General features: G+C 41.5%; 3 protein-coding genes across 3 annotated transcripts; 2 read left to right on the forward strand and 1 right to left on the reverse strand.

Annotated features, from left to right (window-relative positions):
• Nucleotides 1-16,034: 16,034 nt before the first annotated feature.
• ngfb (nerve growth factor b (beta polypeptide)) lies at nt 16,035-16,634 on the forward strand. Its single transcript, XM_030778644.1, has one exon. It carries the CDS (start codon nt 16,035-16,037, stop codon nt 16,632-16,634), a length of 600 nt encoding a protein of 199 aa, XP_030634504.1.
• Nucleotides 16,635-28,400: 11,766 nt separating this feature from the next.
• Nucleotides 28,401-42,220, forward strand: tspan2a (tetraspanin 2a). Its single transcript, XM_030778627.1, has 8 exons — nt 28,401-28,469; nt 33,928-34,030; nt 39,659-39,756; nt 39,994-40,068; nt 40,159-40,245; nt 40,373-40,432; nt 41,913-41,996; nt 42,155-42,220. Exons 1-8 carry the CDS (start codon nt 28,401-28,403, stop codon nt 42,218-42,220), a joined length of 642 nt encoding a protein of 213 aa, XP_030634487.1.
• A 1,710-nt stretch (nt 42,221-43,930) lies between these two features.
• Nucleotides 43,931-52,051, reverse strand: slc25a55a (solute carrier family 25 member 55a). Its single transcript, XM_030777515.1, has 11 exons — nt 51,983-52,051; nt 50,833-50,946; nt 50,520-50,645; nt 48,955-49,010; nt 47,529-47,619; nt 47,207-47,325; nt 46,924-47,113; nt 45,468-45,622; nt 45,299-45,374; nt 45,040-45,165; nt 43,931-44,727 (listed from the first exon to the last, which is right to left on the reverse strand). The coding sequence occupies exons 2-11, from the start codon at nt 50,850-50,852 to the stop codon at nt 44,679-44,681; spliced, it is 1,008 nt and encodes a 335-aa protein (XP_030633375.1). The 5' UTR covers nt 50,853-50,946; nt 51,983-52,051; the 3' UTR covers nt 43,931-44,678.
• Nucleotides 52,052-72,089: the final 20,038 nt, after the last annotated feature.

Genomic DNA, 72,089 nt, shown 5'->3' on the forward strand with positions numbered 1-72,089 from the left:
GACGATGTGGTAGCTCTCCCGCTCAGCTGATACCCCCATGCCAACAGTCTCACCAGAAAACTGCGAAGCAGAGTTCATACACACATTGTATCCGCCCCTCCAGCTGGCCATCACATTGGACGAACTCAAACAGGTGTCTGAAAAGGTCCCCATATTATCAACTCTCTGCACATACGTACGGAGTGGGTGGCCATCACGTGTATCTGTGGAATTGGCACCCTATGCCAAACTCAAAAACAAGCTCTCCTGCTGGGAAGGTGTCTGCATCTCTTGCAGGCTTTGCACTGTGGTCCTGAGTGCCCTGTGTGTTGTCCATGGCGCACAAGGGTCACTTGGGCATAGTGAAGCTCAAATAGCAATGCAGAGACTTGGTGTGGTGGTCAGGCATCAACCATGACATTAAAGCGCTGGTCAGGAATTGCGCAGCTTGTCTCCTCAGTGGCGAAACAGGAGCACCAGCCCGAACAGCCACCACCATTACAACCATTAGCATGGCTGGACATCTGTGGCAAAATACATGGACAAGGGGTTCCTCACCACCAGCGGTTCCTAGTAATGGTGTATGACCTCCACTCAAAGTGGCCAGAGGTCATCCCAGTGGGTGCAGTCACTACAAGAGCCGTTATCGATATCCTCAACAGCCTGTTCGCAAGATGGGGTTTGACCCGGTCCATCACTATGGACAATGGGCCATGGCTGACCTCTACAGAACTCTCTTCTTACCTCAGCAGCAGAGGCATTAGGCAGATCTGCACAGCCAACTTGCACCCCCCAAGCCAAGGGAGGGGTGGAGTGTTTTAATCAGATGCTTAAGAATGGCATTAGATCACATCTGTTCCAGGAGTGCTCATTCCAGACTGCCCTGAGCCAAATGCCGATGCATTACAGGGCGAGTCAGCACTCCACCACTAAGGTCTCACTGGTGTCCCTAATGCTGGGATGTGAGCTGGAGCTGCCCCTGGATAGGCTCAGGGCCCAGGGTGTGACAGTGCACAGAGCTCAGCGCACCCAAGCGAAACAGGCTATGGCCAGGCACCAGAGGGCGATGAAGCAACACTTTGACAAGGGGCACGAAGCGAGGAAGCCTCGCATCCGGGTGTCTGACTGGGTGCAAATCCGCCAGCCCCAGTGAGCCAATAAATTGGGCACATTCTGGTCACAGCCCCTACGAGTCACACACAAACTGGGGGCTGCGATGTTCAGATGGAGTGACAGTTCACGCTGGCATGCCAGTTGCCTCAGAAGAGTGCCTGCACTCTCCACGGCGCCTGCACCTGAGTCCCTCCCATACTCGGCTACAACCACCTGCTAGTGCGAGCTACCGACTGCTCAGCCTGCACCTGACCTTCCACCTGAGCTCCAGGAGCTGGAACTAGAACCAGGCCAGAGCATCAGGGCTGAAGGTAGGCCTGCATGGGCACAGACTTGCTCTGCCTACCTCAAGGACTTTGAGACCTCTTTTCACTGTTGAATTTATTCTTTTATTGCAGTGGCCACCTTTCGGCCGAGTTACATTAATTGAGCATCTGTTCTTAATTCTATACCTTATTGTGGGACTTTGTTACATTGAAAGGTGAGGGGATGTTGTGTTTTCCACTTTTTTTAAAACAGTCAACTGCTTTATGTGTGCTTTTGTTTTTGAACATGATTGATGCTAAACATAAAATATAGAGTGTTTCAGTTAACTACCATACGGACTTCCATTCATTGTGTCGGCTCCCTAAACATAACAATATACAGGTTAACATCCTTTCAGGCTTGGACGTTATTGTAGGAAGGGGATGGGGCACTGGCCATAGTTAGTCTGAGGATGACAGTGGTCTCAGAGGACTTTGATTAACGTCAGTTCACTCACAATTAAAGTCTGGTTACAGATGACAGAGGGTGATGTCATCACACTGGATGGGGACCTCCTCGTTATTCAGTGCAATACAACAGAGATTATTCTCAGTGAAAATATTTAGTGTACTCCAGAGTGTGGAGGTGGGTTGACTGGACTCAGATATCGGAGAACTGCATAATGTCTTCACACAATCTCTGAGTGCATCAGAGCTGCGCTGGCAAGATGGACAACTCATTCAGCTCCTGGATATATAAAAACATGAATGGTGGGGGCTAGTATGTTGTGAATGTTAGAGATATCTGAACAGGGATGAAATTTGCTCTGAGCACAGAGCAGGCTGGCACCAGTCAGAGTGAGAGTCAATGGCTAAGGGCTTTCAACATTTATTCATTTTCTAAGTCACTTATCCTAATTAGGGTCAAGGCTGGAGCCTATCCCAGCATTCTTTGGGCGAAAGGTGGGGAAACACCCTGGACAGGTCGCCAGTCTATTGCAGGGCCTTCAACATCAAATACCTAAATAACACATAATTCATATCAGGTGAAATGATGGACATTGTCTCAGCAATGTAAATCGTTAGACTGAGCAAATCTTCACTACTCACCTCACATATCTACTAACCTTATTCAGAAATAATAGCACTTAATTTGTTCCTTTTAGAACCTGTGCTGAAAAGGTATCATAATAAATTTGAGCATGTTAAAGGAGATCTAATCCAATTAACAATACTAACAGTCTGTAACTAGTAATGTCTATAACCACTTTGTAAATCATTTATAAATTCATCTCCCGCTACCATAAAATATTCAGATGATGTGTGTGCAGTAAAGTACATGACAGCCCTCAGTGTTTCTCATTAGTATCTGTGTGTTATGAATGAAAGAAAGGAATGTTTTGGAAAGAAAGAAAGAAAGAAAGAAAGAAAGAAAGAAAGAAAGAAAGAAAGAAAGAAAGAAAAGAGAGTAGTGTTGTCAGAGCTCCAGCTGGCTGTGCATTGTGTTGGCAGGCGAGAGGCACTCCTGGAGCATGCCACCAACACTGCACCCAGGAGAGGTCAGTAGAGCTGCCCTCTGCTTTACATAAACAGACATATGACAATCTGATACATTTTAAACAACACACACAACCGCACTCTCTCTCTCTCTCTCTCTCACACACACACACACACACACACACACACACACACACACATACACACAGCAATGAAGGTGGCAAGCTTTTTCACACATTTTTGCTGGAGTGCTCCATTTTGTCCTGGTGGTGGTGCTAAACTGTCTTTTCAGTGGCTGGTGCCAAAAATGTATAATGATATACATTAACTTTCAGGAAAACCAGAAATATGTATTCGTTATACTTGATTTTGTGGTATATTCGCTTGCAATTTCTCAAAAGACCATGCCACAAATACGACTGTGTTAGCTTTGTTTAACACATTCCTGTGGTATAGTTGTACCATTTTCTTTATTTTCCCTTTTTGTAAAGCAACTAAATCTAAAACTATCCAAACAATCAAGAATTCATTCTATTCCACAGATTCACTTACTGTGAACTGAGGTACTTACGTAGAAGAATTTATTACATTTAGAGGCTGTTGAAATGAAAAGTTTGTTTTGTTGATATTATTATTATTATTATTATTATTTTATTTTTGCTTAGTTATTTTCAATCTTTGTGTGCTGTTATTTCTTTGCTGTGCAGTTTTGTTTCATTTGTTGTTACATGTTATCCACTGTATGTCATGCAGATGAAGGTTGATGTCATGGCAGTTTAGAGCTGGCCAATATCTGACTCCTCCCATGCCTGTGTGAGAGAATCTCCAGCAGTCATGTGATGTCTTATCACACACAACATCAGGGCACACTTCCCATGTCTCCCACAGCCTGTGGAGCATGTACACATGGTGGTTTGGGACGGCATTTTGTGGCTGGGAGGGTCTGCGGCGGATTCCCTGGGTTGTAGCTTTGAACACAGTGCTTGATCACCAGCTCTGCTTGTCTGGTGGCAGAGTCACAGACTTACTCAGAGTGTAATGTGATGTGGATTCATATTTGAAACTATGCATGGATCATGTCATACTGACCTGGAGAATCCTCCTTGATAAATTTCCATGACTGAACAAAACTGGACAGCAAAAACAACGTTGCTGGGTGTTAGCAGCTGGAAATGGTGACGTGGTGTCATTGGACTGGCAGTGCCAGGGATGGATACCAGTGTGAGAGATAACTCTGACACAGGGTCAGATCTCCCTTCCTGGTCACTGGCTGTAGAGAAGAGACATTGAGTAGATCAGGGGAGATTCTCTGAGATTCTCTGTACATTAATTTCCCCATCTGACATTCTGAGAGTGTGGCAAGCAATCAACGTAGATACATTAATATGTTTATCAGCCCATAAGCAAACAATAAATGTAAATACAATAACTTGTTTACCAACCCATCAGCAATCAATAAACATAAATACAGTTACATGTTGACCTACCCATAAGTAATGCAAAGTGTTGACATTAAGGCAGATAGAAGATAACTACGTTTATGTAAAGGTCTAAATTCACTAAGCCTTGCTACTGCTCAATCAAAGATTATATGCGCCTTCAGTCTAGATCAACGGATTAATAATTTGTTTTTGTTTGTTTGTTTTGGCTTTTGCTTTAAGACTAGTGTTTGGTTAATGTGTATAATATGTTAATGTGTTTAAGGGCTGTAGCATTCAGTTGTAGTCCTAACTCCAAGAAAATGACCTGAGAGCTATATTTCACTCTTTTTGTATATGCAGAAGTGAGGAACGTGTTTGCTGGTTGTACTGGACTATCTACAGCATGGGGGCAGGATCTCTTCCCACTCCAGTCATGTATGGAATGCCAGTAATAGCAGTCATCTCCACTTTTGTCTGAGTGGTTTTAAGGGCAGCTATCTATTTTAAACAGGTAACATCTGCACAGTTTATGGTCTCCTTCCACAGGAACCAAACACACAGCCAGAGACCGGTTTGGCCACCAAAACACTGGAATCCATCTCTGCCCCCAGCAGTGACTCAGTCACGAACAGTATTTTCAGTAAGTCATTAGTTTGCTTTCTGCTCAGCTCAGTCAGAGAATACATACAGACGTACAGACCTGTGATTCTTCTGATGGGAACTCATCCTCGAAACAAGTCTAGATGTGATTAGAAAGTCAATCATGTAATTAGTTACACATCAGGCCCAGAAGACTTAAATGATTTGTTGAAAACTTTTTTTAGTGGTTTTCTGCTCTGGGCACTGTGCACAGCTTTACCTTACAGGCACTAGGACCTGTGGGATAAGCTGTCTTGAGGGAGGTACCAGTCGAAAGACTCTGTCAAAGGACTAGTCACTCTGACTCTGAGACCAATCAACTTCTCAACAAGTGTGGTGTTCGGGCTGGAGTAGATGGCAACACATTTTTGTCTTTACACCTGGGGATTAAATGATGGAATAATATGCATTTTGGAATATACCAGTGTTTTCAATATTCAGACTCTTTGAAGGGTGAGGAGAGAGACCAGAAGGCAAGAGGTAAGAAACTTCAACATGAGCAGCTGATTTTCACCATCCCACATGTTAGGTAGAAGGGAATTCTTCAGTTTTTTTCATGAGAAAATTGTTTTCCCCACACCTGCCAAGAATCATAATGAAAAGTATTTTTCCTCCCTTGAGTCCTGAGAAACTGAAACTTTGAAACAACAGTTTATCCGTTTTGCTTTGCATGATACCTCTAAGGAACAGCACTGAATCTACTTAGTGGATATAAGCTATATGAATTTCATGATGTGTGTGGTTTTAGAATGAAAGATGTCATGTAATGGTTGTGTAAAAACACTAGACAAGCAAATTTACTGACTTTAATGATTTGCAACATAATTCTCTCTGCTACTGGTCATGGGCTGGGACCTCATACATCAGCCAACCAGTAATTTCTTCTGATCTCTCTCTCTCTCTGTATGTGTGTGTGAGTGTGTGTGAGTGTGTGTGTGGGGGGGGGGGGGGGCTTACATGGCAGGGAGGGCTACTGCCATTCTCCTCCCCTCCTGGTCCTGGGGTAATGAGGTCACTCACCCTAGAGACTACAACTCTACAATTGCACACACTATGACCACACAAACTATTCCACTGCACATACTGTGGCCACACAGACTATTCCACTGCACACACTATGACCACACAAACTATTCCACTGCACACACTGTGACCACACAAACTACTCCACTGCACACACTGTGACCATACAAACTATTCCACTGCACATACTGTGACCATATAAACATTCCAGTGTACACACTGTGACCACACAAACTATTCCACTGCACATACTGTGACCATACAAACTATTCCACTGCACATACTGTGACCATACAAACTATTCCATTGGACATACTGTGACCATATGAACATTCCAGTGTACACACTGTGACCACACAAACTATTCCAGTGCATACACTGTGACCATAAAAAGTATTCCACTGCACACATTGTGACCAAACAAACGTTTTTAGTGTCCACATGCCTCAAATTACCTTCATGGAATGAAGGCATGATGTTTAAAGGTTCCTGTAATGTTCATCACCAAATTCAGCATAGACTGTGAACCAGTGCACATGATGATTGCAAAAAAACAGGAATTAAATTACAACCCAACAAAATGACCTCTTGACAGTCACTAGGTGGTAAATCATAAGCACTCGTTGAAAATGATATGTTTACACACATGCAAAGATTGAAAAAGGCCTCCAAAGCAGATCTTATTTATTATGGATGAGGTTCTACCCCTGGCCTGTGTTACATGTAGGGCCAATGTTAATTTTACAGCCATCAGATCTCTGAACTGAGCAACAGATGGAGGTGAATTCAGTTTAAATGTTGCAGATGTTTTGAGGAACATTTTCTTCCAAAATAATTCTAAACTAGAAGGATATGTACAATTGTGAAAGCTACTTTATTGTGAGAAATGATTGGCAATTATGCGCATGTTATGTAAGCCCACAATAACCTTTACATTTTTGATAAATAAATATTAAATATTTAATAAATATTAAATAAATATTAAATATTAAAACTATTTTGGTCATATTGACTTGGAAAAAACAGTAAGGATAATTTAGACATTGTTTATTTCGTACATACCTGCTGCATTTGTTTCTACAGTGATGTTTGAGGTGGCTATTATGTTTTATTTTGTTGTTTGTTTAGTCACGGCACAGCATTCACTGTAATTACGACAGGTTCGCATGTGGGATAGATTCAGTTTATTTTTGCCCTATCTCGCAATGTTAACGAAAGTGGAAAATGATATGTGGATCCACCCCATGAGTCAGTTTTTACTGGGTTCTTGCTTGGCCCATGCTACACTTCTCCACCACGTTTCATGAAAATCGGCGCAGTAGTTTTTGTGTAATCCTGATGACAAACAGACAGACAAACCAACAAACCACACTGAAAACATAGCCTCCTTGGAAGAGGTTAAAATGAGTCAAGAGACAGATGCTTCCTTCTTTATTAAGTGTCAGTGAGGAACACAAGAGTTTTATCTCTTCACTTTATCTTAAATTTTACCAGGAAATTAAGTTATCACACTGTGGAAAGCACAAAGCTGTTGTGCTTAAATGGCATGCAATCTGGCACATTCTCATGTATATAAACACACAGGAGAGGCCATCTGCATCACACAGCCTTTGTGTACATCCTGATGCTATCAGTGTATCTGCATGACTACTGTAGTCTCTGTTTGGGCCTATTTCTCTATATGAGTCATGTGACTTGGGCTAGCCTTACCTAAACATACAGCTCACTGATCCAGGCTCAGAGAATTCCCTGTCCTCTCCCACGTCTCTCTGAGGGGCTAACAATAAACCCACAGAGAGCTATCAGCACTTCCCTGGTCTTCCCCTGCCCAGTCCAGCATTACCCTGAGAACTGGGGAGGAGAAATCTGAAGCCTTACGCCAGCTCCGTGGGAATAAATGGATCACTGTGGATCTGTGGTCATTGTGACCAGACTAAATAGAGACTGACAGCTGGATTCACAGCATTTTGATGGCTTCAAGAAGAGCTTGGGTGGGGGTCACTGCTAATGAAAAAAATGTATTTGTTGACTGTCTGACAAGGCTGTGAACTACGGCTAAACTGGTCTGGTGTGTGGTACTGACTTGTATGTGTAGTAGTGTGAAAACATGTCCTGTGCAGTTTTCCTCTTCTATTCTACTGACACTCACAACAGCTGGGACAGTTTGTTCACATGTGGCCTCAGATGTACAGATGTCTAATGCATGTCTTAAAAACACCCTCAATCGATCACCACACAGCTTTAAATCTTAAATTGATGTCAACATGTTATATATGTATGTTAATAATTTTGGTCTGAAATTAGTTCCAGGCTGGGGGCTTTTCCCACGGTAAACACATTAAACTAAGTCCATGTCTTGTAAACATACAGTTTGTGCATGGGTACAGTAATCTCACACCTGGGTCGTGGCCGACGGTCGCGGATTTTCTGTCTGTGTCTCTTGTTACCTCACATCATTGGTCCTATCTAGTGATGTCCCGATCCAATCCACACCATCGGTATTGGCTGATACTGGCCCAGAACGCTGGATCCTATATCGAAGGGGAGAAAAAAAATATGATCCATACGCGCAGCGTGTCATGTGATAACAAAAGTAGTAGCCAATTAGTTGCATGAGCATGAGAGTTAGCTACCTGTAGAATAGTCATGTCAGGGGCGTGGACGTTTTTTAACCTTAACCTAAAAAAAACAACAGTCGAATGCAAAATTTGCAATGCAAATGTTTCAAGGGGTGTCCCGGACACCAATAGCCTATTTAACACTAGAACCGCGGGGAAATTAATCAGCAGATTATAGCAGGGGTGCGTCAAAGTCTCGCTTTTACTTTTAAATGGAAAAAAAGTCATGTAAGCTTTGTGTATTTAATTTTAAAAATCGGTACGGGATTAATTAAAGGCAGGTCTTTAAAATCATCGGGATACTTGAACTTTGTGTTTTCGCTGGTATAGTAATGTGTTTTCAGGTTACTCTGCATGGCAGTGCCACGAAAAGATTAATTACTGTCAGTAAATCCCAGGTGTAACGTCATCGAAAAGACATGATACTATAAGCTTTGTATACACAAATCTTTGCTGGCCTAAAAGTAATTAATCTTTTCTGAAGCATTAAAATATTGTTGTCCGGGACACCGTGAGCCCGGTGGCTGTGTAGCCTACTACGGGACACCGTGAGTTTGTGCTACTGTCAGACAGGCACACGTCTTTCGGGCTCATCTAATTGCAAACTGTGAGATGTTGTGAGATTGCAGGTTGCTCCTTTTTGAATCGCGGCTTCTTGCTCCTTCTTCGTCACAAACTTTGACTTTGATTGCAGTCTTCATTAACTTTATGCGTATTTGAACTATTTCTGTTACTTGCTGGACATTAAGACTCTCGTAATTTGAAAGTTTAGGGGTATTCTGTCACGTTTATAAATGGATATTTTGCTGTTAATCTAATGTCGGTTGGTGTGTAGATTAAGTTGAAAAAAAAATATATATATATATATGTGTGTGTGTGTGTGTGTGTGTGTGTGAGTGGGTGTGTGTGTGTATGTACATATATTCCCAGTAGGTGATTTGTTATTTTTTAACGGGGGGGATGGCCCAATGGTCACTGACACTATTCTATAGAGTATATAGGGGGATGGCAGGTTAACAAGGGGGATGCATTTTGATTATTTTGCTAACAAGGGGGATGGCATCCCCCCTCATCCCCCTACAAATCGCATACTGATTATTCCTTAGTCCTTAGTAACACCCCTCGGATCTACACTGATCTCATACATGGCCTCTCCTGAATCCAGTTGATGGGAATCCGTCGTAGCGACGGAGAACTTTAATCCCTGTTTAACTTTAAACCTGTTGTACTTCTTTTTTTTGTTGTTGTTGTTTTGTAGTGTTTGAATAGAGGGTGGCAGTCATAACCAATTGTTGTTGTGGACTATATACTGGGAAAGTATTTGTTTGTTCTCCATTTGAGTGAGATGTTTTAGGTGGCTCATTAGCTATCACGAGCAAAGTGCTTCGATATATTTTAGTATTATTATTATTTGTTCAAGAGTAAAACAAAGTACTGGCTTGATATCGATACCAACAGATAGCCAAAGCTGCAGTATCGGTATCGGAAGTGAAAAAGTAGTATCGGGACATCTCTAGTCCTTTTAGGCTGACTAATAACAAATTTATACCAACTAACAGAGCAATAATACTGATGATGGGAAACAGTCCAGCGCACCAGAGAGCATACTGTTGTAAATATTAAATTTAGTGGCTTTTCTAGCCTTCAACTCATCATACTCATCTGGCGGCCGAGGGAATTTTTCTCCAGGTTTACTTTTATTACTGATTTGTATTTGAGGACTGATAAGGATGATCAGGAGATGACAGATTCTCCAAATACTCCAGAAGGTTTTCAGTGATTTTACTCTTGGAATTTGCAAGCCACAACTTGACTTTATTCCATAACTATTAACTTAACTCTGCCAGAAATTGTGCATGCACCTTGGACAGGACCTGAGCAGGACAGGGTGGTCTCCCCACCCACCCAGGGCAATATGGCCAAAGGGATGTGTTCCCATGGATTCCCAGCCAAAGTCAGCAGATCTTGTACAGTGTAAATGTAGTGTGGTTTTACCAGTATTTCTGGAAAATGATTTCTGCATGGTTGAATCTACAATTACTTGCCTTTTCCAGTTAGGATTATAATCATTTTGATTGAGCGAAAGAATTCCTGTCTCACATCACACACAGTGGAGCAGGGTTTGACTCAGATATCTCAGTTTTTAAAACCTCATTTTGAGACCACATTCTTCAGTTCTGTTCGTGAGAATCTGGCCGGTGTGAGAGCCAGAGTGGGCCTGGTAAGTTTGGACAGCAGTACTCTCTGTGAAGAGAGCCAGGTCAGAGTGAAAGACATAGGACAAGATAACAAGAAGTGGTTCATGTTAACACTGACATGATGAAAAAACCCAAATCCAGATTAGTTGGACTGGACCACACTATTCCCTTGGAAAATATTTCAGCTACAGGACACAACGGGATACTTTATTATGGGAAAAGCACTGCTTTCCCGGGCTGATCGTCCTGTGCTGATTGAAACCATTTAAAAAAGAGAACAGCCTGGAGACTTGCCATACTGCACTAGGATAAGTGTCATATGTCAGAGGTCCACAGCATGTTTAAGAGTGGACGCTGAACTACAGACACAACACACTCTGTCTGAGAATGCAAATGATTGTCGAATCATGGCATTAAAGAACACGACCAACACCGTCCTGCATTTAGTTTACCACTGCTTACTTTAGCATATCCTTTTACCGAGCCCTTAAAAAGCTATACTTTTGAAACTGTGACCAGTTTCCCTTTTATCAGCGCCTGGACTATTCAAATAAACAGTGGATATATAATTTCATTCTGAGGTATAAACTGAAGCCACAATCTGTGGTTATGTGTTATTGCTGTGTTAGTCACATGTACAAGCACCTATTTATGTGAATTGGACAGTCCCAGAGCATGGGAGAAAGGCTTGTCCAAAACCACTCTAGATCCAAAACCACTCTAGACCCAAAGTACAAGCACTTATGTAACAGCAAGGGGGATAGAAAATATTAGACAATTCCTTGTACAATTCATCTTTATTGTGGTCTTGGAAGAATATCATCGTACCTATGCCAACCATCTTAACGTTTGGATGTTATTTCAATATTTAGAGAAACTGAAGACAGCTGTTTACTGCAGCGCAGAACTTAATGTAAATTTGACCATCTGCTGGGGAAATGTGTGGATGAGTGGGGCGGGCGTATATTACAAATGGCTCCACAGTGAAAGAGCTAAAATGAACACACCAAACACCCAGCTTTTTAAATGTGAGAACACAATGGAGAAAAAAAGAAAACCAGTTGAACCTTTAGCCCCTGCTTATATGTATACAGTAACATTGGACAGTGTTTCATTATGGCAGACCGCAAACAGACTGCAAACACAACCTGCATGGCTTTATAACGCCGTGCAGGTAAACATGCAAACTCGGGGCATAATGCTATGGCTGTAAACAATCCAGTCTCCCTTTGCCATAATGACAAATGCCCTTAAGGTTGTAAGCACAGGACTACAGGAGTCTTTACTCTCAGATGCCAGTTGCCAGTTTCAACACTTATTTTCAATTGGACTGTCTGTCCTTTTACTGTCATGTTGACCATTTTGGTTCTTCCTCATAAAACGGTGTTCCACCTGCCAAAGACTGAGAGACTGTGTCATTTCCTGGCAGCACAGCCACTAAAGTCTCCAACTTTTTTCTTTAAGTAGAAGAGATTTTGAAACTTGTGTATGGCTTTATATGAAATGATGTCCTTAAGGTGGTCTTTAAGGGTGGGCTTGCTCTTTTTGAGGGGGAATGTCAGTCCTCACAAAAATTGAGCCTGGAGTCAAACCACCACCAGAGCGGTTTCAGTTAATTTCACAATGCTGTGCGGACCTGTTGCGTCAAATCTAAACTTTGTGACAGCTATGTTCTACTCTCATGAATGGTTCAAAATGTACAATTATTAACTGAGTAGTAACAGGTTAATTTAATGGCAATATTTGACAAGATAGACATGTTGTCAAGGAGATGAGAAGCTTAACTATTTGTCTCAGTTGCATGCTATTATCCTTTTCAAATTGCTCTCAGAAAAAAAATGACCACAAGGCACAAAAGAAGCTTTGTCCTGACTTACAAATTCCATCTAAGCTGGAGCTGGACTTAATGCTTCCTTTTAAAGAAGGTATTTATGCAGAACACACTCAGTAATTCCAAAGCATTTTCTCTCTTCAAATCTTACACATACTAATTCTGACAACTGTTTATTTTATTTTATTTTATTGTATTTTGACTGCAGAAGTCAAGATGGATCACAGTGCGTAAAATATGTGTAACATATGTATAAATGTATAAAGTGTGACTGTTAGTAATGGACAATGACCAGATATTCTAGAGTAATTATTAATTTAAATTTAGATACTTTATTAATCCCAGTGGGAAATTCGGCCTCTGGAATTTAAGACCCATCCGAGTAGTTAACACACACACACACACACACACACACACACACACCTCTACCCATCCGAGTAGTAAACACACATGCACACACACCAGGAGTAGTGAGTAATGAGCACATACTCACACACTTGGAGGTACTGAGCACACACACACTCGGAGCAGTGGGCAGCCACACAGCAGCAGTACCTGGGGAGCAGTTGGGGATTAGATGCCTTGCTCAAGGGCACTTCAGCCATGGATATTGAGGGAGGGGAAAGCACTGTATGTTCACCCCCCCCCCCCCCCCCCCCCCAGCAACACTGACTGTCAGCTGAATGAGCCAAACAGCATTTCAAACGATCACCCCCATACACACCCATGCCACAGAACCCTTGGTCTGCATCACGTAAAAAAAGACACAGACAGACTAGTTTTCCCCCATTAAACCACCATCAAAAGAAAACAGCAATAAAACACTCTATTCAGAGTGACTTATCACAGGTTCATGCAGAGAGGAAACAAACATATGTTTGTACCAGCAGATGCAGTCTTGTGCAACAAATGCTGATTGTCACACAAGACTGCCTTTTCTGCTTAGACACATAAAAATTTAAACAGTGCATACAGCAGAAATCAGAAATCCTTTTCTCATTTCCAGTAATCTTAATCTTATATCTTATAAGTAATCTTTATCTTATATTTCATAACAGATCATTAACAGATCATTTTGTCAAGTTATGAAATCGCCTCTCAGTTACAGGAATATAATTTGCTGATGATATAAATGACATGGAGAAAATTCCTTTGTTTATCAACACTTGTTTCATATGGGGTGGGGGTGGGGTGGTTCTGATGTGCCTGTTGCTAAGGGTGAGAATTGGGCAGGAGCACCCCTTATGGTCTCTGATGGGTCACGCACTTTCACTGTAGGAGCCAGGAACAGGACAACTGCTCAGCAGGAGACCAGACAGAGGTAAACAGTGGCCTTTCCCAAGAAAACCCATCACAGCACTGCTTCAGTAAGACTTAACTCTGAAAGTCTACACGGCCTTAAAGGAACGCATGACTGATTTTTCATCCCTTCACTATGATGTTTTTAAATTCAAAAACCAGAGATGGAGATTTGACATATTCTGCTGACTGGAGTAGCTGAGTGTCAATATGCTGTCGTTAGCATCCTTCGGAGAGGCTTTAAAGAATCTTTAAACTCTTTAAGGAATGGAAAGAGAAATTAGATTCAACCACACCCATTTCTCACTGGCAACATCACTCAGACACACTCATTTGCCCACAGACAGTATCATTTAGCCATAACCATTTACCCGCAGACAGCATCATTCATCATTCATCAGTGTCATACCAAACTCTGTTGGTGTCAGAGGGAGTCACCAAAGGGCTGGACACAAGTGCAGAGACATGGGGTGTTTATTCACAGATGGATGCGTAAATATAAGCGGGAGCAGGCAGGCAGAGAATCAGGACTTTTAAACACCAAAGGCAGGGTGAACACAGAACAGCAACAGGCAGGCTCTAAACAGGACAAGGATCAACAAACAAACCAGATACAGACGGTACAGAAATGCAATGCAAACAAAAACAGGTTAGAAAGTACTTAATCGTCGAAATGCTCAGCATACACCTATAGCAAATGTAGACTTGGCAAAGTGCTGGTGAAACAGAGGGGATTATACAGACAGACTTGGCAAAGTGGCTGTGAAACAGAGGGGATTATATAGAGAGAGAGCTGAGTGACTGCAACGGAGAAAAAGCAGACCAGTGATTAGTAAACTGGTGACGCTGACCGCTGAGTGGCTGAAGCTGGCGAGGGAGGAGACGCAGTCGTTACAGTTGGAAGCATTTAATCAGTGGCTATTCCCCACTGTTTCTACATATTTTACCAAACTGCATCACATTTCTTAAAATGTACAGCACACCCAAAACTGAAAACACCCATATTTTCTAAAAATCACAACAGTATAACACTACACTCCTTTCCAAACTAAGTAAGCAAAAGACAACAGCTGAACAGATGAAACCAAATATCACACTAATGTGAACGATAAGAGACACTGCTCTCATCATCTTTAGGTACAAATACAGTTTTTACCAGTTTTGTATAACTGTGCTTTTGCTATGCACACACATAAGCCTGTTATGTATATACATTACACAGGACATTTCCTTTATAATACTGTGTGTGTGGGGAAAACAGTATCCAACACTGGACTAGAACAATATGAGACTGAAATTTGTGTTAAATGTGCTGTTGCCTATAAAAACTGTTTTTCTGTTGGCAATTCTTGGGCTGATGAGCACCAGTTTACTGAGTAAACAGTTTAGGAAAAACTCAAATGTGTCTGTGTCAAGTTGGACAGAGAACAGGAAGATTATCTCATGCAGACAATGATGTCATAGCACATTACTCCAAACTTTACCCAGAAATGTGAAACCTGACAAGGAAAACGTAGACACTCATTGGCTTTAGTCTCATATTTATACACAGATCCGTTATGATGGGCCCTCTGAGGCGGCAATATATCATCACACACAGAAATCCCTGTTACAGACACCCCAGAATTTACCATGTTATTTTGAGTCTTGGCAACTTTTGATGCTAAGTTACACCATATGACATGATGGATGTGCAGATGGAGGACATCAGTCAAGTTAGATCTCACTCACCATCCGAAGACAGGACAGACAAACCAAACACTAAGCCTTAATCAAGCCAATCAGGTGGAGGACACCTTAAACAATATTAGTGGATCAGTGGGGCAGGTGTGGTCACATTTGACTCTGTTGTTTCATCACACAAGGCTGTTTATGACCTTTCTGACCTTTCTAACTTTTCTGACCTTTTGTCTGTTCACTAATATAAGGGGTTTATGCATTTATTATTCTGATCACTAGTGCAGGGTTTTTTTTTCCCTTCTAGAAGTTTTGTAATTTTTGGAAATAATTTTTTGATAATACATACATTTCTGTACTTGATCATAGATTCTTTACTCAAGGGTCACCCTAAAAAAGCCACTGTCATACTGTTTACCTCTGTGTGTGCGTGACTACAACTGGAGTTGATTATTATCTTTGCGTTGTTGATGTGACAGGGCGGGGCCTGTCTCATGAGGCTGTCCATGCTGGCACTGCTGCTCCTGTTCTGTGGCCAGACAGTGGCTCATGGAGGGCAGGGCCCTTGCCCTGGGAGCGCCGTCACACAACAGAACCCCGATCGGAGCAATGGCGCCACTGTGAACCCTAAACTCTTCAGCAGGAGACGGTACTGCTCACCACGCGTGCTCTTCAGTGACCGGCCTCCTGACTCTGAGCCCACCCAACGTCAGGACTCCGTGAGGAGAACACGCCGCTGGGCTGGCCCGCCCCAACACCGCGGTGTCTACTCCGTCTGTGAGAGCATCAGTATCTGGGTTGGCAACAAGACCAAAGCCACAGACATCTCAGGCAATGAGGTGACAGTGTTGCCTGATGTCAACATCAATAATGTGAATAAGAAACAGTATTTTTTTGAGACCACGTGCAGCAGTGCCAGGTCAGAGGGCTCTGGGTGCCTGGGCATTGATAGACGCCACTGGAACTCCTATTGCACCAACTCGCACACGTTTGTCCGTGCGTTGACTTCCTTCAAGAACCTTGTGGCCTGGAGGCTCATTCGCATCAATGTAGCATGTGTGTGTGTGCTAAGCCGTAAGTCCTGGAGACAATGACACCACCCCCATTTCCACTGTCCCAGAATAGTCCTAAATATAGGCATCTCACAGGGCATGCCAAAACAATCACAGCGTACAGAGATGCAACCAACAGCCAGTGTCATTCTCTCTGTGTTTTGTTTTTGTTGTTGTTGTTTATCAGCCTTTTTTTGTTTCAATCACAGCAGGCCCATGGAGCAGACTTGCTCTTTGTCAGAGCTGCTGTGCTGGACGAAGGCAGATAAGAATATCACAGGTCAGCAGGGGTCATGTCAGGCCAGCAGGGGTCATCTGAGGTTAAGTGTTGTATCAGTGCTATAACTGCAGCAGTCAGATATCAGAGTCTGTAACCTTCCAGTTCAGGATGTTGACATTCAATCCACTCACACTTATGCATGTTATGACAGCTTAGGAAACCGGCTTTTGACTCTGGACTGTCATTACAGGGTGCTGTGCCCGACGTCAAAGTGTCAAACATTAAGAGGTTTATATGGCTGAGCAGTCCAAGCAAAATATTTATCCACTCATAAACACTAAAACATTGACACTGTAAATCTCTGGAGATTGCACGTATATACATGACAGGGTCATTAGATTGTAAAAACAGGCTACAAATATATGTGATGTCTCAGATAGCTTCTCTGAAAATGATCCTAAGGCCATTTTTGAGAAATCTGGTTTTAAAGGAAGCATGTTCAGATGATTTGCCCTATCCTTGCCTCACTCAGAGTACTATACATTTTTTTATTTGTACATATTACAGAAATTATGTGATATTATTGTAATCTTTCCTGTGTTTTAGTGTTCACCCAAAGAAAGTTTTTCATGATGGTCAATTTTAAAAAAATCTGAATATTCTGGTTCATTTTCAAACATTGGTAATTCATTAACATTTTTCTTTTCAGTTGTTCTTTATGAAACAATGAGTTGTGTGTTACAGAGCAGGCACACACACAGAGTTTGGATTTGTATGAGCCAAATCTCTGTCAATGTGTATAGAAGCAGGCTTTGGTATCTCAGTATCTCCACATATAGCATCATTTGATGTTTTGGATGTGCGTTCATCAACAATAATGCCTCCTTTGCTCTGATCCTTCACTGTCAATAGACCAATTTTTCTCAAAGAGTCATATAAAGTTAAATTTGATAAATAAAGGACTTGAACATTCAGCTTGTTTATCAGCTCACAGAAACATGTTTGAAGACCCTTTCAGATTGTTTGACTCATTTCCAGGATCATGTGGTTTGAGTCTATGGAGGGTAAATGCCACCATTTCCACAGCTATCAGTGTCAGAACACTGCATCAGCAAGGTTACTCTATATGAGTGACAATGAACATGTGTGACACTGGATTAACCATGTCAGAAGGAGTGCGTCAATATTTATCATGCTTCTCACTCTCTCTCTCTTTCTCTCTCTCTCTCTCTCTCTCTCTCACACGCACACTAACACACACATACACAGAGGAAGGGGTAAGTTAATGGAAGTGAATGTGTGTGTGTGGCTGTGATGAAGCTTTCCAAGCACACACCCTGAAGTGCTTCATCATCGACCTGTGGGATAAGAACAGTGTTGTCTTGTGTGAAATGTACTATGCACTGTACCTACTAAACAAGAAAAGAATGTAATAAAACTAGAGAGAAATCAGGCTTTGGCTTTGATTACATCATCAAAATCAGAAAAAAACAAAACAAAACAAGACAAAACAAAACAAAAAACAAAACAAAACAAAAAGAAATGTTTTCTGAACAAAGCCTTTCCGTAACTTCAGTGAAATTCTTTCATTTATTGTGATTTTAAACATATCTAGGCATGTCCCCTCTGGGTCTTTGAACTGAACTACTGCAGAAAAACAGACCATGAGAAAATCAAGGCATGAAGGAGCTGGCGAGTGCTTATTCAAACAGCCAGTATGTGGTAAAGCTCTGGTCAGAGTGTCTCTCAGCACAGCTCTCTTTAAATAAACTGTCTCTGAAAGTCTGTCTTTTTGCCAGTCATCCCTGGGCTGTGGAACCATAAACCCTGTGGATGTGTAGTAATCAGTGAACACTGTAAAACAATAATTAGTGCATAATGTAAAACGGTAATCAGTGAACAGCGTAAAATGGTAAACAGAGCAATATCTCTGACCTGTCCCAGGGCCACCACAAGAGATCAGTAGAAACTTGATTAATGAGAAGAGAGAGGTGCTGAAGCATTTGTTTAACTGCCCCCTGAGAGCTGACTGGGATACATACTGTGGACCAAAGGCAGGTTTGGCTGTGGTGACTCTCTGGCTGGTCAGGCTTGGCCCATGGGCCAGAGTCCACGCCAGGGGCCAGTGATGAAGATTTGCACAGGAAGCAACCCTCTGACATGGAGCTCATACAAGGCTCTCTCTCCATAGTAGCTTTGTTTGTTTGTTTGTTTGTTTGAGCTGAGCCTGTGGTCAGAGAGGGATCAGAGGTGAGGTGGACTTGCAGTACAGTTAAGATTTGTAGATGTACAGTGCCATGTTTGTTATGTCCTATGGTACAGAGACCCTGTTGCCCTGGTGTGAGACAATGGAGAGATAATTAGACACATCTGAGGACAAAGACAATCATGGGGCTCATATTAAGAGGAGTTTTTTTTTTTTAATCTTATATGTTAGATTATTAATCTGATATAGACATGGCACTCTGTCTGATAACACTCTCTGATAACTTACAGAATTTTTTTGCTTGTTGCATATTTATCTGAGGAAATTGAGGGATTGCTTGGCAAGACCATGAAAGGAACTAACTTGAAAGGTGAGATGAAAGGTGAGACACGTTGACTCTTTCAACTGAGAGGTGAAACACATTGGCTCTAATTTACGAAACGAACGTACGACAGAAAACTGGGCGTACGGTCATTTCCATGCAAAGCTCGGCATTTATAAATATGGACGTGAGCGGAGGCTACGATCAAATCTCACGTCATGTCTCAACTCGTGTACACAAGTTTTCAAGTCATGGATTTTTTTTTTTTAAAAAAACGGCGTTCTAAGAACTATAGGCGCTTTCGCACCGGAGGAACTTTTCCATAGTTCTTAGAACTGTTGGAGAAAGTACCCCCTTTTTCGCGTGTTCGCACTGCAGGAACTTAGAACGATCATAGTTCTTAGAACGCCGTTTTGAGGGGCTTTTTTAGCTCCTACTTCAGGGTAGGTACTTTCGCATCACAACAGGAACCTTGTGACGTAGGTGTACAGCTACTGGTCCAGACGCAGGTATACGATGATTGCAACCGCCATTTTTAAAGATCCGTGCAAAATATAAAGGCTGTGTCCGAAATGGCATACTAGCGTACTGCATACTAGCCTAGTATACACTGCATACTGCACACTACTCCACATGCTAGTATACAGTATGGTACGCAATTATGAGAACTTTCGTGTAGTGTACTACACGTTTGCTATCGGTTGGGCTATCTGTTCTGTTAAAATCGAACAACACACGACAACCACAAATATGTATCAAAAGTAGGCGTATAAGAAAGCGTAGGAAGACTTATTACGCCAAAATATGCAACTGATACATTTATATTCGGAACTGCAGCTGAAGTTGAAGTTGAAGCTGGTTCTGTCGCTGTCCGCCATGTTTTTAAAAATTTTTGACAGTTGGAAATCAGCGCGTTGCTTCATGGGATGCAGTAGTTGGCAAAGTGAGCTCGGGATGTATACTAGAAATTTTCGCCAGAGTAGTACATCATCCGGGTAACTGTCGTATACTGCAAAATTTTTATTTTTCACGTACTGCATACTACTTACTACTTTTACGTCATTATTAGTATGCGAGTAGTATGTAGTATGCCATTTCGGACACAGCCTTAGAATGTACTACATTTAGTTTTTGATACTCATGTCTAAAAATGTCTGGAATTGTAGGAGGGGAGACATGGGCTGTGTCCGAAATGGCATACTAGCGTACTGCATACTACATACTAGCCTAGTATACACTGCGTACTGCACACTACTCCACACGCTAGTATGCAGTATAGTACAATTACGAGACGTTTCGTGTAGTGCACTACACTACATTGCCATTGTCGCCGTCCGCCATGTTTTTTGAAAATTTTTGGAAAGTTAGAGGTTACCGCGTTGCATCATGGGATGCAGTAGTCAGCGAAGTGAGCTCGGGATGTATACTAGAAATTTTCGCCAGAGTAGTACATCATCCGGGTAACTGTAGTGTACTGCAAAATTTTTATTTTTCACGTACTGCATACTACTTACTACTTTTACGTCATAATTAGTATGCGAGTAGTATGTAGTATGCCATTTCGGACACAGCCCGATTCTCTTAGCACCACGGTTGTCTCTTCCTAGGTCCTCCTTCTCACCTGTCCTTATAAGGGAATTCCAGTTGAAATCCAGTAGAGCACCATACTGTTGCATGTCTCCTGACAAACTATGAAAATGGGCCTCTTGTAAAAGCTTGGGCGAAGAAGCCAGAGTAGCACTTGTACATTAATGTATATTGTCTTGTATATTGTTAAAATGTAGATCTTGTAAATAGCAATTATCTGTTTATTCATTCATTCATTTTCAGAGCTGCTTATCCTAGTTAAGGTCACGGGGGTGCTGGAGCCTGTCCTAGCTGTCGCCTCTCAGCAAGGTTTTGGGTTCGATTCCCGGCCGGGCGGCCAGGGTCCTTTCTGTGTGGAGTTTGCATGTTCTCCCCGTGTCTGCGTGGGTTTCCTCCCACCGTCCAAAGACATGCAGGTTAGGTGAATTGGAGACACTAAATTGCCCCTAGGTGTGAATGTGTGTGTGAGTGGGTTTGTTTGTGTGTCTGCCCTGCCCTATGAGCGCTGGGATAGGCTCCAGCACCCTCCGCAACTCTAATCAGGATAAGCAGCTTAGATAGTGAGTGAGTGAGCAATTTTAACTGGTCTCTATAGGGAAATTGAAACACATTCAACTGGTTTCTACTGGAATGCCCAGTAGAAAAACCAATAGAAATTTCTACTGGAATGTATTGGTCTGGTTCCAGCTGAAAAACAACTGAGAGAAACTGCTGGTCTCAAATGGTCTGTACTGGTTGAACTGGTCTCAAACAGTCTGTATTGGTTTTAGCTGAAGACAACTGGGTTATTGAGTTCACGTGAACTGATGTGGTGTGTGAAATGTTACAGTTGGTATTTAAATGGATTAAACTAATTTCAATTGGTGGAACCTGGAATTATAGTGAATACATCACTGCATGTAATTTATGTTTTAACAGTTTACTACCACCATGTCCACACAGGCCGAGAACACACACACACCTTTGTATACTGCAATCTATATATACACCTTGATAATAACAATTTAACAGAGAATACTGAAATACAGGCAACAAGTAAATGTATAAGGAATGCCTTTATTGTCATCGTAAATGTACAACGAGATTCAGAGTGCAGTACCAAGCAACATAAAAGGAATTAAAATATAACTACAAAATGTAAACATAAAGAAAATATAGAAACATAAAACTACGAATATAAAATCATTTTTAAGTGGCAGTGCAGTGCCTCAGGAAATGTTTTGTTTGATTAATAGGCTATACAGAACGTTGGAGGATGGAAATTTCTAAACATTTACACGGCAGTGTCAAATTCTAGGCTACTTAATAGGCCTAAAGATGGTTAACCAGGCTTACAACATTCGCTGGTAATGGTACAATACAGAATTTCACTTTTAAAATCATAGTTTGTCGTTCTTAATGGCGGTGACCTTCAATCCAGCGCTGCCTTTGTCGTTCTTAGCGGTGACCTCCCTGATGGGTGACGCTGTTTGTGTCCTTATTTCGGGGAGGGGGCCCTCTTGTTCTCCGCTGTCGTAGCGAGTTCTCGATCTTCGGCTGCATTGTATAAAATCCATAACTATGTACTCACTAAACGCATTAACAGCAGCAGGCATACTCAATATAAAGCCGTATTTACAAACAGCTGTTATCCAGCGAACAGTAGCAAGCGTGTGCTACATCGAATATACAGTCTCGTCGGGGACACACAGGAACTGATTCGGTAACGTTATCACCTGTTTTTAACTATAGTTACAACTATCAATATAACTCTACTAGCATACACGCCCACGAAGTGAGTACTTGTTTTTGTCCTATGTAAAAGCTAAAGTAAGTTAAGTAAGATATGTTAAACAATTCAATGAGTAGCTTACCGGTATAGCAAAACCTGGCCTTGGTAATAGGCTCCGTCGTCCAAACACACAGTACTTGGTAGTTTTGTCGAAATCGTAATTTTTTATAAGAGAAATGGGAACAACAGCCCGATAAAATTATCGGGCTGTTGTTCCCATTTCTCGTATAAAAAAAGTTTGCTCTGGTAAGGTACTTGGAAGATAAAATTATCTTCCAAGTACCTTACCAGAGCAAACTTTTTTTTTTACTGTGAATTTAGGCTAACTATAGGCTGTAACTGTAAAGCTGCGTTTTAACCGAAGCGAAATTCGCGGGTTTTGATTGCTTGCCTTCGTGCGACGTTACAGCAAGGATTTTTGAATACACCAATAAGATTACTCAAGAAGGGCTGGGGGCCACGCTCCCTTCCCAGGTGTCTCTTCAGTCAAGACGGAGGACAAGCTGATCGTGTAAGCAAAATGCGTACTATGATGTATTATAATTGTTTCAGTAAGTAGTGATCATGTCCAAATAAACAGTGTGTGCACTTCTTTGGTCAGTTTATAGCTGTTAATTATATAAAACATAATTGATAAAAATTGACCAATAGGAAGGCAGAAAACTTTCTTTAAAAATTAGTGTTTTTAGATTGAATATGAATTCATGTTCAATTTAAAAACGCTTATTTTTAAAAGAAACACTAACAGTTAAAACGTTTTACAAATGACTTGACATTTTCAAAAAAACAATGTATTCTCTTTAGTGCACTTTGTAGGTTGTTAATTGATGAACCAAACAATTAATTTCATTATATTTAATTATTTTTGAGTGCATTCTCAATGTACAGCACTCTCTCACCAAGTGCTGGTATTGGGTTTGTTAGACCAGTTGAGACCAATTGTTTCCAGTTGAAATGAATAGCAGACAACACCAGTTACATCCTATTGGTTTCAGCTGGGTGGAACTGGTGAAGCAGCCACTGCCCATGGCTCTGTTGGTCTAAATTGGTTTTAAATGTTTTCAACTGGTATTCTTAACTGGGCAAACCATTGAAAACCAGTTGGAACCAGTTGAAACCAGTACAGACCATTTGAGACCAGTTCATCCCAATAGACTAGCTACTGGATTTTCAACTGGAATTTCCATGACGTTTTCCATCGAGGTCAAGGAAAAGTGGTTAGGAAAGGACTTAGGACGTAATTTTTTTGACTATTCGGCTGCACACCAAGAATATTTAGGGGCGTGATATTTAAATGACGATCGTCTTCAGCCGCCACATTTATCAACGCTCGATCATTCTAACACTGTACTTGGCGAGATACGAACGTTTCATGAATCACTTGTGAACAGGTGAAGTTGATTTCTGCGCTCAAATCTACACTCACTAATACTCATACACAGGGGGACCTGCCTTCTAAGTAACAAACAGGACCATAAAGAGTAAAGTATGACAGAACTGAGATTACATTTGGGCTTGGACACACAGGGCAGTCACCCCTGGATTTAATCCAGCAATAGATCATGTAGATCTTTTGGCATATCTAATTGATCAGGGCAGTTTACTCCTCCAGTGAGGGACAACAGCCTTAAAGTAGAGTTACCCAACCCTGCCTGCAGTGCATGTTGTGTTAATGTTATGGCAACAGACTTCTACACTGTGTCTGAGGAGTCAGCCAATGCACCTAACCAAATACATAGCAAGTTAATAGTAAGTTTTAGGCACTTAGCATGGTGCAATATGTGAACCAGTGACTGCAATCTTGTTGTTCGATGTGAAATATGATCATTAGGAATCATTTCACACCAGGGAAAAGCAACAGTGCCATCTACTGGAAAAAAGACAGTCCTACAGAGAATCGAGCTGGTCAGTACAGACAGGATTCCACGTCCTATCTTGACAAAACAATAAACAGAGTCATTATTTTTCCAAGCAAAATTTCACATCAAAATCTCAAACAGCTTCGCTACTTCATGCAAACCTTTTTTTTTGTCACACTTCCTTTTCTTGTTCCCTGTGATCTAGATCCACGTAAAAGTAACTATTGGGTAATTCCAGCTGGCAAAAAAGGTGGAAAATACCAGTACACATCAGCTTAATTAGTTATAAAAAACTGGACTGTTGACTAATGATGAAATCAGTTAGCCCACGGTTATCATTTTTTGGACTGTTAAGGGATTGTGCATTGATCAGGTGTATTTAACATAAGAATTTAAGCAGGATTTTCCTGGAAGTGAGAGTTCCTGTCACAGTAATTGTACGTAAATGTACTTATTCAAGGATATGATACAACTACCTATACACACACACACACACGTAGCAGCTGAAAGCTTATTGTTTGATGTAAAATATGATCGTAAGGAATCATTGCACACCAGGAAGAAGAAACAGTGTCGTCTACTGGACATAAGATCTACAGAGTCCTACAGAGTATCAAGTTGGTCAGTACAGACAACTGCCTAAACACACACACACACATACACAGACATATATATATATATATATATATATATATATATATATATACACACACACACACACACACACACACACATATATACATATACATATATATATATACACACACACACACACACACACACACTGTATATACTGTATATATACATACATGGGTCTGTGTTCTGTTGCTGATGTAATTCTTCTAATCAACAACACCTTGTCTCTGCTGCCTGACCACAGACACTCAGCTCTGCTCCTTCTTTACCAGTCCCCTCTTGCAGTTAGAAACACCAGCATCTGCAGGTCGTGAACATTCATAACCAACACAGATAATAATATAAAATACCACATTTTAGAAATGAAAATTCTTGCCAACACCTTTGTTCTCTATCAGTGAATTTGCTGTCCCTCTGTGGCGTTGCTGCTTCACTCGTGCACACACACACACACACACTCCTAGTGTCCCCTGTTAGTACAACTCTTCTGGAAAGTCTGTGAGACCGTGTGGCTCTGCGTAGTGAGATTAACACTCATGAATATCGCTGAGTGGAATGAGTTCTCTTAAAACCCTTACTGGCTCAAAGGCCATTTTTACATTACATTACATTCACATACGATTTGGAGAACCTTTTCCAATAACTTGTTTGATGGTCATATGATCATGAGCTGACTCAAAACATGCTCTCTCAAAACACCATTTTTGTCTTTCTGAAACATCTATACTGAAACAGCTCTCTTAAACCAGTACGGCGTGATTGTTAGTTTGTCATCGGCATCTTTATAAACTCATAACATGAGAGGGTACATATCTAAGCTGTCAAATTTTACATGTCAAATTTCATAAGCATGGTGAACCAATAGCTAAAAAAAAGACCAGGTCACACTATTTAGAGTGTAAACCCCAGACAGACAGGTTTGTGTTTAATGCATAACAGTGTGTTGAGTATTTTCATTTACACAAGAAAAACAGGACAAGGTCATTTCTGTCTTGGGATGCAAAAGAGAAGAGAAGAGAAGATTGGAATTCAGTGTGTATGTTAATCTAACTTTCCTGTTGGCCACAGTGCCATGGCAACCCTGTGGTGACTAAATGAGAGGGGAAAGAATAATTCTCTATATTTTCTATGAAGAACAAAGCAGCCAGATATTTATAAAAAAAAACTGCCTGACAGTTACATTAAAGGCATCTCAGTTCCCTGTGTGGTCCCTCAGGTCTCTTAACAGACAGATAAAGGCTTCTTTGATTTTAATATCACAGTCTCACGGGAGCACTCTGTCTTGTCACTCTGTCTTGGGCACTTTTGGAAAGGAGCTCTAGCCAGACTGACAGGAAAGCCTCTACCATAAATGGGAAACACGTCACAAAGTAACGAGGCAAGGACACCTGTAAAACCCAGGAAAACAAGCCCTGTCAGCGTGGCTCTGGTTGTATCATGACAGATAAATGACAGACAAAGTTCTGCATGTGGACCTGAGCTGCACTCACACACTTTCATAAATTCCAGTAAAAACACACATGCAGCCCAAATACAACAATGCCAATGTAAATCTGCTGTTTTTAAAACATATTAGAGAAATGGCAAATAACTGGGATATGTGCAAATATTTGAATTCCTTTTCTTAGCCAAACAAGTGATTTCAGGAAAGGAGAACAGAATTATCTCATTTGTGGTGGGTTTTTTTCCACTGTGTGTCATGTGCCATGAAAAAACATCCCAGTGTAGCAGGGCTTGTTATGACTAACATATTGTACAGCCCTAAAAAAGAAAACAGACAGGGTTCAACTTCTAGCTTCTACTTCACCGGCTCCGTCTTTGTACGAATTATAAAAACACATAAACATACCTAAACACACAAAGTTTAAAAAAAAAAAAAAAGTTAAACTTCCTCTAAATGGAGTGGAAAGTAGTGATGTGATGTGTTGATCGTGATCGATTCGTTCATTTTGAACTAATCTTTTGTATGACTCGGGAGAAACAAGTCGTCGGAGTAAGTGAGTGATTCGTTCATTTTTTCCCTAGGCCGCGCGTGCTCAGCTTCGTTCACGAACGGGTCTTTCGGGTGTCTTCCGTTCACTTGTCACATAACCGCTGCGCAGGCTCAGTGTAGGAATGACTGATTAGTTCACGACTCATATCCGCGGGTCTTCAGGTCCTGAGTCTCTCGTTCACTTGTCTCGGCCGCTGCGCAGGCTCAGTGTAGAAATGAGTGATTCGTTCACGACTCATAACTATGGGTCTTTGGGTCCCGGGTCTCTGGTTCACTTGTCACATGGATGCTGCGCAGGCTCAGTGTAGGAACGACTGGGGACTTTTGTTCATTATTCAGGTGGTTACAGCAGTAACATAACCAATGCTATTATCACTGGTGAAGAGAGCTGTCTAACTATCATAGAACGATAATTTATTGATAGGCGCAGCGCTCTCGCACGGGCAAATTAAGTAATCAGTCATTTCAGCTGGATAACTCAGCAGGCTATGGTCCAAACGGGTTATTTAAGAGCTTAATAAAAGTGAACTTGTGTATTATACTTTACCAAGTGAAGCATACCATGTTGCTCTTCGTGTTTGAGAGCCGTCTTTCTGTCATCACTCAGATGACAGCTACAGTACCACACTAGTTCCAATGAACGAAATGAATGAATGCCTTGAAAAAAACTTCGTTCATTTTACTGAACGAAATTCAAAGATCTGAGTGAGTAAAAAGATTCGAATTTCCCATCACTAAACTGGAAAGTTTTGTGGCTTTCACCCCTAGCAACCCTGATGGCCACACCCCTATGGCAACGTAATTAAAACAGATGGAGTTGAAGCCATGGCAGTTAATACGGAAAAAAGAATGCGTTGGATTATGTTCATATGAAAGTGCTCAACCCCATGAAATAAGAATCTTTGGACGGCATGTCGAGTTGTGATAAGTACAGCACGGTTTAGCCGTCCCACTTATCGTAACGCGAGTATATCGTGCGGTAATCCCCTCACCCCTCCTCACAGACTCCCTTATTGCCCTGCCTATCACAATGGGCGGTACTGGGAGGATGCGTACATCGCAGTTGATCTCAGTTGTGAACACAGAACTAGGCTGTATGCTTCTTCCATAGGGCAGCATTTTGACGTACACTCGAAGGATAGATAGGCGCTGCTAAATTTTTTTTGAAAGTCTTTGTGAAAACGGAGGTCAAGCGAGACGCATCTTTAATCAAAATGAGCAAAGTACAAGGCGGGATGAAATGTGTGAAATACCTTCTGTTCATTTTCAACTTCATATTTTGGGTAAGACTATCACTTGCATTATCACACGTCATAATCATTACTCTATCTGCTCGAGCTCACTGTGTCTCATTTATTGCGGTTTACATGTACTACAGCCCATATCGAAGTGATGGCGATGTGCTTTGTTCTTCGTAATAATAAGGGTATTTTGTTACTCCCTTCACTATTGTACGTCTTCGTTTTTCCGTGCGAAGTTATATGTGTGCGACCTCGACTGGACTGTCTTGTGCAGAGCTGTGGTCTTTTACCTTCATGCCTGTTGCAACACCAAACATGATGATACGTTGTTCTGATTCTTCTGTTGATACGCGGGCGGGTTTTTAGTCACCTAATTGATGACTGTGGCATTTTTACCAGGAGGAGAGTGAAAGAGCTTCCTCAGAGAATACTCCAACAAAAGCAAGACAAAACTGTGTTTAGAAATGTAATGTTGTTGTTATGGACTTTTGAAGTCTTTTGCATATTTATGAGAATTTGAATGAGATCAGGAGTGTCTACAGTGAAGTGTGGTGACCATTGAAATGGAGCTATGGTGCAATCAACTGCTGTTTTAAAAGGTGTGACAAGACCTTGATGTAAACTAACTTTGCAAAAAAAAAGTCCCTTGGGCCGAATAAGCTAAAACCTTATTTTATGAATTCTGCACCAATGGGTCCCAACCAACAGGCTTTTGTGTCTATAATGCTTGTCTTAGAGCTCTGACCGAGGAACACTTGAATTTGAATGGGCTTTGTTCCATATTAGGAATGAGGGTTGTATAGCCTATTATTGGGGTACTTAAGCATTTTAGCATTCCCACATACAGAAGAGTTCATTATAACTTTATTAGAGCTGGATTCAGACCAGTAGGAGAGAATGTTATATTCAGGGCCATGCCCTAAAACTAAATGAGCAGTGGACCAAACTTTTTTACATTGTAATATCCAAACAAAGATAGTTCTGTCTCAGAAAAAAACTAAAGCACAACGCTTTGCAGTGACCTGGAAAGAACATGCTGGAGAATTGAGACAGAGCAGTGGTGTTTTAAAGTTTAAACATGAAAAGGAAACTTGGGCTACAGAAACTTAAAATTCAACATTGTTCATTTGTCCTTTTGAGTAACCTTAAGTTTTCAGTACGTTTTGTTCATTTGTCCTTTTGAGTAACCTTAAGTTTTCAGTACGTTTTGTTCATTTGTCCTTTTGAGTAACCTTAAGTTTTCAGTACGTTTAATTTCAGTGGAATTCAGTTCAAAAAAGTTGTGAAGTGTAAGAGTGCAGAGCCTGGTACAGACGGCCCTCCCTTCTCTTCCTCTCTCTGTGCTCTTTAGTGTCTGCCCTGTCAACAGCATTTGCTCTGCTCTCTCTTTCTCTTTCTATTTCTCTTTCTCTTTCTCTCTCCCCCTCCCCTCCCCCTCCCCCTCCCTCCCTCCCTCCCTCCGCTTTTCTCTCTTCTCTCTCTCTCTCTCTCTCTCTCTCTGTGTGTAGTAGAGCTGCAAGCAATGGTGATTCTTTCTAATCGAGTAATCTGTCAACCATTTTGATTAATCGACTCGTTTAATGATTATTTTCCTGGTTCATACGTGCATATATTGTACTGATTACTGACTTACATTAAAATGAACAGGCTAAAATCCCACCAGGAAAGATGAATTATTGATCTGCTTAATAGTCATTTATTTAAAGAATGAAAGTAGAGATGTTGACTGTTCAAAGTGAATGTCATTAATGTCAGAAAGACATCCAGAAAAGACAGCCTACCACAGTATGTCGTGCTAAAATGAATGTAACATCGCTGAAATATCAAGGTTCCTCCATTGGACATTGTGTTGTCGAATATGTAGAGTAATTCTACGATAACAAATATTAACCAGGTAGTTGCCTGTTAAAAGCACCAACCCATTAGCAGCAGGAACAAAAGACTTGTTGTAGCACAGCTGCCCCATCGATCAGTTGCTTTGGGGCACCATCTCTGATGTGCATATATTTTGCTGTATCAAGCTGTACTTTTGTGGAAGAAAAACTTGCACACTCTGGACACTATGAGTTTTGCTTTCTCTGGTTACTCTTCCTTTTTTACCATTTTTTTTCCTGTGCGATAAGCAATTACTTCTTATGGTACAAAGAAAATAGACGCCATATTGCCCCACGCCTCCTGTAGTGTACTGCATTCTGCTGAAAATTAAATATGTGGCCGTAGAGTTGTTTTTTGTCGGTGCGCAGACAATAAAAATCTACTTCGACCTTTTTTCATTGTCTACGTCTTCAATTTTGTCGATTAATCATTGCAGCCCTAGTTTGTAGCCTGACTGAACTACCTTGCCACAGGAACCACTAGCCTAATGCTGCTCTGTGTAGCATTAGCAGTTCATGCGGTTATCTAGCCATCTCTCATTGTTTCAGTTAGGTCAGATATAGAGAGTACCTTTCTCAGAATGACTGCATTTCAGTCAGAATTGCTGAATATTTAACTGGGAACTGTTGTGAAGTGTTGCCGTGTGTGAGGTGAGTCTGTGCATTGTCATTATGCATTGTCATTTCCCAGTACTGTGCAGGAAAAGACTGGCAGTAACATAGCCACAGGTCCTCAGCCACAGTCACAGGTCCTCAGCCACAGTTGCAGGTCCTCAGCCTGGGCCATTGGCATTCTCCTCTCCCACCAGAGGTCTTTTGTCATATGTTTCCGTATGGCCAGTCTGAAACCCTATTTGAGAAATGCTTTAACACTTTGCTGTCATTATTATATATAAATGTGTGCTTATAGTTTGGTGTGAAGTCCTTGTGGATAGAATTTCCTGACCAGTCTTCTAAAGTGGCAGTTGACTCAGTTTTCTGATTATCAGATGATGAGAAGTCATGATTTAGGTCAACAGCTATTCAACACCTCCTTTTTATGTGTACAACTCAGACCATCCACAGTGGTTAATACTTTACAGGCTTGTCCAAGCTCTCAGTATTAACAGAATCCACTTCCTTTTGCGTGATACGTGTGGTGTTTTCTCACAGTGACTCTGAGCTGCATTTTTATGGTTGGGGACTGTATTGACTCCTTTGGATGTGAAATTGGTAGAAATTCCACTCCATTAATCAGGGGTCTCCATGTCAGAGTCGCTTGGCTTTATTTTAAGTGGTTCAGTTTTTAATGACATTAAAAATCCATAGCTGTGGGTAGGGTAGACTGATGTGCTTTATGTAAATCAGGCTATATTTGGAACCTATTTATGCAGCATAAATAGACTTGTCTATCTCATGTAGAGACTAGTTTGTGAAGGTGCAATAAAACAGGTGTACAGTCTAGCCAAACACTAAACCCCTCTACCTCTATAACCACTTTACTGCTCTAGCTCTTTTTCTTATGGAATGAATGATAGCTAAAACCATTTAGAAATATATTTTTTAACTGTGTCTGTTTCAGTAGAACTGCAGAGAGCATAGAATTACCATTACATTTTAAGGACTTCAAAACTCTAAATAAAACTTTGTATCCTTGATGAACTAAAAACTTATGATGTGGAAGATCTGTTAGTCAGCAGAAATTAGCGAAGTGTTTTCCTCAGAACTGGCACAGCTAATGAGAATTTAGGTTTAGCATCACTGTCATTAAAATAAATGAAATGTTATTCATTTAAGTGAGGTTCAGTTTCAACTTAACCAAACTAACCAATCTGATCTAAACTAAACTAAACTAGATGAAACTAAACTAATTAAACACGTTTGCTCTGTAAATCATGTATTCTTGACGTCACTCTTGAATATTTAAGGGTAAGTAGATTAGATGTGGCTGTGCTCCTCCTCGCTGTGCTTTGAGTGGTGATTTTCTCATTGTACTAATGAAGTGGTGGTACTGGATGTGCTCAGATGGCTTACTGTAGAGCATGGAAATGAAGACAACGGTTTCCTCCATTACTGCTCATATGTGGAATGGTGTCACTTCAGCAGACAGCAGTCTTTTGTCCCTGTGCGGACAGGCCGACCCCTTGTCCTACCAACATGCACAGGCACAGGGGTGAGGGACACACCACCACCACCACCCGGGGGCGGGGATGGTGCCAGGGGCAGGCCAATGCCAGCAGGGGTGACGCCAGACCCAGTGTGGCTGGCACAGCCTGACTGATGGACACGGGAGATAACAGAGAAGAGCTACTGTGGACATGTAGATTGTAACAGGACCTCATGGAGAACCTATCCACTGGTTCACAGATCAAGATGGATTAGGGTAGACACATAGCTTGTTACAATCAGAAATATATATATATATATATATATATATATATATATATATGTGTGTGTGTGTGTGTGTGTGTGTGTGTGTGTATGTATATTTATATAACATGCAGAAATATATCATCGAAATCTATGCTTCGCTTATTCCCCTGTTAAAATCACTTGTCCTGATAACCTATATAAAAAACAGGCAAGAAATATCATTGGTCAGAGCTCTCTCCTGCTTTTTGAATTGAATGTTGGTGAATCATAGAGGGTGCCGCATGTTTCAGTCAGGTAGAAGGTGGCCTTTTTATCTCAATATTAGACAATTAGAATATTAGAAACTGCGCTGGGCTGGGCTGGAGTACTGGCACAGTCTTGTGGTCTGGAGTACTGGTACAGTCTTGTGATCTGGAGTACCGGTAGAGTCTTGTGGTCTGGAGTACTGGTACAGTCTTGTGGTCTGGAGTACTGGTAGAGTCTTGTGGTCTGGAGTACTGGTACAGTCTTGTGGTCTGGAGTACTGGTAGAGTCTTGTGGTCTGGAGTACTGGTACAGTCTTGTGGTCTGGAGTACTGGTAGAGTCTTGTGGTCTGGAGTACTGGAAGAGTCTTGTGGTCTGGAGTACTGGTACAGTCTTGTGGTCTGGAGTACTGGTAGAGTCTTGTGGTCTGGAGTACTGGTAGAGTCTTGTGGTCTGGAGTACTGGTAGAGTCTTGTGGTCTGGAGTACTGGTAGAGTCTTGTGGTCTGGAGTACTGGTAGAGTCTTGTGGTCTGGAGTACTGGAAGAGTCTTGTGGTCTGGAGTACTGGAAGAGTACTGTGGTAAGCTACTCAAAAACTCATTGCTCTGTGTATGGGCACAGACTGACTCTTGTGTTCCTGCACAAGGCCAAAAAATGATGTTCAGTGAATACAGTACTGCTTGTTATCGTAGAGTAAATTAAACACTGAGCTGTTTTGGCTAAAGGGTGCTTGGGAAACTTTACCAGTGGGTAAATATAATTATGGTATATTCCAGTTAATGAGCAGTTACCATTTGACATCAGATGAGTTATGCAGTAATTGCACAGGTAAACATTTCTCTTCTGCGCTGCTGGACAGGGAGGGAGAACAGAACTTCTCATCAGAACCACTGGTCAAATAACCACGGTGGACAGAAATTAGCTTGGTGCTACTTTAATATTGTAATTATGTAAGTGTTAAATATGTATTCACACATTTTTTGATGCAATGTGTGCTGCATGATTGTGTTTTGTCTCTTTGATCCCCAGCTGTTAGGCTTGGCAGTGTTAGCAATTGGCCTGTGGCTGAGGTTTGATCCAGATACAACTAAACTCCTGACTGAGGAAGGGGCTCCAGAAACCTTCTTTATTGGTGGGTAAGATATAGCACTGGATGAAATGCGATGTCATAGATCTTCTCTTATAAAAAAAACAAACAAGGCAATGGATTGTACACATTAATTTTGCGTCAGTCATAGTATCTTGCTTTGTTATATGTGCATAGTTGATTAAGTTCTTTTTATTTTATTTATTAAAATAAACACATTATAGAGTAGTTACAGAAGGAATAGATACAGAAGTGTTTTCATTTAACTGTTAAACTTAATATTAACCTGACAAAAAAGTAGATGAAAGAAGGAAATCTTTAACAGACAGAAATCCGTTATTGATACCTAAAAATGTGTCAAATCAGCATGAACAAAATTGGATAATGCAAGTCAAGCTAATGCTCTTAGCCAGAGCAACATAAATGTTTTTCTTCACTCTGTCACTGGGTATGATCCACTGGTGCAGCCTTAAATGGGTAAATGGCTGAGATGGGAATTCATAGTCCTTTTGTTACTGGGTGGTCTCTCACCACAGCATCATTATGAGTGTTGGGAACTATAAAGTAAAACATGAATATTCCTCTGATTACCTCTACTGCATGGTATCCAAACAAATGTGTTTAATGGCCGCTCCCTTTCTTAAAAGAGCATAGCTAGTCAGAATAAAGAATTTCTGTGGGCAGTTGTCTCATACCTGCTGGTGTTGAAGCCTTAGAGTGTTTACCTTTGGGTTCACATCTACCAGGCACATGGACCAGCCCAGCCAGATCAGTTGAAAGCAAATAATTGAGAAAGCTCTCAAAAAAACCACACTTTCACCCAGAATAAAAGGAGGCAGATGACCAAATGTTTACCCACCAGCTTACACTGGAATGATAATATTTTGTATTCTACGGTTGATGTTTCAAACTAAATTACTGGCTTCTGTATGCAAAGTCAAACTTTAAATTTTAATTTGAATGTATTGTACATTTGTTCCAAGATATTCTTTTAAAAGGGAGGCATGGTGGCGCAGGGGGTAGCGCTGTCGCCTCACAGCAAGAAGGGCCTGGGTTCGATTTCTGGACGGCCAGGGTCCTTTCTGTGTGGAGTTTGCATGTTCTCCCCGTGTCTGCATGGGTTTCCTCTAGGAGCTTCTGTTTCCTCCCACAGCCCAAAGACATGTAAGTCAGGCGGATTGGAGATACTAAATTGCCCCTAGGCGTGAATGTGTTTGTCTGTTTGTCTGCCCTGTGATGGACTGGCGACCTGTCCAGGGTGTTTCCCCGCCTTTCACCCAGTGAGCACTGGGATAGGCTCCAGCACCCCCTGCGAATTAATATTCTTTTAAAATTTAAATGTGTGACATCTGCAAATGGAACGTATCTGTAAAAAATTCTATGCAGAGTAGAGTAACCATCCATCTATCACAACTGTAATATATGTCAGTTTGTCAGAACAAACAGTATGATGAAATGTATCTTTTCCCCTGTTTTGAATACCTCTACAGTGATAACTGTTTATGGCACAGAGATAAACACCCCCCCGCACGCACGCGCGCACACACACACACACACACACACACACACAGACAACATCAAGAGTGCTGGTTAAATGCTTTTAGGATTTCTGTAATTCTAGATATATTAGCCATAATTTAGATGTATCTTGATTGGTAACTAGATGCAAACCTACAGAGAGGTGTACAATGTCAGGTTTTGATTTGAAATGTGGGAGCTGTGTAGAGGACTATCAAAACCACCTTGACACAGAATGCCAATATGATATGTCATAGAACATAGAACATTGCTGGAGCTTTTGACTATGTAAAGCAAATACCCACTTTATAACCCATATGGACTGGACTAAAGTGGACTAAACTGGAATGAAGTGGACTAAACTGAACTGGAGTGGACTGACTGGAAAGGACAGTCATAGTCACAGTCACAGTCATCAGGCACATTGACAAATTGTTATTCCAGTTGACACTGAAAATTTGAAGTTCTGACTTTGGCAATCTTTGGTTCCACTACAAATAGTCTGTCTATATTTCACAGTGAAGATCAGGAGTTGCTTTCAGTGTTTTCTCATATTATGCAAACCCAGTTTGTTTCAAAACATGCTTATGTCTTATAAGGCGTGACCACACAGTGTAACCTGACAACGCTGTAACCATTCTCGTACTGTGTAACATGGAGGTGATATAACCATTTTTATTCGGGGTAACTTGGTAATGATGTAACTATTCTCATACAGGGTAACCACCGCATGTCCAAAAGTGTGGGAGAGTAAAATTGCATAAAATCACAATTTCCTGCTATTCCAGTTCAATTCTAAGACTATTTCCTTAACATTTTTTCATATACCAGTTCCAGTTCCAATTGTTAACTTCAGTTGGAATTGGTAAATTCATGAGATGTGTTGTCTGATGATATGTTATGAAGCATTCCACAATGGAACTGTTGATGTGTCTTTGTGTTCTTAGCACTCATGTCAAGAATACAAAACAAAGAAAACCTGAGTCAATTAATCAGCCCAAACAAATCTTTTCCACTTCAGATAACTGAATATACTTTTGTCCCATAATTCAACTAAATAGAGTCATCCAACCATCAGTGTGCACGACTGGTCCTTTTTTCATCAGAAAGTCTGTCGCTGCAATTCTCTACATCAACCAGCTCAATAAACCCACAACAGGTCAACTCTGTCAGATCATAGCCTGCAAGGCACTTTGAGATTTGAGCCTGAATTTCAGATTCTTTCAGTAAAGTCAGAATCTGAAAAGAAAAAAAGAAACATTCATGCTCATAAAATAAATAATAAACTGTGTGAGTGAATACATGCCCTCTAGAACCCACTACCAGAGGGCCATGAAACGTGAGTGGCAGGATTCGGTTCTGTCTGCTAATGCCGGTTTATGAATGTGGTGGTATATTTTCCATCTTATATCACTGAGCAGGAGGTAAAAGCTACAGCAAACTGGTTCATCCCATCTTTCTCTGTCTCCAGAAAAACAAGCATTCTGTCCCTGGAGGGGACAACCATGCCCTGTTTGTGCAGAAACAGACCAGCCTCCTTTGTCCTTTAGGGTTAGCAGATGATGCTGTGTAACTCTGTTAGTGTGAAGATGATGCTCATGCTAAGGGACCAGAATAAATCAGTGGGGAGGAGACAGGGAAGGTATCCTAGCAACAGCAGCCCCAGGGCAAAACCAGGTCCTCTATCTGCCCCTGTGGTCTGAGCATACCCGTGTCCTGTGATGAGAGCATGCCAGCCACCTGAATGTTTCCAGAGACATCAGCCTGAGGGGGAAGAGGAGGAGATGGGAGCCACAAGCAAAGTGAACAGAGCCTGCCACCCTTGTAATACACACTAATGTTCAAGCCATCTCAATACACAGTAATACACACTAACCCACACAGGCCAGCTCTTCAGTCTTTTTCCATTCCTTTTTCACACCCAATTTAAACTAGACCAGTTTGAGTTGTGGTGAGGGAGGTTACCCCTGCCCTGTGTCTGAGCAGTGGTAGATGGAGTGATCCTGTCCAAACCTTCCAGCCAAGACAATACATCTGTACAACACAGAGGAATGCATCAAGACCTCTGCTGTTTTCCTCCACCACAGAATTGGGAAAGTGCACATGCGTCTGTTAGAGAGAGTGATGGAAGAGAGCAAACTGGTTGGCTCAGTTTGGTGTGATTTTATAATTATTGCCTGTATTTCCCAAACCAGGACTTAATAAGAAGACAATCGAATGCCGGTAAAGCTCTTCCAGAGTGGTTTGGACACTGAAAGAAGAGAAAGCACAGAACTGTCATGAAAGTCATTTTTCACAAGACAGCAGCCTGTCTCATGAAGTCATTTTTTTTCTCCTCTTTGCTGTACACTGAAAAAACAATGAAATACACAGAGGTTTGTGGTAACTGAACACTGGATACTTTGCTGAACAGATGTGATAAGATGTTTTTTTTTTATGGAGTGTTTGGTGATGACTTTGTGAGAGGTTGCTATAACTGTGAAACATTGTTAGGATGGGTAATGTCGGCTGAGTTAGACAGCACTAATGCAGAGTCCCGTGTTTAGGAACTCTGTCCCCAGCACTCATAATGCTGCTGTGCACACAGAGCAGAGATGCCATAGCAGATGCCAGTGTGCGGTAAATATACAAAATACTTTCACACGGACTGCCGAATCTTGACTCAGAGTGAAACTCCATGTTGATTGACACAGGGGGAGGATGGAAACAGGTTTCTGGAACAGGTTTTCCCTCAGACCAGAGGACAGGTTTCCTGTGACTCACCGCTGACTTTTCACTCTGACTCTCCCCAGACCTTTGTTCCTTCATGAGACTTTGACATGCAGCACTGCCTGCCATTGTCTCAGCAGTTCTACGGACTGCTGTTTCTGCCCCACTCTCCGCTCGTTTTTCACGTCTCCTCTGACTCCTCATTGTTTCAAATGCCCAGAGTTCTCTTCTCTGTGAAATCTTGTGGAGATGATTTAGTCACAAAGAGCATTGAGAATGATCGTTCTAGGTCTAAGTAGTCTAGGAATGGTCTTAAGAATATTCGAAGTTTACAATAAGATCATCAGAACGGGACCGTGCATGGTCCTGCTAGGGGTGCTTCTGCATGAGGAGGTTAATCTTGTTGTAGGAATCTAACTTTTAGACAGTTGTCTCTTTTTCTCAAAAACATTAACATGTCTGAAACATTACACTGACCTCTGCTGTGTGAGGCTGAAAACCACTCCATCTCCACCTACAGTTCACAAACAGTACTGGCAAGCTGCTGCCACAAAAAGCCACAAAGCAGTAAAAGAAGCATACAGCATTTAAAAAATGCAATGAAAATATGTCATTATATTTGTTGGTCATTCTTTTTTTTATTTGACCTTTCTTTGAAAGTTTTGGAGCACACTCGCTATTTACAGGTCACTGCAATTGGAGTGGTGGGGAGAGGCCATCACACTGCACTTCTTAGTTTCCTGGACCTTTTATTTCAGAAAAGTGAAAAGAAAAACATGACCTGTACAGCAAAACAGTAAATAAACAAAATGAAATCTCTACTGACGACCTCCCTAAATTTGCTGTAATATAAATTTTTTACAAATATTTTTTTTAATCCATTTGAAAATTTTTGTGTCAGATGTACTTATGATATTTGCAATATGGTGTTGGTTGTGTTCAGTTTGTTCAGTATAGTGTTGGTTGTGATCAGTGTGTAATGCGTTCAGTATCCTCAGTATGTGTCACAGCCTGCACCTCAGTTTGGACTTTTAGTTTGTCATGTCTTTGTGTGCCTGATCTCTGTCTGTCTCCGCCCCTCACCTGTTCCCGTTTGTCTAATTATTGACCTTGTTAATTTTACCCAATCCTGTTTTGCCCTGTTTAGTTTCTCCTATTTAAGTCCTAGTGTTTTCCTTGTCCATTGTCTATCGTTGTTTGTGTTTTGCACACACTGTTATGCTGCACCTTTTTGTTATCGGCTTTTGTTATTAGTTTGCACTTGTATTTTAATCTTCTTTTGTCAGTAAAGTCTTCCGTTTGGTCACCTTCAACCATCGTGTCTTGCACTTGGGTCCTGCACCACACCACCAGCGTGACAGTATGGTGTTGGTTGTGTTCAGTGTGTAATGCATTCCGTTTCTTCAGCATGGTGTGTTCACACAAGACCGTCTGTTTCCTCTCCAGCCGTGTACGTGTTGACAGGTGTGGGTGGGATCATGATGCTGGTTGGATTCTTCGGCTGTTGTGGAGCGGTCCGGGAGTCCCAGTGTCTGTTAGGATCGGTGAGTAAGAACTGGGCTGCTGTTATCTCAGTCTTACATTATCTCACAGTCTTACATTCTCTCAGTCAATGCTGTTGACAGCAGGTTACATTCTCTTACATAGCACCACCAGTGCTGTTGACTTATACAGCGGGGTCAGTGTGCGTGTGAGTGGTTGTGTCAGTCTAGAGTGATGAGTGGGAGACAGCCCTGAGCATCATGGAAGATGAGATCTGTTTCATCCCTTCTCTGTTTCAGTTCTTCGCTTGTCTCCTTATTATCTTTGGCGCGGAGGTTGCTGCTGGAGTCTTTGGATTCTTGTACAAAGATAAGGTATGATTCATTTAGTATATGAATTATTTGCCATGCTGTTTTAATGAAACTCAAAGACAGCTGGTACTCAGTCATGTCCTTTTTGTCTAGGTCATTGAAGAGGTGCAGAGCTTCTACAGCAGTTCCACTGAGGAAAACGGCAATAACACCTCTGTCGCCTCCATCTACCACAGTGTGGTGAGTCTTATTATGACATTTGTGACAATACTGTAAAAAAAACCTCATCACCAGCACTACAGCAGGTTATATGTACCATGTCTTATGGATGATGGAAATGTCTAATGTTCTTTCTCCCCTGTCTCAGCTGTGCTGTGGAGACTCATCTCCCAGCCCCCCGCTGTGTCCAGACTCAGAGCTTGAGAAGGTAAGCCCTTGCCCCTGGTTTAGGTTCACACACCTGTCAGTCCTCAGACACGCCGTTTTCCAATGAAAATAATAATATATACAGGCCTCATCTGGGTGTGTGTTTTAGTTGATGGTAAGAGGGTGACGTGTCATCTTTTTGGCATTTCGCAGAGGTATCCAGGCTCAGGCTTAGCTGCAGTAAGAACTCATTTCTTTGCATTAATACCAAACAGTTTGGTCACACAAAGGCCAGGCAGATTTGTTTTCTGAGACCATAGAATGACGACTGCAGAAGTGAGTGTATAGAATGTATGAGTGGAGCAGCGTGCCCTGAAGAGAAGATCTGTGCGGTGGTGTGCCTGGACTCCCTCCTCATCAGGCATGGACTAGAAAGAGAACACAAGGACACAAGCCTGAGACAGTCTTATATTCAGTATTCAGAAAACAGGAATATTAGGGGCTATCTGAAGTTTAATTAGGAAAAGGTGCAGTTATAATGATGTCCAGTAGATGGCAGCTGTTGCTATGCTATCTTTGATTTGTGTTCTTCAGTGCCATTCTATAGCCATAAGTCATACTCTGCCTTTAGATAAAGAGGAGAAGACTTTTTTGAGCAACATGGCCCATAGAAAAACCATCATTGTGTCCGAAATCACTCACTACTCACCATGTAGAGCACAATATAGTGAGTTCACCATTTTGTAGTGCTGTCCAGATGTGTAGTGAGCATTGTTATACCCTATATAGTGCACTCAGAGTATCCCACAATGCATCATGCAAAGTAGGGTACAACCGATGTACCCTACATTGATCGACTTAGACCATCATGCATTGCGGCCTGTCTTGAGAAAGCAGGCAAGTCTTTACAGGCCAATCAGATGCAGATGTTCTGGTGTTTATGCGACAGATAATAATTACGAATATTCAGCGCATAATCACGTAGCAGCGTAACATCCAAATAGTGTCCAATGTATTAACAGCTGTCTGCTGTTATCCCCCAGTGAGTCTTCTATGTATCAAACACTATGTAGGGAGGAGTGAATGATTTCGGACACAGCGCATGTGATAAATGTAACGGTGAAAAACAGGCTGTATACACCGTGCCTCCGTTTAACACAACTGGTCAGTCCAAAACAGGCCGCCGTCTCCCCTGTACCTTTCCAGATGGGTGTTGTTGCCCTATAGGGGAAGGCATTGGCCTTTCCAGAATCGCCCATCATTTATTCATAGTTCCCAGATAAACACACTGATTGATGGGTGGGATGTCAGATCAGGTCTTCCACTGCCGGTTAGAGACAACAGACCAGGGCCTGAACACACCTGCTTAACATGCCTGTGTTATCATTCTTACAGACTTTCATGTAGAAAGAACATGACACAGAAATAGTTTATTTTATCATTATTTAATCATTTTTTTTTTCCCCTCAACGTCATAAATTTTAAGTCTCATAGCACTGTGTAACATCTAGACGTGTGTGTGTGTGTGTGTGTTCTCCCAGGACTGTTTAAAAGCCATAGATGACTTCTTTCATGAGAAACTTTTCATCATTGGCTATGTGGCCATTGGCATTGCAGCAGTAATGGTAAGGATTACTCTGGGAGTTGTGGTTTTTGGGTTAGTTATTGAAATGTTTTTGATCCAGGGCAGATAGGAGTCATGGGTGTTTATAAATATGAAAAGAACAGGAGCCGGTTCAGGGATACTATTAAAGCTCATTTTCCCCTTTTCCCTTTTTCTTAGATAATTGGCATGATCTTCAGCATGGTTCTGTGCTGTGCAATTCGCAACAACAGAGAGGTCATCTAGCTATCCCTGCCGCCCCCAGCCACCTGACTGTCCTGAACTCCCCAATTCGCTATCAGCCCCTGGGTCAGGCATCAGGACTGGGTGGATCCGGAGAACGAGCAGGTTCGGTGATTCTGGTCTGAGATCATTTCATAAACAGTGGCATTTTGGGTTGGACTGAACCCTCTTCGCAAGACGGACTGCCTCTCCTCCACTTTTCTCTCCAACCACTTAATCTGCCCCTGCCCTGGGTCCACCTGTGGCCTGTGTCACTCTGACACTTAGTCTCCACACATGCTGTATCCCTGCACCCCCTCTACACACACGCTGGCTGGACTGAAGGATCACTACTGTAAATATGTTTTAGATACCTACTGAGACCTGTCTGTCTGTTAGCTGATACTGTCTACTGCCTTCTCCACCAGCCTCTACCACATCAGCCATCGGCATCCGTTCATTTATCTTTTCCTTTTTTTTGTGTGTGTAATATAGTTGCGAGACAGATTTGGAAGCTGCTTGCTCATTAAAACTGAATGTCTGTGATTAATACGTTCATGCTGATGTTGTCACAGTGCGGTTTCATATTAATGCAAGGGTGGCTGGAACTGGTACAGTATTTCTAAAGACACACAAACACACACATACTTCTTACAGTGTACAGCCAATTAGGTATCAACCCACGAGCTTCACAGTTGGATCAAACCATTGTAAGACTCTTCATGCATGCTCTGTCTATGGAAGCTGTCATTATCCTCCAGGTTTGTCTCTGTTTTGTGGTTGGGGGTAATCTGGGCTGACCCCTTACCATTTGTCATTTGGTTTGAAGCGGGTCACTCCAGTGAATGCACCGGATGTTTGGTCTTGCTGTCGCCTCCTGATAGATGAGCCCTATGGCTTCATTCTCCTAGCAAAACAAAGCCATAGGGCTCTTCAGGTTTACTACTTGCTCCGAGTTAACTCTGAGTTTTCACAAAACCTGCTTTCTGGAATACCCCCAGGGCTTCTGCCTCCTGATCAGCACACACATTCTTTCTCCAGGGCTTCTGTCTTTAGCATGTGCATGCGTTTGTGATGTTACTATCAAAATCTCTTCAGTCTGTTTGAATTTGTCATTTTCTCCTTGCAGTAAATATGCTTTTTTGAAATGTACTTTTAAGATGTGTGTATTCCCTTTACAGTGTACTGATTATCGTGTGAAGGAGAAAAACAAGCTTTGCATGACTCTTTTTCTAGCAGTTTCTAAAGACAGGTTGCTTTGACAAATAGATATTGTGAAAGTATTTCTGGATCTTTCTGTCAAATATGGATTTATGATATCAACAAGGTCTTGGGATTTTACTGATTTTCTCTTAACTGTCCTGATCTTTTTTGAATAGCCATTTGGTACTCAAATGGCAACAGTCTGCATGTACAGCTGCACGCAGTGAGAAACGTGACAGCTAAGCAGAGGTCAGACTCATCTGTGCTATACATCTGAAAATGTATAATACATTACCCAGCAGCTTTTCAGCTGTTTATGTGAAATCTGTCAATGAATAAACAAACCATGTGTGAGTGAAAGAGAGCATGAACAGACATTGGAAGTTGCTGGATTTTAGTTTGTGATCAGTGATTAATTTCTCCTCCTTGGTAAATAAATTTTCTCGAGGCACTTACTAAACCAAACTTTATCACTCATGCAGACATTCACTACATCACCAGTGGCATGTTTTCTTTCTTTATTGTCTTAATTTGCCGCCCCCACCCCGGCCCAAAGTATATGACAGGACAGGTGTCCAATAGGGCACTAAAGGTAACAGTGTGTGTGACAGGAAGTTGGGGGCCAGAGCTGAGATCTGTCCAGAGAAGGATATCAGAGACTGAAATGTAAACTACGGCCTGTAAACACGACCTTTACCACAACTCCACTGGCCTAACAAAAAGGCACTACTCAAATTCAGATACTGGGCCCAAAAGAAAAAGAAAAACACAAACACACATACAACACATTTACATATTTATATATTATTATGTAACATGAATTGACTAAATCTGGACCAAGTGACCTTCTGACCTCTGTAAGAAGGCGGTGTGTGCTGGTGGCTTCTCAACACCATCCACGATGCCAATGTAAACTGATCAAGGAATGAGGTTAGATTTTCACAAAACATTTAAAAAACAAACACAGGAGAGTAATCCACACCCCTTCAAAAAAGGGACAAAGAAGGATGCTCATTCTGAAACTTAACATTCCAAAGAAGCAAGCTCGAGCAATACAATACTGCCAGTTAGTGATAAAACTGGACTACGCAAACAAAGAAAAACTGTGAATATTAACATTTAAAAAAGTTTAAAAAAAAAAAAAGAAATGTATATCGTGTGAGTAATAAGAGATGCACATTTTTACAAGGCAAAAATAAATTATGCACTGTAAAAAGGAGCTGGAGCACAAATGTGAATCCCTTGGTTTAACGGGGAGCTGATAGACCCCAACCTCCCCTCACTGAGGGGAAATCTCAACACAACTTTGGGGATCTTGAAGGAGCCCTTTGGTTGGTTCACCACAAAAAGCCCAAACCAGTAAGTGCAAACGTAAGCTGCAGGCCTTTCTCCAGGCCTGTGGAGCACACAGGAAGTGCAGGGAGGCCAGAGGAGCGTGGAGGAGACGGAGGAGACACGTGAGTTTAGAGTTACACACAGCCCCGCACTCTCCTCCCGTGTTTCATCTCTTTGTCAAACAGACGAATGATATGTAGCTGCCATCGTCTTTAGTTCAAAAAAAAGGAAAAGAAAAGGAGTGAATCTGTTGGTCCCCAGGTCTGGTCTTTCAGGCAGAGAGCAGGTCAATGGGGGTCTGGGCCAGAATAAACTCCCCAACCCCAACAAAGTACATGACCTGAGCAATGCCGAACAGTGGCGCGATGACCAGTGCCCTACAGCCTGCCCCTTTCAGGAAGGCCGATGGCCCCTCCTTCCTCAGGATCTTACTGCAAGACAAACACAACAGAGCACTGTCATTAACAAAATCCCAAACAAATCACACTTATGTTAACAACAACTCAGCCTGATCGCTGAGCTGACAGCCTGTCAGATGAGGTTAGTCACAGAGAGAGTCGTTACCTCACACAGTCGATCACACCACTGTAGGTTTCCTCATTAGCACCTTTATTCAGAGACTGCAGTCTGGTCTTCACCACTGCAGAGGGAAAAAAAACAGGCATCTGTGAGTGTACACACTGTTTACACACAGTTAAGTCTCTCGTTTTATTGTACCAGACACATGACGTACCGTCACAGGGGTTGACCACCACAGCAGCAGTGGAGCCGGCAGCACAGCCTGCCACAAACGACCAGTAAAAGGGTGCAGCGCCTTCTGGAGACGGCTTACCCAGACTATTAAGGTTAGCAAAGAGAGGGAAGTACACGATGGAGAAGGGTACATCTCTGAATGGGGAGGAGAGAGAAAAAAAAAACAAAAACAGCTTTAATCTGAAACGCATCTCAGTGACCTTAGATGATGATGATTGGTGATACTATGTTCTGTGATACTGTATCGATGCTCAAAAACACTGTACTAATTTTTAATTAATAGTTTACATGCAAGGACCGGTGGCAGACAGTGGTTCATTTTGTGTTGTGTTTAACCCCCCCAAACCACTTAATAGCAGTGTTGTCTTCAGCCATTTGATTCCTCCACTCCAACGTAACAATATAAACTGAGACATGAAGTAGCGTAAGGGCACATCGCTAATGTTAGCATTAGCAAACCTAGCTGACTAGTAACGTTACCACCGATGGCTAAATCCAAAAGAGTCAGACCAGCTCCTGCGGCATACAGAGCAGAACTATGGGGTCATTTTGGCTTCCACAGTAAAGAAGGTACTAAGGAGATCGAAAAGAGCCATGCTATTTGCAAGCACTTTTATTTTATTTTTTTACTAATATAGACAAATGTCAATTCATTTGTTCAGATTGCACAAAAAGTGGTGCTGTTGGATGTTACAGGGACTGTGAAAAATGCAAATGCAGGTCACACTGCTTTGACTGCACAAAAAAGTAAACTTTTTTTACTCAGATTTTATGCTAATTGTAGCATGTTGAAGGGGTAGATGGGTGGAGCTTCCCAGTATGCCTTAGGGTGCTGGACTGTTGTTCAGCCCCAGTTCGTTATTGTTCAGCTTGTTTCCCTTTTGTGTGTAGTAGAAGTGTATCTGTATTGTTTATCATGTAGTCTTTGTGTTGTGTTGAATACCTGTGACAGTTTTGATGTTAACTGTGTACCATAAATGTAATTGTCTTTGTGAATGATGTAATCCCCTCCTACTGTGTCAGTAAATTAAGTATGATGTTTCCTGGTTATTGCTGTTGCTAAATAAACAGCTTGTTGCAAAAGCAGCTTCTTCATTGAAAAGAAAACATTGCTCGCCACAATATGGTAGTGTGCTCTTTAACCCATGACAGTATTTTTAAAATTAAATGTAAAAAAAAGTCACAATACATCACCTTGCTTACATTATTACAATATAATGAATCATAACCCCTGTATCGTGATATATGTATCACCAGATTCTTACCAACACACAGTCCTAGAACTACAGTGGAACGGACACAAATACTTAGATTACAAAATGTGACAAGATGAACGCTTGACCAGATCCTTAAAGGCAAAGAGCACTTTCATCTCTAAACATCAGCTATTTCTACCAACCCTGCAGTGATGAGTACAGTGACTGAGTTGACTTTACCTCATGAGTGTGGCGCCCAGACCCTTGTACAGCCCGCGGATGCCCTCTTTGAGGAGCAAGTCCTTGGCGATCTGTGTGGCAGACACCGTGCCAGGTGAGCTGGGCACCACAGTGTAGGAGCGACTGAGGACAGCATTGGTGGGGTTGAGTTTGGTAGGGGCCAGAATACCTGGCTTTCGCTGTTGGGCAGCTGTGGGCAAACAAGGAGCAAACAAGGTTATTTCGCAGTCCACATAACTGTGTCTAATGCAGTGTGTGTGTGGAGAAAGAGCAGGGTGGTTACCTAGTCTTCCAGCATCCTGCAGCTGGATCTTCAGCATCTCCATGGGAGTTGTTATGACAACCTGGCACATTCCTGCACCACAGCCAGCAAGCATCTCCTTAAAAACTGTCAGCCCTTTCCTGAGTCGACAACAACAAAAAAAAACAAGCAATGTCTAATCTGCCTGGAGGGTGTGTGTATGTGCGAGTGTATGTGTTTAATGCTAGAAAAAACTCTGTGACTGAAGCATCCAAAGTTTGTTTGTACAAAGGTAAAATCTAACTGAAATATGGTAAAACGTGTATACATTTTGAAACACGAGGGCAGTGTTAGTCAGACGTACCCGTCTTTGGAGAGGTGGTGGCGGAAGAAGTCATTTGCAGCCAGTTTGATCGCCTTCTCAGGGGTGACCAGTGTGAGATTAACAGCAGCACCTACAAAAAAAAAAAGATAATATATTACATAAAATCATTCCAAATAATCTAACACCTGACAGAACAATGACTACAGTCCCCCTCCACCATCAGACCATATGAATGATACGTTATCATATAGAAACACAGATTCTCTGTGGTCAAATGAGACCATTACTAATGCACAGAAAGAGGAGCTGGTGTGGGATGGAATGATGGGGTGGGGGGAGGGGACAGTTCACATAACCAGAAAGATGAGGAGAACAAAGCAGCACAGAACTACTCTAAACAACTGATGAGGACAGAAACTGAAACTAGAGAAATGGAGAATGCAGGCACAATCCAGACATGAAACAGACAGATGAAACAGGCAGAGTTAACATCTAAGTTAACATCTCCTAGTGCAGCACCTTAAGAGGGGCGTAGTGGTGTCAGTAACAGACTCAACAAAAGAAAGCAGACAGTGAAAAGGTCGTAATTGGACAGACAATGAGACAGGACACTAAGAAAGAGATGTTTTACAGAAGTCAGTCAATTAAGAAATAGCATGGTCAAAAAATCATTAGTAAAGAACACAGAAGGACAGAGAGAAGTAACTGTATACAAATGGCTATCAAGACAAGGAGCAAAAATATCCAACAAATAGTACAAAAAAATCTTGGTGCCTAAATGGTAACGTAGTGGAGTGGTAAGAACCATGCTATGATTTGCCTCCAACGCGGCTGCGCCTTATCGGCTAGCCCTCATTTTCCCAGGGGGACCCACGTCTGTAATATGAAAAACACAGAGGCAGCAAACAGCAATCCGCACACAACTGGAGACTTATATCAGTCTCCAAACTCCCCAACTGACACTTCAACACATTCACACACACTCTTCACCTTTTCATCTGTACAGTGTTTCTTATGTCAACCCATTGCCCTCCTCTGCGTATAGAAGATTCAGTTAGGTCATGATACCTTAAAGTGTAATTGAGAGGAAGACAGGAATGGGATGGTTCCAAAAATAGTTTTGCTCTTGGATACTAAGAAACGCAACTTATTCAACTTCAACCAGATCTGCATAAATACTTGTAAGAGCACCTCTGGTGTATGTTAACTGTCCTTAGAGATACTGTTTCCAAATAAAGATTTACCTCCTTATATTAAAGGCATGTGAGAACTACAGATCTAAATTTAAACGTGGATGAGTGGCAGAAGACTACATGATCACCCTGTGGCCACATTCAGCTCATTCTCAACTACTAAAGTCAGGAACAAAATAAAATGGAAATCATTCAAAAATGAGAATGCACTTCCTTTGGGCCAAGACATCCAGAACCACACTTCGAAAACACTGGACTGGAACACATCTTACCTCTGTACATGCCAAAGTAGCCCTCCGACCGCACCGTTTTTACCAGACAGTCCATCCTATAAAACGAGAGAGAGAGAGAGAAGAGCTGGTTATACAGGGATGAATCAGAGTAAGAGTCACATGCTGGGGACGGACAGGCTGACTGAGTGTCTGTGACTGTGTGAGTCATAATGCCCAAGAGGATTAGGAGTGGTGCTGGCAGCTGAATGGATGAGTAGAACAGTCATACATTCCCCAGGATTAGAGTGAAGGGGCCAACTGACAACTGCCATGTGCTATCAGCTCTCACCAGCCCGGCATTCTCTGCATTACCAAGATATCTCAGGACCAAGAGCGAGCCATCTCTAAGCCTCTACACTGTTAGATCTGGGCCCATATCCAAGGTTACCATCAGCATACACAAACAAGATTCTCTCGATACTGCTCATACCAGCATTTCTCACTCCAAACAGTAAACACGCTATGTGTTTCCACATGGCATATCCAGCAGGCTAAATACAGAAAGACCACCTGACCTCAGTTGAAAACTAAAACAAAAGGCCACACAGTGCTACTTGTGTCCTGGTGGAGTTACAGCTAGTAGATGGTTTTATGTTCTCAGAGAGACAGTTTGCGTAGGTACTGGCCATGTGGACTTGTGTAGACACTAAAACACACACTAAGAACATGTGGCTGATTAGATGATGAGGGTAAGCAACTCTGAGGACATTATTTAAGAAGGTTGGCAGGAAGAGGTAGGAATATCTCATATTCACACAACTACTCAGGCAATGCCCACACTGCCAGCATTGGTGGTGTAAATGGCAGAACTGTTCTGATTTTCTCTACTCAGTTCAATGACAGCATTCTCAGCATTTAAGATTTTCTACTGACCACTTCATATAGAAAAAGGAGTTGATATTTTCACTCATATGGACTGATCACAATTATTTTTTGCTTATTAGTACAGATATAGACATATTAATATATTTTATTAACACATTTTTTAGTACAAATACTGATTGTAACTGAGTATACCAACAGCACATTCAGAACACACAGGTCCAGTGTGAACATTCAGGTGAAATGTTTTATTACACAGAGCTGTGCTGGTCATTACCACAGGAACAGATTAACCGGCAGGGTACCCGCAGCAATTTTTTATTTTTTTTTTCCACACTGGTGTAGGAGTTTCCTGTTTTACTTTGAAGATGTCTCATCAGTGATGATGTAAAATTGCTGAAGTTTTTACTTCACTCACTCCACGCGAGACATTAGTTACGTGGGTATTAAAAACATCAATTTCAGGCAAAGACCTCACGTTTCAGGTATTTTCCAGCATGTCTCCAACAGTCTTGAATTCTAATCCAGAGCCAAACAAAGGCATGTGTCAAATCTGATTTTATCTGCATACATCCCTGTATCACGGCGCAACACTCAGTATAATGTGACAGGAATTGAAACGGGTCTGAAAAGTCTCATACCAGACCAATTCTACTGTCATTAATATAACATGCCGAGCCTACTGTCACTAATATAACATGCCAAGCAATAGCATTAGCAGAAAAAGCAGAGACAGATCTTACATGCTCTTGTAGACCTGCTGGCCTTGCCTCTGGTTCTGAAGTCTTGTCTTCGCAAGGTCAATGGGGAACACACACGTTACCCCAACAATTCCTGCAAGGCCTCCATTTATCAGCTTGGCAGGAAGGCTGTGAACATAGAATCATATCTCTTAATAAAAACAATAACATGTAATAATCATCCCTTAATTAACAGCCCATTCTGACCAGTTAAAAGTTACTGAGCTCAGCTGTATTTAAATATGTTCTTGCTTAACAAACAATCTAAAGAATTTTTAAAGCATTAGACAGAAAAAGAAAAAAAAACAGACCATACCTGATTTGTTGCTGAGACATTGTTAAACACAGTAGAGAGAAAGTATCAATGGCTTTTGAAATAATTCCTTAGCTGACAGTGGGCTGGCAAGCAGTCAAGTCTTTGAACTGATACCTAGAGGGCAAAAATTGTTTACCAGTTAACCTACAGCGAGAATAGGCTTGATATACGATACCTAAAGAACACGTCACGTACTTATAGCAGCCTACACATTCACTAAGCTCTTCCCACACAATGACATGTCACCGACGGTGACTGAGAATGGACAGCCCACTTCCGGGCTTGAACTAAAAACGCCGTTTGGGCATGTTACGACGACTCAGATTACTGTGAATAAATACTGACTGTCTATTTGTGATCTAATGTCCGTGGCATTCATATCATCCAACTTCATCGGAGCAGGCTTGCCGGCAACGAGATATAACACATTCTATTGAACCGCCTGTTTCAGCAGCACCCAGTCTTTACCCATTTTCATAGCCAGTGGTATTCTTCACATCTTTTGAAGTACTCTCTGGCTCCGACCAAGCACTACAGCTGTCTGTAGACTCTAATGTCGGCATATGTTATAATCTCTCCTTATAACAGTCTGAATGCCACTTTGAATTTAAAATATTTACAAGAGAGCATTTACAGCCCGCAGATGGCATCCGCTAATTATACGAATGACTCGCTGCTCCTGTTCAAACTGGGGTCACTACAAATCAACTACCGTTGGCACCTTTCGGTGCTAATGAAATGTATTTCAAATTACTTTTACCAGACCGAACTATGTTAATAGCAGCAAAGCGTTATTCATTGTCAGACTCTGGCAGTTATCGTACCGCCTGATTTCACTACCAGTTCCTTTTTCAGACAGCCGGAAATGAAACTTTTTGCACTAGCAAGGCAAACGGCATTACCAGGCGGCCCGAAAGCAATGGAGGGTTTTTGCTTGCGAGCTAAATTTAATTAATTCAGTACAATTCGACTGTCCGTTATAAAGTCAATTACAACTTATTTTACTCTTATAAATTAAGGATTATTACTTTAATAATAACCCTGCAACGCGTTACAAGACACACTTAAAATATCCAAACAAGTCATAGACTTTTCGTCACTTTCAAGTGTAACAATCACTGTAAGGTATTTTAAGCAAAATCACACTTACGCGTTCACTGAAATCGATAAATTCGAAAATTAGGTTTCCAGAGAGTCTCGTCTCTAAACTTCTCTCTTTACACTGGGCTTCCGAGAATGAATCAAACTAGAATATTCCCTCAGTATATATGCAGGGAGGAGGGGCTAAGGCTCTCTGAGGGGTCTAATCGTGCCCTGCTCATGCGCAGCATCTCGCCGCCGCAGGCCAGCTCTAGCTAACTATACAAGAGCCAACCTGCAAAGACTAAAAGAAATAGGCGCTATACCAAGTTTATTGTAGATATTGTGTTATTCTGTTGCAGAATTGTTTTTTATTTATTGTTATTTGTCGTTTTTAATTTCAAACAATATAAAAGTCGCCAGTCTTTGTTACACTAATCTTCATCGTCGTCCTCCTCTTCCTCCTCCTCTACTTCCTTCTTTCTTCAATGACGTTTAATGTGGCGTATAGGTAAATTGGTTGCATTACCACCACCAACTGGATGGAGTATGTAGTGGTGACCTTACTTGCCCAACCTCATTGTTTAAAAAATGAAGAATGATAAAGTCCGAGAGAGAGAGAGAGAGAGAGAGAGAGAGAGAATTTATATGTTATACACTTAATCAATAGTAGGTGTAACTAGTATGATATATAGCATTATGTTACCCATCCAAATGAACTTTAAAATAATGCTGTGGGTATTTATATGCTATCTCCGCACCCCAGTAAACCATCAATTGAAAGGTTTGCGCACTGACTGAGGACAAGATGCTGTTACAAAACTTCAATCCCTTTTTCGGGCCTATTACGTGATGTCTGAGTTAATCCAGGTAACAGAGTTAACAGAGACGTGTAAATCTGACTTTCTCCCTCTTGTTTTTGTCGTCAAATCTTCATTTTTTATGCCCTATGCATTTGGCAGATCTGAGATCTGAACACGACACAACAATACCTCTCACAGACGTAAATCACAACTGATAGAGCACTGAGACTCAGTGGGAGAAGTAAGGCTTTACCGTGCTCTGTAGAAAAGAGAACAAATTTTCTCTCTCAATTCAAGGGCGTAACTGTATCTCGTTAGTCTGACAATTACTCCTTGTTCCCCATGAATTAAAAAAGAAAATTTAATTACTCGCTAATTTAGCCATGAACGTAGGGTCTTCCACGCATCGAGTAGACTAGGCTGCATCAACCTGAGCTTCAACAGTGCCACACACAGAGTGACTAAGACATATTCAAGGAATGGTCTACTGATAAAAGCGTTAGGGCATTTGAAGTTTACGAGCACAAGTGTTTACACTGTAAAATAATCCCTGAGCTTTCTCTTTTGTATTGTTCTTGCCTTCCTTTTAGCCATGACGGAAAACTCGCGCACGAAAAGATCTCACTATCCCACAATCCCTATCAACACCGCTTGCTTTGGGTCATTGATAAACGTTGCCATAACAACAGAGACGTTTATGCTCGTGCAATTCGTCGACTAAAAGTTTTTTCCCTCTCTGTCAGTGGGTTAGATGAGAACCGAATTCTTTCGACAGATCTATTCATATTGTTAAAAGCAAAATCCTGGACCCCCCCCCCCCATGAGTAACGCCTAGTGTCAGATTGGTATTGTATTGTCCACTACCGAGCGAAGTAAAAGATTTACGTTTATCATTTGTTCGTACATCGTTTATTTGGGTCGTTGCATGCATGCATAGACTATGGCTATCTGAGCAGTAGTGATGCAGTTCGCCAACGAGTCGTTCTTTTTGAACCACTCTTTTTAAGTGAGTCATTCATATCGGTTCACCAGCACTTCTGAGTCGTTCTTTTTTGTTGAGTCGTTTGTTTGTTTTTCAGTCCAAAAATAGGTCGCAGTAACGGCCGCCTTTTAAGAAAACTAATGATCTTACCACGATGACAAGTGTTTACATTAAGGCCTACCAAAGTGCAGTAATTATTTTAAATCTTTGTATTACAGACCTCTGCGTGAAGAGACAAGGGGGCAGTTTACGGCATGCGTGAGCTCTGAGAATTCGACAGCTAAGGAGGGAGATTCAAACTTGGCAGTACGCGCCTGTTAGACTTCGTCCATTAAAAATATAGTTTATCCAACTAATTCTCCATCTAATTAGTTATTCTCCAACCGGATTACAAATACAAAAATCTCATCGTGGAGCAACTTGAGAGATTTATCGACGATTGCTTTTCGCAGTGCGTCATGGAGACACTTGCCTGCCAACAGAAAACACTAACCCGGCGAAGAGGAAAAAAACCGACTCCTCTACCAGTACGGACGATCTCACCACCACCGGAATCGAGGTCAGTATACTCGCCTCCATTAATAAAAAACTTGATATCCTTGGCGTGCTGCATCAAGAAATAAAAGAGCTGCGCGCCAGCCTCGAGTTCACCCACCACCAGGTTGAGATTCTCCAAAAACACAACTCAGAACTCCAAACTACGACGAAAACCCTTACGAACCAGATGAACTTTGTTTTGAAAGAGAATAAGGCTATGAAAGAAACCATCCTGGATTTACAAACTAGAAGTATGCGAGACAATCTGATATTCTCTGGAATTCCAGAAAGCATACCAGACAACCCGGAAGCCCTCATTAAAGATTTTATGCGGCGCGATCTAAAAATTCCACCAGAGACTGTGGACAACATAACTTTTCACCGCGTTCACCGCCTCGGCGCGCGCACAAACAAAGGTCCCCGCGCTATCATTGCAAAATTCGAACACTTCCAGCAAAAAGAACTGGTGAAACACAATGGGAAGGAACTGAGGGGCACCAAATTCGGCCTCAACGACCAGTTCCCTCGGGAAATAAACGAGCGCCGCAAAATATTATGGCCAATTCTTAAAAAGCACAGGGAACAGGGCAAGCGGACTTCCCTTGTTGTGGACAAACTCTACATCGATGGACATCTATTTCGAGACTGTAACACCACACCCTGGCTTCTCTGAGACCCCGCTATACCAACAATGCCGGCTGCTAACAATTAACCCTCCTACTGCTGTGTAACTAACTCCACTGTCTTGACAACCTCAACACCAACACTCACACCCTCTATCTTACTTACTTATTCACTCTCTCTCTCACACACACACACACTACCTACACACATTTATTTATATATATATATATATATATATATATATATATATATATATATATATATATATATATATATATATATCTTTCTCCCTCTCTATGTTCTATTCTATCTCATTGTTATCTGTTTGTCTTGTTTTTCTTCTGTATTCTCCTGCGTCTGTCTGTGTCTATCTTTGTTTAGAAAATGGAGAGAAGGGAAACTGGGAGAAAATGGGGATATGCATTAACTCTTAATTGGGACGACACTGTATTATGATGTAAGCAGGATGATTATGGCAAAGTCGCTTCTCTATGATGTTATTTCATTTTACTGTTAATGGCTGCGTTATTACTGCAGGTATCTAATTTTTTACCAAATGTGGTATTGCAAACAAACACCAGCCCACTACTAATTTCACAATCATATCTACTCTTCCTATTATATAGAACACACACAATACTACATAACACTCAGCTTTACAACTGACTTCAATTCTTATAAAACATGTCGCTCAAATTCATAACCTGGAATATCCGTGGGATTTCCTCACAGGCGAAGAAAGTTAAAATTTTCAACCACCTAATCAAATTACAGGCTGACATATGCTTACTACAAGAAACCCATATAACAGCAGCTGAATCTCAAAAGTTAAAAACCCCACATTTCAATCAAGTATTCTCATCAACCTATAACTCAAAGAAAAGAGGTGTATCAATTTTAATAAACAAAAGAATACCATTAATTCATAAAACCACCATTACTGATCCTGAAGGGCGATATGTCATCATCAACGCTTCCATTAACAGCAACAATATCACCATAGCAAACATATACGGCCCCAATACTGACGATCCCACTTTCTTCCATACATTTTTCTCTTCACTGAGTGAAACCCCAAATTCAACAATAATAATTGGAGGTGATTTCAACACTGTCATCAACACCAACCTAGATAGGTCTAGCATATCAGGTAATTCTAGAAATTGGCACTCCACCGAAACACTAAAGCAGTATATGAAAGATTTTGGCCTTGGTGATAGTTGGCGATTAAAAAACCCTTCAACCAGAGAATACACGTACTTCTCACCGGTTCACCAGTCATTCTCTCGCATAGACTTTTTTCTTACCAGTAATTCAATTATATCTGATATTTCAGACTTTCACACCCACCCCATCATAATTAGCGATCATGCCCCTGTATCCTTCAATCTAAACACTAAACAATTTAAACAACCCTCACCCAGATGGCGTTTCAATATCTCGCTGCTTAAAGATCCTGATTTTAACACTTTCTTCAGAGAAGAATGGACATCCTTCATGGAAATAAACGATTCCCCGGATATCTCACCCTCATTACTGTGGGAAACTGCTAAAGTAGTACTGAGAGGAAAAATCATATCATACTCATCACACAAGAAGAAAAAGGAAAATGAGATTGAAAAGAAATTGGAACAAAAACTCAGAGAATTAAATGTCAAGTATGCTAATAATCCCACGGAACAACTTCTGAATGAATTAACAACAACCAATTTTCAATTGAACACTATTATAAACAAGAAAAACCAATTCATACTGCAAAGACTAAGACATGACAATTTTGAATACAGCAACAAATCTGGTAAATATCTGGCAAACCAATTAAAACGAACCAAAGACAAATCAATTATCCCGGTCATAAAGAACTCAGCAGGGGAAACCATGCAAACACCTACAGATATAAATAATACATTTCGGGAATTTTACATTAAATTATACACCTCAGATCATGAACCAAAATTGACAGACATCCACTCCTTCCTCAATAGTACTGACCTTCCTCAGCTTAACAAGGAAACAGCAAATGAACTAGATGCACCATTATCATTGGAAGAATTCTATAACGCCCTCAACCAGATACCAAATAAGAAAGCAGCAGGACCTGACGGTTTCCCTGCTGAGTTCTTTAAGCACTTCTGGCACACAATCTCCCCACTTTTCTTTAGAATGACTGTTGATATTAAACAAAACTCAAAAATCCCGCCACATATGAACACAGCACTCCTCTCAGTACTACTGAAGCCTGACAAAGACCCAACCCTATGTTCTAGCTACCGCCCCCCCTATCACTCATCAATACCGATCTCAAAATTATCAGTAAAGCGCTAGCCATCAGAATTGAAAGAGTAACCCCATCACTAATCCACTCAGACCAAACCGGATTTATCAAAGGAAGAGATTCATCAAATAACATGCGCAGACTATTCAATTTAATCAATATATCCCAAAAAAGTAAAACAAAAACAATACTTGTTTCGTTAGATGCGGAAAAGGCATTTGATAAAGTAAACAGGACATTTCTATTCAAAACACTTCAGAAGTTTGGATTCGGGGAATCGTTTATTCAATGGATAAAAACACTGTATAACTCACCGATGGCCACAGTTTCTACTAACGGACTAACATCACAGAGTTTCATGCTACACAGAGGGACCAGGCAAGGATGTCCACTCTCACCATCACTTTTCGCCCTGTTCATTGAACCTCTAGCTGCTGCAGTACACCAAAACAACAACATCAAAGGAATTCAAACCCCCAACACACACCACAAACTCAGCCTTTACGCAGACGACATACTGCTTTGCCTCCAAGACCCATCAAATTCCCTGCAAGAAGCCATGAAGCTTATCAATTTATTTTCTGAAATATCAGACTACACTGTAAACTGGACAAAATCAACAATTTTACCCATCTGCGGTGATGACTCATACGCTACAGCGAAAAACACGCCCCTCACCTCCTCAAGTAATGTTAAATATCTAGGCATAAATATCTCCGCCAAGCTGTCAGAGTTGTTTCGCCTTAATTTCACTCCACTATTAAAATCAATAGAAAATGACTTAAACCGCTGGACAAATTTACCACTCTCTCTAAATGGCAGAATAGCAATTGTAAAAATGACCATACTACCTAAAGTGAACTACCTCTTCAAAATGACTCCAACTCAACCCACTACTAACTGGTTTAATTCACTCAACTCCATGACAACTAAATTCTACTGGAAAAATAAACCACCCCGGATTAAACTAGCAACTTTACAGAAACACAAATCTCAAGGAGGACTGGAAGCACCAAACTTCTACTATTATTACCTGGCTAATCAACTACAGTATATCTCAAAGTGGATTCATCCCAACCAGCAGAATAACCCATGGATTGAAATAGAACAGTCAGAATGCAAAGAAATTTCAATCTCCGACTTGCCATTCCTTAACACTTCCATAAAACACCACGATTGCTTCAAAAATACCGTAATCTCAACAACCCTGACAGCTTGGTGGAAAATTAATAAAATCTTTAAATTCACAGTGTCACCATGTAAATACACCCCAATATGGCACAACCCGGACTTTACACTCAACAAATCACCACTCCACTCCACCACTTGGAAACAAAGAGGTATCACACAGCTTCAACACATCTTCAGAATAACACGCCTTCATCACTTTCCAGGACCTTGTGAAAAGTATAACATAGGGGGAAGAGCAATACTTTCAGTACTTACAATAAAATCCATTCTAAAATTCCAAATTATATAAAACTAACAACAACCTACATCCACCCCCACTAGTGGGAGAAATGGAAAAAATAAATAATACTTAGAAAACTATCTCCAAATTATACAAACTAATATCATCCTCTGACCAAACAATATCCCTCCCCATCCAAGACTGGGAAAAAGACCTATCACTCTCTACCAATGCAGACTTCTGGACTCTAATCTGTAGAAACACTTTCACAATGACAAACAATACTAATCTTCAACTAATACAATATAAAGTAATCCACAGAACACATATCACCCAGGCACAAGATGTCTAAGATGGGATTCCTAGATTCAGACATATGCTCACATTGCACAATGAACACCCCAGACAATTATTTCCACTCTACCTGGTTGTGCCCACAACTTACAACTTTTGGAAACAAGTTACTGACAGAATATCACTTTTTATGAGCTGTAACATCCCGCTCTCTCCATCCTCTGTCTGCTCGGGGATACCTCTGTGATCAGCCCACCAATCCAAAACCCCCAACCCATACTCATCGCCCTAGCAATTTGCTAAGAAAACTATCCTCTTAAACTGGAAAACAAGAAACACAATAAATATCACACAATGGTTAAACCTTCTCATAGACCACATATCCATGGAAAGAATTTCATTCCAACACAAAAACTTTATACTTTTCAAAAAATCTGGGCCCCTTTCATAGATTCACTGAATTTGCCTGCTAGCTAACCCCCCCCCCCCCACACACACACACACACGCATACTTCAAAGAAACTATCACTATTATTGTTATTAGCAGTAGTAGTAACTGTAGTACTAGTATTATGATGGTATTATTGTCAGTATTGTTATTATCCTTATTAGTATTATGGTCATCAATGTTGTTACTATTATTATAACTGTTTCCATATTACAATTATTGGCGTTGCTTCCCCCATCACAGCTTCAGTCCTTTGTCTTGTCCCACGTATAGTTGTTTTTTGTTTTTTTTTTTTTGTTTGTTTTTTTTGTTTGTTTGTTTGTTTGTTTGTTTGTTTGTTGTTTTTTTACTTTCTTCTTTTTCCCTCACTCCCTTATTACCTTTCATTGATTTTGTCCTTCTGTCTGTCTCCTTGTCTACCTGTTCACCAGTCTGTCTGTCATTCTACAGTATGTCACCTGTCTGTCTGCATGTTTGTTCGTTTGCCTGTCCACCTGTCTCCTCTGTACACAATAAAATTTATAAGAAGAAACAAGAGAAAAAAAAAAAAAGAGAGAGAAAAGTACGATGTGACTCCCATGTTGGAGGGGTGGTGGCGGGCTTAAAAAAAAAAAAAATCTTTGTTTACAAATAAAAGGAAAGGATCTGAATTTAGTTAAACTGCTGTAGTGTCTGGACTCGAAAACCTGAGTTCAAGCACGAGTTCGAACTCAGACAGCTCGAGTTCGAAAGCTCGAACTTGACGGTTCAAAGCAGTAGAGGAGTCAACCCGAGGACTTAACTCGTGTTCTCGTCGTTCTGTCGGTTCCGTGGATACACCTGTAAGTCCACGATCCGTACCCGGAAGCACGATCCGTTCTGCACATACCCTAAAGTCAGTTCATGCGCAGACTTTTAATCTCTTTTAGCACTCTGCCCATCCGTTCTAGCATGCGTGATTTTTTTACGTCGCTGTCATAATTGTGCGTACTACAAACTTTTTCGCTCCTCCGAAATCGCTCCCTACTCACTATATAGTGTTCGGTACATAGAACACTCACTAGGCGATACGGCAGACAGCTGTTGATACATTTCGCACACTATTTGGATGTTACGCTGCTACATAATTATGCGCCGGGTATTTGCGTTGTTTTATCTCTGTCGCATAAACAAACACCAGAATATCTGCATCTGATTGGTCTGTAAAGACCTGCCTGATTTCACAAGACAGGCCGCAATGCATGATGGTCTTAGTCGATCGATGTAGAGTACATCGGTTGTACCCTACTTTTCATTGTGGGATACTTTGGGTGAACTATGTAGGGTATAACAATTCTCACTGTACATTCGGACAGCACTACAAAATGGCGGGCGCACTATATAGTTCCATATATAGTGAGTAGTGAGTGGTTTCGGACACAGCGTTTGACTTTTTTTGGACACCAACTCCACACTCCCTTTTGGCTGGACGCTGGTTAAGTGTGCCTGTGTACTTGTACTCTGCGTAATTAAGTTGAGGCTTATGTAATCTAATCTAATAAATGATTACTTTGTGTGTCAATAAATGTATATTGTTTAAGCACAGTATCGGTGTTTGATCACAAATGCATTTGTCTTTAATGTATACGGCTAAAACTTCTGATTTATTCTACGCAACTGCAGCTATCAAATCCTTAGGTAATTGATGTGTTTGATTAAGTTAACTGCATGGTCGTCGTGAGAACACTTGTGACCCCCGATTGATAAAGCTAGCTATGGTTAGCTTCTGCTCACCTTGTGAAACTGGTGATGCATTAGCTAAACGTCTACCTTTGCAGTGCTGTTATTTTTCGCTGTTAGCGGAGGGACAGCAACAGACATATTTAAAAGATGTAATGGGTCGAAAGTCTTTACAGAGATGACATACACATGCATTTTATTGAACAGAGCTGAATGCAGGTCAAGCAGTTATTTAACTACCATGGGCGTTATTTTGTTGATTTTCCAAAATCCCATTATTCATAGGGACTCAAACCGGAACTTGAAAAAATGCTAATCCGCAGCATACAAAATGATGACTGTCACTTGCTCAGTCTATAACACATAAATATAGACATATGATGTATTAGCTTCTTTCTCGAGTTCATGAATATAACAGACCAGATAACATGCACAGAAAACTAGTGGCCAAAGACAGGTGTTTGGTAATATGTGTGTGTGTGTGTGAGTGTATAGGCACTTTCACACCGGAGGAACTTTTCCATAGTTCTTAGAACTGTTGGAGAAAGTACCCCTTTTTTGGCGTGTTCACACCGCAGGAACTTAGAACGATTATAGTTCTAAGAACGCTGTTTTGAGGGGCTATTTTAGCCCCTACTCCAGGGTAGGTACTTTTGCAGCACAATAGGAACCTTCGGGTGACGTAGGTGTATGGCGATTGGTCCAGACGTAGGCGTACTGCATGCAGCCGCCATTTTTCAAAAAACCCGTTTGCCGTGCAAACAGAGAACAGAAAGAACAAGAAGAAGATAAAGAACACAGCACCAAGGATTGTTCAATGGACAAAAACACCGAAAAATGGACCGACAATGAAGTTCAGGCTTTACTCAGCCTATATTCGACGGAGGAAATTCAACGCGATTTTGATGCCTCCAAGCGAAACATAAAAATATTCGCTAGCATTTCCTCTCAGCTGGCTTCTTTGGGTATCCACCACACAGCGAAACAGTACAGAGAGAAAATCAAGAAACTTAAGCAGGACTACAAGAAAATAAAAGACCACAACAACAAAAGCGGGTCGGATCGAAAAACAAGCAAATGGTATGGCACTCTGGACAGTATCCTCAGCCACAGACCGGCATATGCGGGAAATGCGCACACAAAGGATTCAGCAGTCGGGCTTTTGGAGGCCATCGCCAGCGGCACAGAGAGCTGCAGTCTGCAGAAGGTTAGTGGCTCCTTGTATACTCAACGTTAGAAAATACTTACTATCAATGTAAGGTATATATCACAAGCAAGAGCACAGAGTGGGTTGCGTGCTCTACCGTTTGCTAAACCTAGCTATATGCTAACCATCACATAGCTGACCAGTACCATCTCTACTTGTTTCTTCGGATTGTTATTACAACCTTGTGTATGTTATTCCTTTTGTGTGTTCACACAGTTGTTCAAAAATGTGATTCTGACCCTGAAATGTTGATTGGTTTTAGAGACTGTGCCAGAGTCTTCGACGTTGTGCGAAGCCAGTTTTACCGGCGATACCCCAGTCGTCCTAGCTCTCCTCCACCCGCTAGACCAGGTAATGGAAACGCATGTAATGGAATTGTCTGTTCACCTGTGTCATTTCATAATCACTTATGTGTTTATTATTATTATGCCTATAGTGATCATAATACCAATCACTTTGGGATGCCCCCCCCCCCTTTTTTTGTTTGGCAGGAAAAAGGGCAGATTCCAGCGTCCTATGCCTGATTAAAGACATGTTGGAGCAGGAAGACCACAGGCAATGCCAAGCACAAGTGCAATGTCTTGTCGAGATGCTAAAGGAGCAGACTGAGAGAGAGGCTGAGGAACGTGAGCAGCTACGGGCAGAGGCAAGGCGCCAGCAGGCTACTTTGTTGTTTTGCACATGCTCTTGTTCTGTGATTAAGGTTCAAATAAAGGTTTGTACAGAGATATAGTGTGGTAAAGTTATTTGTGCAAGTACCCATACTACTGGTAAAGTCATGAAAGAAGACAAAGCACACAAAATTTGAAAACATTTGAAGACCCTTTAATTTCCGTATCTGATGCCCCCAACAACTAAAGAAATACACAATTATAGTAACTCTGATTTGAAACTTATACATCATACATCAGCCACATGGTTAAGATGATGCATCAAGGTTGCACGCACTCCAATTCCTTCAGTCTCTGCAACCGGGGGCTGCAGTGGCAGATCTGGCTGGGGAAAAGGGATAGGTACACCCCACTCCTCTCTGTACTCCTCGTCATGGCTCTCACAGAGGTTGTGAAGTACACAGCAGGTTAGCACCATAGACTTTACTCTCTCGAGACTGCAGTCGTTGTGCTTCTGCAGACATCTCCATCTTCCTTTGAGCCTGCCAAATGTGTTTTCAACCACAACCTTTGCCTTGCTTGTTTTGTGGTTGAATACCTCTTGCTGTTGAGTGAGGTGGCCATTGTCTGGAAAAGGCTTCATGAGCCAGCTTGTCAGTGGATAGGCTGCATCTCCAAGGATGTAGTGGCCAATGTCTTGTCCACCAGTGCTCCTGTGTTGCTGTGAAAACAGCTTTCCTCTCTCAGCCAGGTCCCATAATGCAGACAGACGCAGAACTCTGGCATCATACAAGCTGCCAGGTTGCCCAGCGTAAACGTTCCAAAACAAACCTCTTCCATCAACTACTGCCTGCAATACAATGGAATACCAGCCCTTACGGTTGAAATATTCTGTGTGGTATTCCTGGGGAGCCAAAATAGGGATGTGTGAGCCATCAATAGCCCCTAAACATTGTGGTAACCCCCACCTGTGCTCGAAGTAAAGAGCCATTTCTTTCAGCTTCTCCGTGTTTGGCATCTGAATGGTTTCAGGCAATAGGATTTCTTCAACAGAGGAGCAGAACTCTTTCACGCAGTCACAGGCAGTTGAAATGCCCACTCCAAACAAATGTGAAACAGTCCTGTACTTGGCATTAGTAGCGAGTTTCCACAACGCCACAGCAACTCTTTTTTGGAGTGGCACAGATACACGATAATTTGTATCCAGTTTCTCCAATGCAGGCTTCAGGCGGCGACAGATGTATTAAAACGTTTCCCTGAACATTCGGAAATTTTGTATCCATTGGTCGTCAGTAAAACCAGGAACAACAGTTTTCCACCAGTTGTCAACTCTCCTCTGGACCCAAACGGATGGTGAACAGCGTTGTGCAACGATCCGCAGCAACGTCTGAAACACATACAGTACATTTTTGTTGTACATCACATCCTTTGAATTTCCTCTGAAATGTTTTTTCACATGACATGAAAGTACAAGCTAACGTTAAAGCTAATTACCCATCTCCTTTGTCTGCGGCGCTGTGTTCTTCTCACAACTTCGTTGATGTGAAGTATTGCCAATTCTTGAATGAGTTTTCGCCTCTTAGCTCTCCTTCTTGCTCTTTCAATCGCATCATTCACACGTTTAATTTTGAACTGTATCATTATCGTGACACCCACGACACACAACAAACACATAGCTCCGATCACGGCATCCTCCATCTTGTTGTTGTTGTTGTTCTATGCCGCGCAGAAGTGACGTCGCTATACCACCCATCGGCCGGCTTACGTCACCTCAGCGTTCCTACTGGCGGTGCGAAAGCAAACAGAAAAAAGGCCCTAGAACGAATGTAGTTCTAGGGAAGCTCCACAGGGGGTAGTTCCTATCGAAAGCAGATAGTATGACTGCATACTAGGAAGGACCTCTACCTTTATCTGATGTGCCAGGTAATTTTTTGGCAACAACCAACTCTTTGTGCACAATGTAGGGGTTGCCAAGCCCGTAGACCATACTACCCATAATTCCCTCCTTGACCGCACGCGTAATCTGAACCTGTCTTCTCAGCTTTCACTGTAACGGTATTGGACACAGCAATGAAGCCAGATACCATACACAGTGATGACGCAATTTTTGCCATAAAACCACGGAAAATTCCAAACTCTTGCTCTCTCCAGCTTTTCAATTCTCCAACTCCTTAGCAGCGGCTTGCTCTAGCAGCAGCGGGTGTTTCTAGCGGGTGATCCTGCCTGCATACAGAGACTCCGTTACTCCCTGGCATTTGATCTCTCGGGCGAGTGATCCTATCGGGATAAAGAGACACCATTTCGCTGCCGAAGAAAAGTAACAACGAAGCGAGATATTTGTACAGCCAAAGTTTTAATGTACTTTCTCTCGCGCAGTTGCAACTTTAACTTCAACCAGCTAGTTACAACGGAAGAAAAGGCGACCGGATCCCTTTTTAGTTCTTAAAACGTCAACGAACTAAATCAAGAACGCTTCAAGATCATCGGACGAGCAACAGAGCCCCAAAGATCTTCAAGCGACAAGGAAAAGAACTTCTCCTTGGACCTGCGAATCACACTACTCATCAGGCCACCAAAGACGCACCTTTGGTCGCCATGCAATGAGCTATTCAAAGTAAGGCTGGCATCTGGGCACACTTCAGTATTAAGATTATATGCAGTTAACGTGAAGGAAGTGTTGTTATTTGAATTCTTTTATGATTTAAATGTATACACTGTATTTCATGTACAATGCGCCCTAGTGGAAATTCCAGTTGAAAACCAGTAGAAAACCAGTAGAAAACCAATTGAAAACCAGTAGAAAACCAATTGAAAACCAGTAGAAAACCAATAGCAACTTCAACTGGTTTCTATTGGTTTTTATAGGGAAATTGAAACACATTCAACTGGTTTCACAACTGGTTTCTACTGGAATGCCCAGTAGAAAAACCAATAGAAATTTCTACTGGAATGTATTGGCCTGAACTGGTCTCAGATGGTCTGTATTGGTTTTAGCTGGAGACAACTGGGTTATTGAGTTCACGTGAACTCACGTGGTGTGTGAAATGTTACAGTTGGTATTTAAATGGATTAAACTAATTTCAATTGGTGGAACCTGGAATTATAGTGAATACATCACTGCATGTAATTTATGTTTTAACAGTTTACTTCCACCACGTCCACACAGGCTGAGAACACACGCACCTTTGTATACTGCAATCTATATATACACCTTGATAATAACAATTTAACAGAGAATACTGAAATACAGGCAACAAGTAAATGTATAAGGAATGCCTTTATTGTCATCGTAAATGTACAACGAGAGTCAGAGTGCCAAGCAACATAGAAGGAATTAAAATATAACTACAAAATGTAAACATAAAGAAAATATAGAAACATAAAAATACGAATATAAAATCATTTTTAAGTGGCAGTGCAGTGCCTCAGGAAATGTTTTGTTTGATTGATTTAGACAATACAGTACGTTGGTGGATGGAAAATTCTAAATATTTAAACGGCAGTGTCAAATTCTAGGCTACTTAATAGGCCTAAAGATGGTTATAACCAGGCATACAACATTCGCTGGTAATGGTACAATACAGAATTTCACTTTTAAAATCATACTTTGTCGTTCTTAATGGCGGTGACCTCCCATCCAGCGCTGGCTTTGTCGTTCTTAATAGCGGTGACCTCCCTGATGGGCGACGCTGTTTCTGTCCTTATTTCGGGGAGGGGGCCCTCTTATTCTCCGCTGTCGTAGCGAGTTCTCGATCGGCCGCATTATATAAAATCCGAAACTATGTACTCACTAAACGCATTAACAGCAGCAGGCATACTCAATATAAAGTCGTATCTACAAACAGCTGTTATCTGGCCAGCCTAACGTTATGGTTAACTAAAAACGAACAGTAGCAAGCGTGTGCTACATCGAATATACAGTCTCGTCGGGGACACACAGGAACTGATTCGGTAACGTTATCACCTGTTTTTAACTATAGTTATAACTATCAATATAACTCTACTAGCATACACGCCCACGAAGTGAGTACTTGTTTTTGTCCTATGTAAAAGCTAAAGTAAGTTAAGTAAGATATGTTAAACAATTCAATGAGTAGCTTACCGGTATAGAAAACCTGGCCTTGGTAATAGGCTCCGTCGTCCAAACACCCAGTACTTGGTAGTTTCGTCGAAATTGTTTGTACGAGAAAAGGGAACAACAGCCCGATAATTATCTTCCAAGTACCTTCAGAGCAAACATTTTTTTTTACTGTGAACTAAGGCTAACTGTGGGTTGTAACTGTAAAGCTGCGTTTTACCCGAAGCGAAATTCGCGGGTTTTGATTGCTTGCCTTCGTGCGACGTTACAGCAAGGATTTTTGAATACACCAATAAGATTACTCAAGAAGGGCTAGGGGCCACGCCCCCTTCCCAGGTATCTCTTCAGTCGAGATGGAGGACAAGCTGATCGTGTAAGCAAAATGCTTGCTCGGATGTAATATAATTGTTTCAGTATGATCATGTCCAAATAAACATAGTGTGCACTTCTTTGGTCAGTTTATAGCCGGCAAAATATAATTAATAAAAATTGACCAGCAGGAAGGCAGAGAACTTTCTTTAAGCAACATACAACATTAAAAATTAGTGTTTTTAAACTGAATATGAATTCATGTTCAATTTAAAAACACTTATTTTTAAAAGAAACACTAATGGTTCAAACGTTTTACAAATGACTGGACACTTAAAAAAAAACAATGTATTCTCTTTAGTGCACTTTGTACGTTGTTAATTGATGAATCAAACAATTCATTTCATTATATTTTAAATGAATAGCAGACAACACCAGTTACATCCTATTGGTTTCAACTGGGTTGAACTGGTGGAGCAGCCACTGCCCATGGCTCTATTGGTCTGAACGGGTTTTAAATGGTTTCAACTGGTATTCTTAACTGGGCAAACCAATAGAATCTGAAAACCCAGTTGGAACCAATTGAAACCAGGACAGACCAATAGAGACCAGTTCATCCCAATAGACTGGCTACTGGTTTTTCAACTGGAATTTCCACTAGGGCGGTTTTTAGCCGTTTGTTATTTTCTTTTGGTTACAACTTACGAAGGATAGATCTGGCATGCGTTCCCTTTTTCTGATTGCACACCTCCAACATTGGGATTGCAGTGTGAGTTAAGGCTTGGCTAGAGTTGTTGAGTTTTGGGCCTACTTGCTTGAGACTAGCTCTCAAGTTAGAGGTTCTTTGGTCTCTCACACACATGCGCTTCTTGTTGCCCATCCCCACTCCCGTTGGTGCCTAGCACACACGCTTGCGCATTACATCCTCATACCACACATACCTGTTGCCTGTGTGCCTGCGCACAGCCTCTCTCCCTCGCTCCTCCTCCTCTTTTCTGTGCGCCTGCGCACAGCCTCTCTCCAAAGAACTCCTCCCTCTCTCTTCAGTGCGCAGCTGGGCACACGCCCACATACACGCATGCTCTCTCTCTCTCTCACACACACACATGCTCACGCATCTCTGCTCTAACACTCATTCAGTCCTACACTGAATACTTGTACACAGACTCATCACCATTATATTACCATTTACATTTTGATCATTCTGTTTGCTGCTGATTATTGATTGTACCATATCAGTTTTAGTTTGCCAAGTAGTATTGATTATGTTAATAAATAGTATCTTTGAAATAAACTGTTGTCCTGTCTGTTTCTGCCACAGTTTTCACTGAATGCCAGCCTCTGCTATCAAAGTACTCCCAATTACCTTCATCAACCTGGTTGCTCATGAGTGTTATGGGTTTAGTAGTGTAATTGTAATACATTAGAACTGCAATACTCTCTAAAACTGTAGCACAGTGTTACATCTAGCTCATCCCATTAATCTTGGTTGTTTAATTAACAAAATATTGATATATGAGACTGATTTTATGAGACTGATTTATTAAGCTTATCACACCTACATCTTTTGCTGTCCCTGTGTTAAGATTGCAATTGTACCTACAACACATTTGATCTTATAATGCTCAGCAAGGTCTTGCAGCAATTCTTCAGCAAGAAAAGTTGGGAATACAGGACTACATGCTTGGATTGTATTCGTAAGTTTCCCGTGTATACCTGAGAAGCGCTGGTCTAGTTTGCAAAGGATCCCATCTAGACAAGGCAGAAAGAACTTTGCGTTATACTCCTCAGGGCTACTGGGATGCTCACGTGACCCACATCCAGAATCAGTGGAGTCATGCATCCGCTTCTGTTTTCCTCTTGAGCCTGTTCTCTCATCAGTGGGCACATCATGTTCTTCACAAAAAGCTATTGCCTTGCTAAACTGCTCCTCTGCCATCTCAGTTGATTGCATGCCCCCAATAGCATTATACACTGCAGTTTTAAACTCTACCGCCCTAGCCAAGTCACAGTTTTCTGCGTGCAAAAACATGTGGAACCCCTCTGTCATAATAAGAATACTCTTGAATGTCAAAAGTAGGTAGACAATTGAAAATTTGTTCAGACTGATGAGCAATCCAATAGCTGCTGGGGAATTAATGCTACACAGACATTGCTTCAAAACAGAGAAATTGCCAATCACAGCTCTAATAGGGCTAATCTGGCATGATCAACGGATCTGTGAGAGCTGAACTAGGGCTGGATTCAACCCCAGAGCAGCCTGCACAGCGCAAAATTTCTCATGATGTGCAAGCCATGTGTTAAAGAAAGTGTATATACTTCCTAAAGTGTCAGAGCTCAGTTACCTCTTTGATGGCCTTACATGTGTGGCACAAAACTAAATTAAGTTCTTGTGCATGACAGTGTCAACTGAAAACGGGCTTGGACACCAGAGCTGCCTCCCTTCATCACTGATGCCCCATCATAAGTTTGAGCTACGCACAGTAAGTCATTGATTGCATGTTGTTTCAGGCAAGATTCTATCGAGTCAGTTATGAGCTGGGCACTAAAACCTTGTAGCCTACTGAAGCTCAGGAAATGCCCACACACTTTGCCACTTTCAGACTCCACATAACGCACACAAATAGACAACTGTACAGTTTTGTGGTCTCTAGCTTCATCTGCCATTATGGCGTACATCCCTGCTGCCTTCATCTCTTTCACAATGTGGGCTGTGACCTGCTCAGCACAACACTGAAGCATTTAATTTTGTAAATGATGTGACAGATAGGTGGTATTTGAAGGGGCATGATATTGGAATTTGGTGTGCAATCTCATACACTACCACCACTTTTCTCATGGCCATGAAACGCAATACCTTGTTTGCCAAAAAAAGCAGAGACACTTAGGCTAGGTTCATACGGTCAGTCCAAATTCGATTTATGTGCATATCTGATTGGAATCCAATCTTCCTGACTGACTGTTCACGTTATATATTGCAAGTTATCAGATCCAATCTGTGTGCCCGGGTGGCTATCCTCATTTTCGGTCTTATCCACACTGGTTGCTATAGTAATGAGCCTTAGAACCCGACAAAGGTATTCATAATAGTAATAATAATATGTTTATTCAGAGCCCAATATCACTATTTATAGATCAAAGGGCTTTACATAGTCAAATCAAAATTATATTATCCATACGTTCAAGAAAATAGATAAGTCTTTAGTCTGGTTTTAAAGGTATGGAGAGAGTTTGCCTCACTAACTTCTGTAGGTAAACCATTCCAGAGGAAGGGAGAGCGGTAGGAAAAGGCTCGGTTGCCAACGGACTTCTTTTTAACTCTTGGAACGACTAATAGTCCAGAATCTTGAGAGCACAGAATGCGAGGTGGGTTATAGGGTATAATAAAGACAGACAGGTAGGAAGGCGCAAGCCCATGTAAAATTTTATATGTTAATAAGAGGACCTTAAAATCTGCCCTTGCATGAATTGGGAGCCAATGAAGGGCAGCCAGGACAGGGGTAATGTGATCAAACTTCCTTGTTCTGGTCAGAATTCTGGCAGCTGCATTCTGGACCAGCTGAAGACTACTGGTACTAGAGGCAGGCAGGCCAGAGTAAAGAACATTGCAGTAATCAAGGCGAGACGTGATGAATGCGTGAACAATGGTTTCTGCCTCAGCCATACTTAGATAGGGCCTAATTTTAGCAATATTATGGAGGTGATAAAAGGCAGTTTTGGTTGTGTTCTTGATATGAGTGACTAGTGAGAGACTAGAATAAAAAATCACACCAAAGTTTTTAGCTGAAGAGTTTTGAGAGATGATGCAGTTGTCAAAATTTAGGGTAAGATCACAAAAAAGATGCTTCTGCGTAGGGGGACCAATGACCAGCATTTCAGTCTTGCCTGCGTTAAGCATCAGGACCAATGACCAGCATTTCAGTCTTGCCTGCGTTAAGCATCAGGAAATTTGAAGACATCCAACCCTTAATAGCATAAAGACAGGCGTCAATGTTAGCCACTTCAGAGCGCTCATTGTGTTGGATAGGTAAGAATATCTGATTATCGTCTGCATAACCAATGGAAATTAATGTTGCAATTACGAATAATGTCTCCCAAAGGGAGCATGTAAATAGAGAATAGAAGAGGGCCAAGGACTGATCCCTGAGGAACACCATAGTTAAGCTTACGGTATTCAGAGGTCACATTATTATAGTGGACGCACTACTTTCTCTCAGAGAGATAAGATTTAAACCAAGAGAGCACCAGGCCACTAATGCCAATTTTGTTTAACAGGCACTTTAACAATATAGTGTGATCGACCGTGTCAAATGCTGCACTCAGATCAAGCAGAATAAGAATAGAGGTAGAACCAGCATCCACGGCTAATAAAAGATCATTGGTTACTCTAGTAAGTGCAGTTTCAGTAGAGTGAAAACACCTGAAGCCTGACTGAAATATTTCAAACAGACCGATTGTCACGGCTGGTGGTGTGGTGCAGGACCCAAGTGCAAAGACACGATGGTTGACGGTGACAAAACAGAAGGCTTTACTTAAAATGAAGACCAAAATACAAGTGCAAACAAAGGAACAAAAACCAATAACAAAAAGGTGCAGCATGACAGTGCGCAAAATACACAAACAACGATAGACAAAGACAAGGCAAACACTAGGACTTAAATAGAGGGAGAACTAAACAGGGCAACACAGGATTGGTAGAAATTAACAAGGTAATAATTGGACAAACAGGTACAGGTGAGGGGCGGAGACAGACAGAGAACAGGAGCACAAAGACATGTCAAACCAAAAGTCCAAAATGGCGGTGCAGGTTGTGACACCGATAGAGGACAAATGAGCTATTAGCTGAGCAGCTACAATTTTTTCATGTATTTTTGAAAGAAATGGGAGATTAGAGATCAGC

The sequence above is a fragment of the Chanos chanos genome, chromosome 6 (assembly GCF_902362185.1).
Source record: "Chanos chanos chromosome 6, fChaCha1.1, whole genome shotgun sequence".
Classification (NCBI taxonomy): domain Eukaryota; kingdom Metazoa; phylum Chordata; class Actinopteri; order Gonorynchiformes; family Chanidae; genus Chanos; species Chanos chanos.

What these genes read in the sequence shown, in the direction of transcription:
- ngfb (XM_030778644.1), top strand. Translation starts at nt 16,035, where the DNA reads ATGAGGCTGTCCATGCTGGCACTGCTGCTCCTGTTCTGTGGCCAGACA.
- tspan2a (XM_030778627.1), top strand. Translation starts at nt 28,401, where the DNA reads ATGAGCAAAGTACAAGGCGGGATGAAATGTGTGAAATACCTTCTGTTC. An exon ending in GATTCTTGTACAAAGATAAG is followed by an intron (nt 40,069 to 40,158) that starts GTATGATTCATT and finishes CTTTTTGTCTAG; the next exon opens with GTCATTGAAGAGGTGCAGAG. An exon ending in CCTCCATCTACCACAGTGTG is followed by an intron (nt 40,246 to 40,372) that starts GTGAGTCTTATT and finishes CCCCTGTCTCAG; the next exon opens with CTGTGCTGTGGAGACTCATC.
- slc25a55a (XM_030777515.1), bottom strand. Translation starts at nt 50,852, where the DNA reads ATGTCTCAGCAACAAATCAG. An exon ending in CAGCAGGTCTACAAGAGCAT is followed by an intron (nt 49,011 to 50,519) that starts GTAAGATCTGTC and finishes CTCGTTTTATAG; the next exon opens with GATGGACTGTCTGGTAAAAA. An exon ending in CTACTTTGGCATGTACAGAG is followed by an intron (nt 47,620 to 48,954) that starts GTAAGATGTGTT and finishes TTTTTTTTGTAG; the next exon opens with GTGCTGCTGTTAATCTCACA.